The following is a 70986-nucleotide window of genomic DNA, read 5'->3' on the forward strand; positions in this document are numbered from 1 at the left end:
TCTAATCATGGCATTGGTGATTTTGTCAACTCCGGGAGCAGTGTTGCGCTGTAAGGTTCGTGCCGCGGCATACACCTCTTCCTCCGTGATGGGAGCGTCCAGTTCTGGTCTTGGTTCTCCATCATATTTTAGGAGGCAGGGTTGTATGGGGTCGCTACCCAGGTATCTGGTTTTTAGGGTGTCAATCAGATCCTGGTCGTTTCCGGGGAACTTGTGGACAATTTCTACAAGCGTCCGACTGGTTGTCCATTTCGCCTCGTCGGGCTTGATCAGGCAACGTAGGATGGCCCACGTCTGCGCCGTACTCAGGGTACCCTTAAGCGAGGTGCAAAACTGTACCCAATTTTGCTGCGTCAACTCGTTTGCGTAATTTCTGGCTTCGTCTGTTATTTTCTCAATTCGTAGACGTAGTTTCCGGTTTAACCGCTGTCGCTGCCACCGTTTGAGGAGGCCCTTACGGGCTTCCCACAGGTGTAAGAGCCGGCGATCGACTTCGGGCGTTTCGACCGTGCGCTGTATGGTTTTAGTGGTTTGGATGTGGGCTTCCCGGAGGTGCTGCATCCATTCCGCTATGTCCCTTATACCATTTTCGGGCGGGGGGTACTGCCTGAATGCCTCCCAGTCCGTAAGCCTAATTTCGCCAATTGTTCTCTTGAGTTTCGGCGTGGATACCGAGATGCTGAGGATATAGTGATCGCTGCCCAATGTTTCGCCCAGGTGCGCCCATGAGTATTCCCTAAAGTTTTTGACAAATGACAGGTCCGGAAACGTGTCTCGACTTACACTGTTGCCTACTCGGGTTGGTTGGAGGAGGTTGGTTATCAATTCGAGGCCCATTTGGTCAACCGCATCGAGGAGCGACCTTCCCTTTTGCGTGTCTTGTTGGTAGCCCCAAGTCGTGTGTCTAGCGTTCATGTCTACCACAACTACCAGCTGGTTGCAGCCAGCGGCTCTCACGCTGTCACAAATAATGTTGCGGAAGTCGTCTTTCTGAGCCCTCGGCGGACTGTACAAATTCAGGATGAAAGTGCTACGTCTACCCCTCTTTTGCGGGAGGACTTCCACTAGCACGTGATTAATGTCATGATGTTGATAATGTTGTCCCACGGCCGTCACCGTTTTGTGAGCTAAAACCGCGACCTTCGGAGATCCCGCGTGTTTAATTACGTAGTAACCCCGTAGCCTGATCGGCTGGTTCCCGACCACCTGAAGGCAGATGACGTCGGGGGGGTATAGGTGATTTTGGATGAAGAGTTGGAGTGAACTTGCCTTCTTGCTGAAAGAGCGACAATTCCACTGCCAGATCTCGAGGTGTTCAGGCGCGCTGCGTGTGGTGTTAGCCATTGCTGACGTTCATGCCACCGTCGTCGCAGTTATCGGCGTCCCTGACGTCACCCGTGTTGTTTATGCGCCTGTACGCCTTGATGCGTGGGTTGCTGATCTCGTCGTCGACTCGCTTGCGCGAGCCAAACTCAACCTTGCGTATTCTTCTTTCAAGGTCTTCATGGCTTAGTGTGTCCTCCTTGACTTTATTGTTTAATTCGCCCATCTGGTAAAGCATCTGTTGTATCGTAGCATAAATACCTTCGAGGGTGACTACACTTGACTGGACTGCCGCTGCCGAGGCCGCACCGGGGAGCGATGAGGGCGTGGTAGTTCTTGAGGGGGGAGGAATGGAGATGATGGGCTCGTGGCCTATCGTTCCGCTTTGCGACCCTGCCTGTGTGTTGTTGCTGGTTTTGCTTAGCAACGCTTCTAAGCGTTGCATGCGTTGGTTTAGGTCGTTAACCTGAGCCTTGAGTTTTTTATTTTCTTCCCTGATGCGCGTACGTTCTGGGGAGCATTTACTATTTTCACTGGTATTTTGAGCGGAGGAGGTACTAGACTGATTCCGGCTCACCTTGTCGTTGTTGGCTTGGTTTTTCTTGCCCGATTGGTTCTTCTGTTTAGACGTGGATGTCGAGGTAGAAGGCTGCCGCTGCCCTTGCTTCTCTCCTAGCTTTGGCCAGTCCGAGCGGAATCGGGACCTGGACTGGGACCGGGATCGGGATCGGGACCGGGACCGGGACATTGACCTGGACTGGGCCCGGGACCTTGAGCGGCTCGCCGAGGATTCCGAGCTGAACCACCGCAGGCGGCTTCGCCTTGGCCCTCCTCCATCATTGTCCTCGTCTTCCTTCCTCCTTCCGGGTGGAGGATGCTTCTTGGTGGTAGTGCTCTTGTTTTTTAGCTTTTGTTTGCACTCGCGAGACCCCGTGGCGTGGGCTTCGCCGCAGACGGCGCACTTGAGCGAGTACTCGTGGTCGTCCGTCGGGTCGTGCGTCCCGCAAGCGAGACAAATTTGATGTTCGGGGTAGGACAAACGTCCGATCGGTGTCCCATGCACTGGCAAACATAGCAGATTTGTTTTGTGGGCTTGTAGGGATGGCACTCGGTCTCCCCTCCGTAGTAGTAGACGTATCGTGGAACTACGTGAGAGCTGAACGTGATCAAGGCCGTCTTGGTCTTTCCCAGCATGCGGGCCTGCACGATTTCCACGCCTTGGGTCCTAACCCTTAGGTGAGTCATAAGCTCCTCGGGCGGGGTATCCGGGTCGATTCCATGAATGACGCCCCGGGCCACTCCGTCTGGTGCCGCAACGTAAGAGTTGACTTCGTAAAGGTTGCCGCCCAGCACAATCCGCGTGATCTTGCGCGCAATATCCGCGACCTCCTGATCTGGGGTACTAACAATAATTATGTTGGAACTGGGTCTTAAGCGCACGATGAAATGCGAATCGTCAACTGTCCCTGCGCAGGCGGCCGAGACGGCTTTTGATATTTGGTGGTTGCTGAAACTCTTCACCTGAAGGCCCTTCTTGGGTCGGATGATGATTTTGAAGTCGCTGCGTGGCAGTGGGCGGAGTCGTCGCCTCTTCTTAAGAGAAGGCTTCTTTGATGCCCCAGCGCCTGCAGCTGCGTAGGATGATGATGATAATGCGGTGGCAGAGGAGGGTGATAGCGGAAAGATCGCCCTGCCTGCCACGCACACTTGCTCGCCTCTGGCGAGCTTCTTCTTCCTTTTTCGCTTGAGGTGTAATAACCAGTTGGAATAAGGACATTCCGATGGCGTCCCTTGCGAAAGGTCCTCTTCCATAGTGGCAGGGTCGTCGTGGAAGTCCATGGCTGTAGTTTCTTGCGACGAAGGCCCAGCGGCAGCTCGAACAATAGCACCGGGGGCGGGTGGGGCTGTAGCAACAACTCCACCTCCACTCCCTCCGGTACAAGTAGAAGCGGCCGGCTGGGATCCAGCATTGTGCGCCATAGTGAGTGTCGTAGCAAGCGAGCGGCGGCAAAGGCGGCGGAGCGCCTCGCCTACCTACGCACTGCTACGTACGGCGGCATCAGGCTTAACGCGGCAGCGCCACCCCGGAGAACTTCAAAGTCCAAAAGCGCAAAATAATATGCACTCACGGTCTTCAAACTTCCCAAGGGCGTTCCCGAAGACTTCACGAAGGTCGTCCGACAAAGACTTCGGTCCTCCGATGTGAATTTCTTAAAAGAATAATGAAAGTCGACAGAGCCCATGCGAAGCACGTCTACGCCGCTTGGCTCTTCCCAGCCTAAACGAACCATCTCGATTTGCTTTCTCGCGTATTGACTCTTGGTTTCAATGGTATCTTGTCGACAACCCATCGGTCACTCATTCTAGACGAAACCAATACTGACGACCAAGTCGATAAGTTGACGGTACTTGTTTGAGCAGTAAGGGGTAATACGTTTTTATTACAGATATGTAGCCTACGCTCTAGATATCCACACTGATCGCATGTGAATTTATAGCTTTTCTACACCGCCAAGGTCGTGCGCACTGTTCTTTCGGCCTCACTCTCATAAGTGGATTTCTCGAAAAGAGCGTATCTGATCTGCCGGTGAAATTTTCATAATGTACCCGCAAGCATTTTTCTAAACGTGGCGCATGTCTTCGGCTGCTTGACCCTGGTGGAGTAGAAGTCCAAGCAGCTGTGCACTCTTTTCTGCCCATTTCTCATCCATCTATAAGGCTGTCAACGCCCATGTCAGTCAGTAGCATGCAACGGTTTCTATCCATCTGGTGCTTACTTATGCTGGCATTTAGGTGTTTAGAACGTGTCGATGGCGGTATTGAAATGTAAAGGAAGAATAAAATACGAGGGAAACGGCATAAGATGCAGGAGGGGCAGGTGTACATGGAAAACGGCTCGTATGGTTGATATACGTCTAGAAGCGTAGAAGAAAATATTAAACTGAGTGCTTGGGGAAAAGCAGGGAACAGAGGGAAACTGGGGAACAGGTGAGCTTTAACAATCGATGCTTAACGTGTTCTTGTGCCTACGTTAATGATGCACTGTAAAATATTAAACACCTCTAAATGCCTGAGTAAAAGGGTGTAAAATATTTTACACTGCATCTGAGAATTTCAGGTTTACCTTACAGTTTTAAGCATGAAATGTTTTTAGCTGCCGTTGTCACCGACCTTCGAGTGACGTGGAGCCAAAAGCCAGAGCCGTTATCCGGGAACTCACACGGAAACATTCGGGAAGGTAGCGAGAGCAAAACAACATCACCATGGCAATCAGTCAAAACCACACTGCATACGCTAGGTACCTCCCACACAAGTTACAAAAATGTTGCTTCCGAGTTTTTTCTAATCTTTGTTCACAATATCACTTAAGCTGGAGCTTCTAGTACGCTAATATTTTATTTTTCATTTCCAATAGGCAAGGTTCAAACGGCAGATACAGGTCACTACATACTTGATTGTCATCTTTTGGCGCTGAGTGCCCTTTTCAATGCCCGCAGTCCGCGAGTTCCGCGGCCCGTCCGGCGGCGCCCGAGCCGGCAACGTGCGGACGGCCCGCGCATGGCCGTTTGACTGAGACAATACCTGCAACGAGATTCTGTCTGTGAAAGGAAACTATTGCCGCCATATGAACCAGTGCGCAGTATGGCGTGGCGCGGTGTGATGTCGTGAGGTATGCCGTTGGGAGAATGCACTGCACTCATTTTATTATTTTAGATAGTGTCATCTCCAACGACTCTCCTTTGCCGGTAGTCATTTTATGCTTACGTCTACTTTCGATTACGAGAGAACCAGCAATTTTTTGAGCGAGTCTAAATTGGCACGTGCCAAATTGATCCCCGTCGTGTGTCCACAGCTAAAATTTGGTTTTGAAAGCAAAACTCGAATGCAACTAGACTGATTGAAGAATTTTCTTTTTTTAATAACGCTGCAATAGAAAATAACACCTCGTTATAGCACTATTTCTGGACAAATACGATGCATTTCATACCATCGACCATGCTTTGTGTCACGAGGATCCCATCCTCGTCGCCAGTGTCACGATCCACCCGGGTTCGGGAACAAGGGAGGGCTCGAGGCACCTTCCGATAGGTGGACGCTCCGCAGCGTGGTGGTGCTGAACGATGACAACCGCATCACTGGCAACGCTTGCCGCACCACTAGCAACGGTTGCCGCCTCTGAAGTGGGTGGGCTCCGCTGGAAGCGACTGGTGCTGCCGCTAGTCCTCCTGCTGGCGGAAACTCAGAAGTGGCAGTCGAGGGTGCTGGCCAGGTGCCGAGGCGAGGCCTGACATGGTCGTCGTGTCTGCACCACATGGCTCCGTCCGTCATGCGGGCGAGCAGCGATGAGGCGCTGGCAGGAGACATCACCTGTCCGGCAGACCAGGGTGGGCCAAGACGGAAGTTCTTGGCGAAAACTGGAGCTCCCGACTATGGCAAAGGCCCGGGACGGCATCTTTGGTCAGCAGCCAGCTTCTGCTTCAGCTGCTTCAGGAGCACTGTGGATCGGAGGTCCGGATGCAAGACGTCCAAGGGTGTCTTGACCATCCGACCCAGTAGGAGCTCACAGGGGGCACGGCCAGTGACATCGTGGGGTGTGGTCTAGTACTGAAATAGTATCCGGGCAATCTGCGTCCGGAAATCCCCAGTCTGGCTCTTCTTGAGCTTGTCTTTGATGGTTTGCACCACCTGCTCGGCTGCACCATTTGAAGCAGGGTGGTACGGCGGAACCATCATCCCGGCGGGTTTCGTTCTTCGTCAGCCAGGCCAGGTACTCTGTGCTGGCGAAAGCAGGACCATTGTAGGACACGATGACATCCGGCAACCCCTGGGCGGCGACGACCTGTCGTAGAGCTGCAATGGTCGCGCCTGCTGATAGAGTGGTGACAGGTAGAACCTCCACCCACTTCGAAAAGGCGTCCACCACCACCAGGAAGTAATGGCCCTTAAAGGGTCCCCCAAAATCCACATGTAGGCGGGACCAGGGTCTCTGTGGGAACGGCTAGGGAGTGCTTTCCACATGACGCGAGGCTCGCTGATGCTCCTGGCAGATTTGGCAGCTCTGCACCGCATGCAGGTTGGCTTTCGGGTACTCTGGCAGTCCAACGCCCAGTGCATGAATCCACTTTCGGCCCAGCAGCGTCCACGACGACCCCTTCGTTAAGTAAAGGGTTGCCTCCCTGTCACCAAAACGAGCGCTGACCTGTGCCTGACCCTGAACCTGGGAGAGTTGCCCAGAGGAGCTGCGCAGCATCAAGCGCGAAGCCTCGACGGACACGCCGAGGAAAGCACGCTTGAAGAGTTTCACGGCCATTACTGGCACGCTGGCCCTTGTGTCCAGCTCCATGGAAATGGGGTGCCTGCAGATTTCGACGGTCAGCATGTATGGCGGCACAGACGACGGTACAAAGCCTGTGAGCCACGTGTCGAAAATCGGCGGGTCCTTGGCCACGACGTGGAGCCTGGCCGTGGAAGAACTTGAGCCTGCTGCCGCACGCCTTCGCCGCATATGCTTGTGACGGCTACCCTGGCCGCGGGCTTGTGTGGTACCTGGGCTTGAATCAGGCTGCTGCTGCTCTTTGCCGTTCGTCCTCCCCCTTCGGCATACACGTGCGAGGTGACCAGTTTTTCCCGCACGTTATGCATTGTGCTTGAGAGCACTGGCATTGTGAGGGGGAGTGGGCACCACCACAGCGATCGCAGGTACTGCCCTTTGTCGCCAATTCGTTGACCGCCACTTCCGCCGACGGTGAGCCAGTCGCAGGGGAAATCTCGCCAGCGTCCTTGGCGGCAGCTTCCATTGCCAGCGCTGCCTTCATGGCGTCGCCCAGCGAGGGGTCGGGAAGCTCCAGGAGTCGCGTCTGCATGGCGGTGTTGATGCCGCAGACGAAACGGCCCCGGAGCAGCGAGTCCAGCTGGTCCCCGAAAACGCAGGCACTCGCTAACTCTCGTAGCTCAGCAACGAACTGCCCGAGGGTCTCTCCTTCCCGGCGGCTCCGGTTGTTGAAGCGGAAACGCTCCATTAGTGTGGACGGTGCTGGGTTGAAATGTGAGCGCAATATGGCGAGCAGCTCACCCAGCGTCTTAACGTGCGGCGTGTCTGGCTTGAGAAGGTCGATCAAGAGGCTGAAGACGCGAGTCTCACAGCTGGCCAGGAAAATGTCCCGCTGTTTGGCCTCGGGTGTGTCGTTTGCCCGGAAGAACACGTAGACTTGCTCCTCGTAAATTTTGCAGGCCGACCCATCTCCCTCGAAAGGCTCGAGCGTTCCGTACAGCGGCATGGTGGCAGCAACAGGGGGTGGTGTTTCGCCGCTTGCGGCTGCGTGGGACGATCCGTGGGTACTTATCCCATCCTCGTCGCCAGTGTCACGATCCGCCCGGGTTCGTGAACAAGGGAGGGCTCGAGGACCCTCCGATAGATGGACGCTCCGCAGCGTGGTGGTGCTAAATGATGACTGACCGCCGAGCAGCCGTGCTCGTCGATGTTTTTTGCGGTGGGGTGACCAATGTTGCCTGCCGAGCTTAGAAGGCCACCGAGCCTGGCGGCGAATGGACATTATGCTTGAGGGAACGTCACATGCTTGCTACACTTTGTTCTTGGAAAAACTTAGCAGCATTTGGATTTAACGGATGATTCAATGAGAATTTTTGTTCATTATTTCCCCAACAGACTACAGAGATATAAAATTGATGACACATGCGGTAATCTTAGTTGTGGGAAATTTCGTATAGCACAAAACAGTACATTTGGGGCTTTAAATTTGAACGTAAATGTTTCCGATTTAGGGCTACTGAAGTTCACATATAGAGCACTTCCTTACGCAGAGGATACAGCGTTGGAATTTTAGGCTAGTATTAGTGAATTAGGAATATAAAGCTTCGAAGCGAATGTCCACAAAATCGTTGATTCGTGGTCACGGAATTGAATATTTATAGATAAACAGAAAACCAATAACACGTGTTTTAAAAATCCCCATAAAGCAGTTTATTTCTATAAACCAGTATTTTTACTTTCACCTAATTCTTACCCTTGCAAATGTATTCCTCTGTTTGTGGAACGAGTTATTAAGTACAGTGGTGTTTTCTGCGATTAATATTTGATGTAGAACGACCACGACCGTCAACTTTCTAAAAGAGCCATGGCAGCATGATGTACCTACCACCTAAGAGGAAAATTCTCGCTTTAACTCCTGTGTTTCAATAATTCGAACCTATTTATGGGTATGTAAATACGTTATATGGTAATTGCCTGTATTTAAGGTACAAGCTTTAAATTCTTTATTACAAACAGCAGTTAACCCAATAAGGCGCTCATTTAGAATCATCCGCAATATATTATAAGTTCAGCGCGCTAGGAGTGTGCCCGGTCCGTGAGCTTTTTCACTTCATGGTACTTACACGCCATTACAAAGCTAACTACAAAACACGAGTGAACAAGGACGCCACACTACGAGAAACCGATGAGTATGTGATAGCACATACTTTTCACCCTATGGTAAAAATACTCGAACCTTCTACCTACCAGCCATATTTAGCAAGCTTGAAGACAACTTTTGCTGTATTATTGGGAAAAAGAAAATGATCAAAAATATTAGAAACTGTAGTGGCATCAACTGTTGTTTCTGTATAAATTTCCGCATCTCCTTTCCCTTCCCGAGAAAACTTGTTCATTGCTTCCAGTCGCACTTGCTTCATTGCTTGGTTGATATTCATTCAGCTGCGGTTGAGCAGTCATTTGTTTGCAGTTGAATTGTTTTCAAGTGCATTTTTCTGAATGCTTGTGCTGCATTTAGTGTGCAAAGTATTTTGCTCCGCATAAATATGAAGTGTGTGTGCTAAGTGCGCTAACTGGCTGATCTGCCCGACATATGCAATTATCCTTCGGTGTTCAGACATATATATATATATATATATATATATATATATATATATATATATATATATATATATATATATATATATATATATATATATATCACAATCAAACCATTGTTGCAATTCTGTGTGTCGAATGGCGGCAATTCTAGGCCAGATCCTAACCGAGTCCAGCTATTATGCACCTAATACACCCCGATTTCTACACGACGGACAAGTGCAGACAATGCGAGTCTAGAGCCACCCTGGGGCATATCCCATGGGAATGTCCGGTTGTCATCATCATCATCAGCAGCAGCAGACTGGTTACGCCCATTTCAGGGCAAAAGCCTCTCCCGTACTTCGCCAACAACCTCGGTCATGTACTAATTGGGGCCATGTCGTCCCTGCAAACTTCTTAATCTCATCCGCCCACCTAACTTTCTGCCACCCTCTGCTACGCTTCCCTTCCCTTGGAATCCAGTCCGTAACCCTTAATGACCATCGGTGTTTTTCGTTTCTGTTCTCGCCGTTCGGGCTCCTCCACGTCCACTTTCGCCTATCCCGCTTGCGGAAGAAGGTATTCATTATCCGCATATTATTCTGTTCCACAAAGTCTACTAATAACTCTCCCCTGCTATTCCTAGTGCCTATGCCATATTCCCCCACTGCCTTGTCTCTAGTCTGCTTCTTGCCTACCTTGGCACTGAAGTCGCCCATCAATATAGTGTATTTTGTTTTCACTCTACCGATCGCCGATTCCACGTCTTCATAGAAGTTTTCGACTTCCTGGTCATCATGACTGGATGTGGGGGCGTAGACCTGTACAACCTTCATATTGTACCTCTTATTAAGTTTCACAAGACCTACCACCCTCTCGTTAACGATATAGAGTTCATGTATGTTACCAGCTATGTTCTTATAAATCAGGAATCAGACTGCTAGTTCTCGTCTCTCCGCTGAGCCCCGGTAGCACAGGACGTGCCCGCTTTTTAGCATTGTATAAGCTTCCTTTGGCCTCTAACTTCACTGAGCCCTATTATATTCATTTACTGTCCTCTAATTCCTTCAATAGCACTGCTAGACTCGCCTCACTAGGTAAATTTCAAGCGTTAAACGTTGCCACGTTCATATTCCGATGGCGGCCTCTCCGGAGCCAGGGATTCTTAGCACCCTCTGCTGTGTCGCAGGTCTGACCGCCGCCGTGGTCAGTTGCTTCGCAGCCGCTGGAGACTGAGGGCCGGGGTTTGATTATTCTGTTCATGTAGGAGGTTGTGGCCAAGTACTGCACCAGGGTGGCCAATCCTGCTTTGGTCAGGGAGTGCGTTACCGGTTTTGGTCACCGGGATCAGGCCACACTCCAGGCCTGTTTATGCAATTTTATCAACATGCGAATTTTTTTTTATCCGGTGGAAAATTGCGCGGCATCGGGATTCGAACCACGGACCTCTTGCACGCGGGGCGGCTGTTCTACCTCTGCGCCACCGCTGCACCACTGTCCGGTTGTAATACAGCTAACGGTGATGCAGCCTCAAATAGCGACAGCCTCCGCGCGCGCTGGGAGTCTGCGTTGTTCAGCTCGGACCTGCAGCACCAGCTCTGGGCCGTCCAGCAAGCCGAGGAAGCCGCCAAGGGTCAACAAACCTTGGCCCAAACCTAGGTGGTGTCCAAGCCTACCTAGCCAAATCGCGGGGCACTGAATAAAGTTGTTTGAATGAATGTTGCAAAGTCGCGGTCTGGTTAGGACATATGCGATTACGAGGGCTTAGGAATATTTTCGACCACCTAGAGCTTTTTAAAAAAATCCGGAGGTCACTTCAAAAGCAAGTTTTCTTTTTGCAGTCAGTCCCAAACGGAATGCGGCCGCTGCTTCTGAGAAATTAACCTGTAAGTAGCAAATGAACGCAAAGAATGCGGACGAGCAATGGAATCATGTTATCCACTGCGTCGTAGTTAAAACATAATTGACCGTTTTGTTAATATGAGAACTAGAGCAGTTTTTGTGCGGCTTCATTTGTTGAAATATAATGCCAGTTTTTACAGGTTACATTGCTAAGTGTTGAATAGGCATCTCCGCACAGACAAGTCGTCGACAGTTGCATTACCGGGGTACTTCTTTCTAAGAGTCAATGGATTTTCCAGTAGACGTGACAGCGTGATGTAGGTGCTTAAGAAGATTGAACGCCCCCCTTCTCAATCCTATCGAGTTCATATTCACATGTGTGTTTGTTTATCTTTTCCGGGTGACCGCTTGTCACCGCCTAACAAATGTTATCGCACAGTGCTAGATGCGCCTGCCTGTATCAGAAGTTTCTCGAATGATATCGATGGTTCCATCCGCTGTCTGTCACCGAACTTTGTGTTATCCGATTGCATGCAGGCGCGAGGCGTATAATGTAGAACTTTGTGGAAGACGCGCGGGTCCCAGCGATTGCTCTGGAACATTCAACTAATGTGTAAAAGCCGACGTGCTTGACCCGCTGATCAGATTTTGACGATCGCCAACTGTGTTCGCCGCTGTTGCCCTTTTTTAAGTGGTGCAGCCTGTTCTTGTGGGCACAGGTTCGCCCAATAAGATAGGATAGGCATAACTTTAATAAAGTGCCGGCAAAGGACGGTTTAACGCGTCGTGACGCTGGCCAAGCGTCGACCCGGGGTTATACCCTACTCTGCACTAGCCCAGTTGGGCCCGTTTGTAGTGGGTCATGAGGCTTGTGCTTTTCGAGCGCACCCCGGGCCTGCTGGATGGCCCACACTTGTGAGTCCTTATCTGCAGACTGCAGTGCACATTCAAGTTCGGGCGGGCAAGTCCTGGAGGTAGCTGCCATCAGGAACCTGGCACAGTCCCACATGATGTGTCATTGGTCCGCCGGACTCGCTGCACAAACACCACACAGCCCACTCGGATAGAGCTTTGGGTGAAGCACGTGCAGCATTGCGGGGGCGAGGAGTGACGCGGTCTGTATTTGCCTAGGATTACGGCTTCCTCCCGACTGAGTGCCGGGTGGGGAGGCGGCATTGTCCGTCGAGCTAAGCGGTAACACTTAGTTACTTCGGCATAACTAGTCAATCTGTCCTTGGTCCGAACCACCACACGGAACCGTCCCTCTCGGGGGCGCGGTCTTGAAGTTGGAGCTTGCCGATGATGGCGGCCGCCGGCGCACACATTCGCCCCTTGGCAAAGTTGCGCACGGCATTCCTCGAGTCGCTGAGCACGGTGTGACACTCGGCCTCGGTGATCGCCAGAGCGATGGCAACCTCCTCAGCGTCTGTAGCGTTCGTGCACCGCAGGCTAATTGCCGTTGTCTTGGTGCCGGTAGCCGCCGCGACGACCACTGCCGCGAAGCCTTCCCGCTTGTATTCCACTGCGTCCACGTACTGGGCGTGCGGGTATTGGGCGTGTTGTTAGGTGAGGGCCTTGGCCCGTGCCTGCCGCCGTTCTTGGTTATACTCTGGGTGCATGTTCTTCGGTATGGAGTCCACATAAATGTGGGCCCGCACCTCATCGGTGATCTCACACGGTTGCCGGCTGGGAGCTTGGGGGTTGTAACCAAGGGACGTCAGTATACTGCGGCCCGTCTTGGTGGTAGAGAGGCGCTCGAATTGCGCGGTGAGCTGCGCTTAATCTATTTCTTCTAGGGTGTTACGGACGCCGAGCTACAAGAGCCGAACCGTACTCGTGGTCTCCATGAAACCCAGCGCTGTCTTGCAAGTCCGTCTGATCAGCGTGTTGATCTTGGTCCTGTCAGTGACGTGCCAATTGAGGTTGGCCGCAACGTAGGCGATGTGACTGATCACGAACGACTGGACAAGGCCTACGAGACTGCCTTCACGCATGCCCGCCCGTCGTGTAGACTCGGTGTATGAGCCGGATGGCGTCCATTGCCTTGGTGGTAAGCTTGTTGATGGTCCCGTCGTTGCGGCCGCTCTTGTTGAGCAGCAGGCCTAGGACCCTGATCTTGGGAACTTCGGGGATGCGTTGCCTCGATGCAGTCACTATCTTGATGTGATCACACTCCCGAAGGGGAACGCACTTCCGTCCCGGTCGAAGCGGTGTGAGGACGAACAGCTTGGATTTGGCGGGCGAGCACATTAGGCCTGTGTCGTCAAGGTGCTACTCGATGGCGGTAACCGCCGCTTGCAGCTGTCACTCGATGCTGGCGTCGGTGCCGCTGGCCGCCCACAGGGTAATGTCGTCGGCGTAGATCGTATGCCGGACGCCGGTCCCCGGCGCTGCCCTCGCTACCCCGACCATGACGAGGTTAAAGAGCAACGGTGAGATGACCGAACCCCGTACTTTGGAGTACCCGTACTGCCGAGCTTCTGTTCGGGGAGCTTGACGTCTCCAGCGTGCAGTTCCACCTCACGGTTGGTCAGGATGTCTTGAATATAATTGTAGCTCGTTACCCCCATGTTGAGTCTTGATACTTGTGCTAATACGGCTGTGTGTTTGACTTTGTCGAATGCACTTTGTAAATCGAGGCCTAGAATTACTTTGCTGTCTGGTGTCTTGTTGCCGATGATTTCTTGTTTGAGTTATAACATGGCATCTTGTGTGCGGAGTCTGCGCCGGAAGCCGATCATCGTGTCAGGGTAGAGGCCTTCCTTCGCAAGGTATTTCTGCCACTGGTTGGTGACCACGTGCTCCAGCACCTTCCCCACTTCGCCCAATAAAAGTTACTTTTGTCTTTCACAGTATTGCTACTGTGTTCTTTATACGCCACTACCACGTGACAATATACTTATTTACAGAATAGCTCCGTCGTGTCGAACGCATTATATCAGGGGGAGAAGTTAGAGAAAGACGTAATAAATTGTTCACAGAAATAAGTAAAGAATACGTAAAGTAACATCAAGGTGGTAACATAGAATAAGTCATTTTCAAGCGTAACATAAAACTAGAAACGTTTACACAGGCTACTTGATACTACAATCAATCATGGCATAAGGCGTCCCAAATATACTCTAGTCACTTGACGAATATGCGACACCTCCCGAAATGGTGTCTAAAATTTGTCATAGGTCTTTGTGAAATAGATGATTCAATCTTTGCTATGTTCAGCTGCCTTTGCTGAACGCTCAAGGTAGCGGTGCTTGTCTGAAATGCAGAAAACTAAAAAACAACGTCCGTGTCACGCACGGTGTGTGAAAGCCAATGCACCCGTTGCCATTCAGTCACAATTTTGAGGGGAACGCCTGGTAAAAATTTCTTCTTTCGAAACTAAAAATAAACACCAAATTTAATTATTGGAGCTGCCGGAGTTCGTATCCGGGACTTCCCCAATGCGAAGCGAGCGCTTTATCAGGATGGCAATTACCACCCTATTTCTTCTTTATATAAATATATATTACGATATCATCGGCGATGTTCAAGGGACGAGCCGCCGCGAGAATGACGACATAGTGGGTCTGTGCCTGTGCCGCGAGTGAATGTCGGCCTGGTGCTCTGGCCCCAGTCCAGTGTAAATAGCGTGTAAATAGCCTCTTTCGTCTGTGTCTTTCTACAAGTAACATTCTGGTGGAAGTCAGCGATCCCCGTCCTCGCCACGGAACTCCGGAGTGGTCGATACACCGAGGTTGCCACCATGCCTCCCGGTGACGAGCCCGCCTCTACAACGGCTTCGGCTGGTCCGACTGCTCCAATCGTCACGGTTGCCCAACATCGCGACCCTGGTGTGTTCTCTGGCCTGGAGGGACAAGGCGTTTACGGATGGATCAAGCTATATGAACATGCCAGCGCTAATAACAGGTCATCATCATCATCATCATCATCATCATCAGCCTGGTTACGCCCACTGCAGGGCAAAGGCTTCTCCCATACTTCTCCAATGACCCCGGTCATGTACTAATTGGGGCCATGTCGTCCCTGCAAACTTCTTAATCTCATCCGCCCACCTAATTTTCTGCCACCCCCTGCTACGCTTCTCTTCCCTTCGAACCCTTAATGACCATCGGTTAACTTCCCTCCGCATTACATGTCCTGCCCATGCCCATTTCTTTTCTTGATTTCAACCAAGATGTCATTAACTCGCGTTTGTTCCCTCGCCCAATCTGCTCTTTTCTTATCCCTTAACGTTACACCCATAATTCTTCTTTCCATAGCTCGTTGCGTCGTCCTCAATTTAAGTAGAACCCTTTGCATAAGCCTCCAGGTTTCTGCCCCGTAGCTGAGTACTGTTAAGACACAGCTATTAAATACTTTTCACCGGAGGGATAATGGCAACCTGCTGTTCATGATCTGAGAATGCCTGCGAAACGCACCCCAGCCCATTCTTATTCTTCTGATTATTTCTGTCTCATGATTCGGATCCGCCGTCACTCGCTGCCCTAACTAGATGTATTCCCTTACCACTTCCAGTGCCTCGCTACCTATTGTAAATAGCTGTTCTCGTCCGAGACTGTTAAACATTACTTTAATTTTCTGCAGATTAATTTTTAGACCCACTCTTCTGCTTTGTCTCTCCAGGTCAGTGAGTATGCATTGCAATTGGTCCCCTGAGTTACTAAGCAAGGCAAGAGCCGAGAGCGACTGGGTGTCCCGAGTCAAGCGCGCAATAGCGTCCGCTGGCATCATGTGGCCCGATAAGCCGAAGGCCATGCCGGACCTTCTCCACACGTTCCTTTACGTTCATCTGCAGCTACGCTTTGGAGTGTGTTCTTTAGCCTTGACGTTATTGGCAACGCTAGCAGTCGTTCAATGGCGCTGCGCTTGATACCGTCATTAGAAGTGGAAATCCTTAAAAAACGCCTGGAGCTTATCAGAGAACAAAACAAAGCGAGACCGTATTTCCCCACCCTGGTATCGGCATTCGGCGAGCCTGAGGAACAGGACAGCGAACGTGTGACTTTCAACCAGACTAGCACCATTGAAGCCATAGTCTTCGATACCATTTGCAGTGCTCTATTAAAAGGCAGCAGGGAACATAAGGCGATAAACACTACCTTGTTGTTCGAAACTGTGCCAAATCTCACACAGGCCCGCTGGAGATCCACGTTTCCCTCTGTTAAGGAGGTTTTGCTTGAGACTACGCATCCGACATGCGTGATGCAATTCTTTGACTTGTGGAAGCACCTCGGAGAGTGGCGTCTCCATCTCTTCTTGTCGTGGTACACCATCCAGATGGCGGCACTCTTCACCAATAGGGTGCTCGTCGAAAATATTTACGGTAGCCAGAAGGTAGCGCTCCTGCAACACGGTGCCTTCTGTTTCAGCAAAGCCTATCTGCTCTCGGGAAGCAGTGTGCTCAGCTCGTCCGTAAATTACACCATGGTCGGTCGCGTTCGAGCCCAGGTTTAGCAGTTGCTGTGGAACATTCGCGAAGCCTTCTTACGACGTCTGGCAGCCTGGTCGTACGACGACAACGCCGCCATCGCTAAATTCCTGGCCCTGAATGATCAAGCATTCGCCGTTAGCGTATTCGCGGTATTGGACGTGAATTCCACCGACAGCACCGCATCTCAGGACATAGGCCACAGTGAAGTGACGTCCTCACTCGTCGACAACTGGATGGCCGTGGGCCTACCGCACAGAACCAACGTTTCGCGCATCGCCTCGATGGCCATCGAGAGGCTCTCCTTCGTGGTTGCAACCACCAACGGTAGAGTCGCGCTGATGCCCTACGCTTTCTCGTTCCCTTTCTTCGAGCTGCGCGGCACACCGGCCATGAACGACGCGGGCGTTGGTTTCCATTTCGCTTACGCGCTCAGCCAGCTGTCCCTCGTTCTTTACATGGCCGACAGAGATGGCCCGCTCGATCGATTCTACTACTGTACAGGCATTTCTTACAACATCGTCACTAGAAGTTCGAAGTGGATAGTGGCCGCTTTTTCTGCGTTCGCTAATCAGCCGCTGTTCGATGCCTTCGTCAACGCGTTGGCCTCGTTGTCCACCAACGACAGCCTGCCAGGACTGCCCGCACTGTCGCACTCTAGGCTACTCTTCGTATCGCTATGTTACGCCAAGTGTCAAGGTAGCTGGACAGGAGGACTCATGGAACCCGAATGCGGAGACTTCCGGCCGTACGTGGAGGCTTGTACAAAAGTATTCGCCTGTCCGGACGGAGCACCCATGAATCGGGCCAAGAAGTGCAAAGTATTTTGAGTAGTTGCCGCTTAGAACTGGCACGGCGTCATGTCGAACTCAACCTGGCGGTCAACTCGCCTGCTGCTTGCTTCTCAGTTATCACATCATTTACATCTGTTAGATTTTTTTCTTAGAGCACCGATAACTGCGTCCGCGGTGCAGGTTATCTTATTTACATTTACAATTACAATTACAATTATCTACATTTAAAAAATGCGCATGCCCCCCCCCTCACTCAGGCAACAAGACGAAATCAAACCCTATGTCTCAATGAAAGGAATAATGTACGTCGTAATTGAATCTGACCGTTATCCACGGCAAGTTATGATGTAAGACGCCTGTCTGCCAAGTTGGTTTCCATCAAATTTTAAGTATCCGTTCCGTCAATTTATGAGAACAAAGTGCGCAGTTATGTTTGATACACACGAAAATACCTCACTGCATTGCTTTTGCAGCTTCAGGTTTGGTAAATGCACTAGAACACCTTAATGAACTAGCTACTGCCCTTTACTGAAAACTCAACGCCGGATTGATGTTTCTTAGCATGAAGTATCATGCATAACTTTTGGCGATTCGCGCTTATAGTATGTAGCCTTGGTGGAGCGACGGCTATTTCTGTCGGACCGCGTTAAACTTCCCCCTTTTAATCTTGCGAAAACATGTACACAATTGCTTATAGTTTGAGAAAGTGCTTGAAGCTTGGCACGCATATTGCGGGCAAACTTATACGCGTGGTCTGCTACGCGTCTCCTTTTGCGTAACGGTTTTGTTCTTTACTGTATGCGAGTCTCATTAAACCATCGTGACAATCATCGCCATTTCTTCAACCCTTTAGCACCCCTTTCGTCAGTTGACATATGGGCAGTAAAGTTGGGTACATTAGATAACGTTATCTAAAAATATACGTGGTCGTGTAAATAAGGAAAAGTAGAAAATTTAGAAGACCGAGAACAAAAATTATGTCATAACTGTAAGCATCACTTTCCAAAAGGAAATGTTACTATCTGCTTGAGCTTGAAGCAGTTGCGTTCCTTAACGCTTTCTGCTGGTGGTTTGTGCCATTACTAACGCTCGATGGTTAAATATTGGACACGTTTTTCTCGAAAGGCGAACCATTAAAACCGAGAAGAATGTTGGGCGCTGCATGCGAGCTAATCAGACGCTGTTTTATGAATGCGCTGTAGTGATAAGTCCGCACATACAGCAACCGAAAAATCTAGTGCTGGGCATCATATATACTCGCAGCGTAGCAGCTACTGCAGTGTATAATTATTTGCGATTGCAAAGGAATGATTGGTTGAAGCTATTAGTCGAATGGTATAAAACTGTATATTGCAAGCTGTAAACATGCCGAATGGTGCGAGCCTAAGCGATGTGAGAAATGAAACCGCGCCTTAATGTTTACTTTGTCCTAATGAGCTTTATGCAGTTCATTTATTGTTCATTCCCCACAGCACTTATCTTCGGAGCCTTGGGAGGTCTATAGATGAAATTTGTATCGCTGTACTTGCTCTTAAAGTTAACACAGCGTAACTCAGAAGGGCGATGGTTTGGGCTAGTTGGTTTTCCATTTTAGATTGTGTGGCGCACCGCGAAGCAGGGGCAAACGACGCAAGAAAAACGAGTACAAGCGCTTACTGCCAACTGAAATTTTATTGCCTAGTGCAAGGTGTTATATATAAAAAACAGAGGGAAGTGTTAGTTTCTACAGTATGTGATTGTATTCATGTTGTTAAACTTTTGATGTTAGCAGGCGACATTGAGTCAAACCCGGGACCAACTGATACTAATCCAAATGCCGATGTGCTAGCTGCTATCACTGCCCTGTCTGAAAAATCGGATGCCCGTCACATTGAGTTGATGGATACTTTAACACAGCTTAAGGCGAACCGAGTTGAGCTAGAGCAGAAAGTATGCGACCTTACTAACAGGCTTGCGGCTGTCGAATCTCAGGTACTGTCGCTGGACAGTGAACGTGTTCCTGCGCTCAACGATGCCATATCCGAAGCAGTTCGTGCGGAGTCAGGTGCATTAAATTCACGGCTAGACGATCTTGAGGATCGCTCCCGTCGAGATAACCTGATTTTTTTCGGTATCCCGGACACTAGCTCTGAAACATGGGCAGAATCTGAAGAACACGTTCGAAAAATTCTTTCAGAAAAACTGGATCTATCTTTTCCCGACGAAGGTATTCATCGTGCTCACAGACTGGGCTCGTACGTCTCTGAGAAATGTCGACCCATTATAGTTAAATTCGGTTCTTCCAAATTAAGAGACAAGATTATATCGCAACGTACGAAGTTCAAAAATTCCAAAGTATCATTCAGTGAAGACTTCTCTCGCGCCACACGCCAGTCCCGCAAAAAGTTGTCTGATTTCGGTAAGGCTTCGGGAGAGAAGTATCTCTTGCGGTTGAACCGATTGTTCATCAAGAAAAAGTGTTACGTCTATTGTTCACCCACCGACCGTGTTTGTGAAGTAGATATTGCCGAAAATCGTTCCAGTGAGAACAGAGGCACATCTGTTTCGGCTTCCACGAATACTGTCGGGAGTACCTCGTTCGCCGCTAGTAGTTCATCGCTGTAGCTATCTGCTCGCCCGGTGGCTAAACCAATTTCCTTCCTTTTTACCAATGTGCGCAGTGTGCGTAAGAAACGTGATGACCTGTCTTCAGCCATTCACTCGTGTTCAGCTGACGTTGTTATCTTAACTGAAACTTGGCTCTCGAGTGATATTGCAGACTATGAAATCTTTCAATGTGAAAAAGCTTTCACACTTTTTCGCTGTGATCGTGTCTCGCGTACTGGTGGCGGAGTGTTGATCGCCGTACGTTACGGCTTGAGTTGTTGTGTTATAGATATTGCTACTCGTTTGGAAATCGTGTGTACGCGAGTCACTCTCGGATATCTTGATTTTATTTTTTGTGTGTGCTATCGCCCACCCAGTTCGCCCTTAACATTTAATTCAGATCTACATGATGTATTAAATGAGTTAATTGTCCGGTTCCCCTCATGTCCACTCTTCCTTCTTGGTGATTTCAATTTTCCGGCAATTAACTGGCATGAATCTCCTCCCTCATCTGACTGCTCATCTGAGTGCTCTCTCTTCATCAACCTCTGTATGGATTTTAATTTTAAGCAACTTGTCCTTCAGCCTACACGATCTACTGACCAATCTGCTAACATTCTTGACCTCCTTCTCACTACTACACCGCGGCTTGTTTCATGTTTAAGATATTTACCTGGTTTGAGTGATCATTGCCTCATTTATTTTGAATTGCGCATATCTGTTCCCGCTACCGAAACGCCAAAAGTTATCCGAGACTATAAAAATGCTGACTTTGAATCTATAAACAGCGAACTAATGGATTTTGTCACTGACTTCATTCTAAGTGTCCACACGCGCAACATTGATGAAAATTGGACCTTATTCAAAGATAAAGTCAATTTTTTAATTAATGAATTCATCCCTCAGAAACGCATTATATCTAACTCTCATGCCCCGTGGTTTAACGCGCGTCTGCGGCGCCTACTGAACAAGAAAAAAAGGCTATTCCGGCGGGCCAAGGCAACTCAAACGGCCGAACGCTGGCACGCTTACGCCACCGCTGAGACGGAATATAAACAAACTTCGTATGAAGCAAAGCAAAATTTCTACCAGCACACGCTCCCGCTCCTTCTTAGAGATAATCCGAGGAAATTGTGGAATGTGGTCAGCGGGAATAAGCCGAATACAATAGATCTTTGCGATAATCACAACACTCCAATACACCAGAGCGATTGCTGCAAAGTGTTGAATGATTTTTTCGCCTCGTGTTTTTCTTCTGCCTTGCCGAATGTTGTCCCTCATCCTTGTACACCTGACTTTTTACCCATGGATCCAATACTCATTGATTCGGTTGGTTTGACATGTTTAATTGAAAAACAGAAGATTTCATCTTGTTCAGGCGTCGACGGCATTACAACGAAGTTCTTGAAAAGTACATCTACCTGCTCATCATTGATTCTTTGTGCAATCTTTGAACAGTCATTACAGAGTTGTACCATCCCTCCTGATTGGAAGGTGGGGAAGGTGGTTCCATTGCACAAATCAGGTACTAAAGCTTCAATAATAAACTATCGGCCTATTTCATTAACCAGCGTTCCCTGTAAACTTCTTGAGCACATTATCTATTCTCATCTTATTACCTTCCTTGAATCTAACAACTTCTTCAATTCATGTCAACATGGCTTCAGAAAATTTTTTTCGTGTGAGACACAGCTCCTGTCTTTCACTAATGATTTGTTTTGCGCTATGGATGCTAACGTTATTGTGGATTGCGTTTTTTTAGACTTTGCTAAGGCGTTCGACACTGTTTCTCATGATCTAATATTAATTAAACTCGGTGCTCTTAATATTAACGATCAGGTATTAGGCTGGATTAAATGCTTTCTTTCCAACCGTCGTCAATATGTCTCAGTTAATTATTATGACTCGCCTCTTGTTTCCGTAACTTCTGGGGTGCCTCAAGGTTCTGTGTTAGGTCCTCTACTGTTTTTAATTTACATTAATGACCTTCCTGATAACGTTATCTCCCATATTAACCTTTTCGCAGATGACTGTGTGCTTTATCGTTCAATTACTAATCCCTCTGATGAAGCATGTTTGCAATCGGACTTGAACGCAATTTCTTCATGGTGCAGCGAATGGCTGATGACACTTAACACCACCAAGTGCAAACACCTGCGTATCTCCAGCCGTCCTCCTGAATACACCCCTCGCTATCTTCTTAATAACACTCCGTTATCATCTGTCTCATCTTACAAATGCCTGGGTATTCACTTAACACATAATCTGTCCTGGAAAATGCACATCAACTACATATCTAACCAGGCTAACCGCACGCTCGGATTCCTACGGCGCCATTTCATAGCTTCTAACAGCACCATTAAGCTTCATCTATATAGGACGTTGATCAGGCCTAAACTAGAATATGCTTGCTCCATTTGGGATCCTAATCAGATAACCTTAATTAACGCTTTAGAGTCTGTTCAAAACCGCGCCGCCCGTTTTATTGTTTCAAATTATTCCCGAACAGCGAGCGTATCTGCAATGAAATCTGCACTTGGTCTTCCCGTTCTTTCTCTGCGTCGTAAATATTTTCGCTTATGTCTTTTTAACAGAATTTATTATAGCAACCCTATTCTCAAACATAAGTTACTCCTCTCTCCACCTTATATATCTTCACGCACGGACCACAACTGCAAGGTAGGAATACCGCAATGCCGAACTAGCCTTTGTATAAATTCATTTATTCCTCGAACTGGAAATGACTGGAACCACCTCCCTGCCTTCATGGCTGCCATCACCGACGTCAACAAATTTAAGAAATCTGCCGCCGATATTGTATGCCCCTCCTCTCTGTAATGCCTCTGGCCCTGAGAGTACTGAAATAAATAAATAAATAAATAAACGACATAACAAATGTATTTAAAAAGAAAACACAGATGAAACAACCAAGCAGCAAAGCATTCTGAAGATTTGCCATCACCGCTCACTGTGCGCGCTGCCCTTGTCTCAGAACGCTAACTCCCTTCTTGATAAGGCCAGGGATGGCTTGCTTAGGTACAGGCGTTCTTCACGTGCCATGTTAGCCGATTCAATGATGATGCGCGTTCGATCATCCCAGTGTGTGAAGATTACTTCTGTGTTTTTTTTTTCAAACAGAGGGGTGCAACCGGATGCGCTATATGCAGGGCTAAGAAACCTTCTTATCCATTCTTAACATTATTCGCATGTTCACGCATACGATCGTTCAGACACCTGCCTGTCTGACCTATACGTAGCATGCGCCGCATTTCAAGGGGATTCTTTACACAACCCCCTGCACACAATCCACGTAACGGTTGCGGTGCCTCACTTCACACTAGGCCTCTTGTTTCTTGATAGGTGTGCTTTTCATTGATAACGAACAAAACTTGTGTGGGCCAGAAAACACAACACGTACATCAATCCGCTCATTGATTTTTTTTCAAACGATGAGCGATTTGATGCTTGTAGGGAATCCCCGCGACCTTACGGTCCCTTTCTGCGGACTGCTCTTCGGTGACCATCGCTTCGCTGTTTGGTTTTCATTTTCTGCGGATTGCCTCAGCTACTCAGACGATTAATCCGCCAGCATAGCCCGACGCTTTCAGCCGTGTAACTTTTGCTTGAAAACTGCCATTTAGACTGTTGTGGCAGGACCGGTCTAAAGCGTTAGAGAAGCAGGTCTCAACAATAGCAGGCCTGCTCGCTGGACCTATGAACCCCGTGCGCACAAACCACGCCTGCCCTTCTCATCAGTAAGCAGTAAACTAGTAAAGAGGCCTATATATATACACACACACACATATATATATATATATATATATATATAATGTCGTTCTCGCTCTGCTGTTGATATGCATGGAACACCTTGTTTCAGTTGGCAGTGAGCGCTTGTCCCCGTTTTTCTTGCGTCCTTTGTTTTGCTTCGTGCTGTACCACGAAATCTAGAAAACAGTGCCTTCTGATACGAGCTCACTGCCACTTCTTTTACAGCACATAAGGAATATACGATGAGTCTATCTTTACACATCCTTTATCTAACTTCTTTTAGCTAACCAAGGGCGCCGTATGTGTGCGACATACAAGAAGCTACAGAAATTTGGACAACTGTCTACTAATGCATGTGGGAATTATTAAAGTTAATATTTTCCCACGCTTCTACACGCGCTACTCGAGCGAGGAGAGCAGGCGCCTTCATCTCCTCTCGGCCTGCGGGAAGCCAGACCAACGTTGGCACAGATCTCCCTGTTCCAGCACGCTTTGTCTAGTTTACGCCTTCTGCCTCCAGGGACAGAACGTACACTCTAAAAACTAAGAGAGTGCCGGGCACTCCCTTTGAGGGAGTAGCGGCTTGTCCCATATTTCACTCTCTTTTCGAGAGTAGATCGACCCTCTTTGAGAGAGAGTAGGTCAACTCCTGTTGACAGAGTTTTGTTACTCCGCCGCAAGGGATTGCTAGTACTCTTCTGCAGAGTGATAATACTCTTCCCACAGGGAGTGCTAGTACTCTTCCGCAGAGTGGTAATACTCTCACCGTAGGGGTAATGGCACTCCACTAGACCGAGTACTTCTACTCCCCCAAACAGAGTGCAACTACTCTTCCCAATACCCTCTTAGCGAAGTCCTGGCCACGCATGCAGGCAGGAAATCAGATCAAATTAGGGTCGCTGATACACCGTTCTCTAGGCGGCTCCTCAGACTCAGTGGCCCAATTCCATGCGGCCTTCAGAATAGGCGTGAGCAATGTTATGCAGGATTTTAAAATCATTTTTCCTGGCTATTTGCTGCCTACCATGAGTCGTGACGGCTCGTAATCGGCCTATGCGTATGTGTCCCGAACGCCACTGCGGAGAAAAAAAAGCTAATTCACATTTAATCCGCAAATATTTTCGCATATTTCACAATCAGGAGACACATAATCTAATTAGAACACAATAGTCGACGGAATCACACACTTATGGAGAAGCACATTGCTCTATACATCACGTGGATTCGAACCCACGTACACTCGCATCTATACAATTCAAAGCACACATCCTAACCATTACACCACAAAGCCACCACGCTCAGTCGTGTTGTTTTAGAGCTTATATACATAACAAATGTATTTGAGGAATCGGCTGCGGTGGTTGGAGTTTCTCTGCAGTGCGCTGTGCTGTTGTGTACTGGAATACGCTTGCGTTTGCATCATTTCCATTCCTTGCTACGACTAACGGAGGAATACAACGTAGACGACGACGTGAGAACTATTCACGGCTTGTCGTCACCCCAGGAAAATAACAAATGTGCCGTTCAGCTCACGATCGAGTGCTTTTCCAGTCCATGCATTATATGTTCTCCGAAATTACGCGGATACAAAGTATCGTGCCAACCATCCACGTATGTGAATTTAAGTCGCGCGTATACTGGTGAGCATTTCTGTTTATTTTTTCCGCCAGTTCCATTCGTATGTGGTCAACTGCGATGCCAGTACCAGGCATTTCGACGTGCCTCACGCTGCCGTGTAGGCGTTCTTTTCAGGTGCATTAGTTTAGAGTTTGGTTCAGTCCGCTGTGAGCTGTTGTCCTGCATTAGCAGCGGATCGTTAGCGTTTTGAAGAGCACGCATTCCAGCATTTGGAGACTGCTTATGCCGATAGCCGCGTCACATGCATTGGCACGCATGTTTAAATGAGTAATGTGTCCACTTGTTACGCGTGCACTGCTCGTATCCTGTGGCAGTGCTCGTTCTAAAAGCTTCGAAGACCATCTACATTCATACGTGTGTTCAATATATATGCACAGGATAGACCTGCCGGCTAGTTGGTTGAGCATTTTAGAAGAAACAGCGCAACACAAGGACGACGCAAAAACATGGACAACACCACGAAGCGCTGGTGTGGTCGATGCTTTTTTTCGTCCTGGTGTTAGCGCTGTTTCTTCTTCCACGATACACGCACACCACAGGTACGCGAAAGTTTAGGAGTATAGGGCGTTAACTTTGTTTTCCCCGTTTCCTCTCAGTGTCAATGGCACAATGCGTTGCCCGAAATAGCGCACGCTTACCCCCATATTCAGAAATGCATCATAACTTGAAGCCCATGCTTGACTTGATCTAAATGACGCAAGTCGTGAACGCACCAAAAGAAAGGCAGTGAGCGTCTGGGGGACGTTCGCACCATGCAGGCGTCGTTTATATAAAGTCAAGCATGGGCTTTGTATTAATATACATTTCTGAATACGGGGGTTAGTCATCTACTTCTCACAGAAAATGTCGAAGAAACGCCCACCAAAACCAGGCACATTCGTAAACCTAACTAGGCAATACGAAGCTCCATAGAAAAAGAGTGGTATTAAAAGCTTTCAGTATTTTTCTTTACTCCAAAATGGTTGCGCTCTCGTGGTTTCAATGTACAGAGATGATGCAGCGTTAGCTAAAAAGCATGAATTTCCGAACTCCATGCCAAAATAAGCTTGTAAAATTATTTAGGTGCTAGAAACCAGGGTTTGTAGCGATCCTTGAAAACCCTTTATTTCTAAAATGCCATTTTCAAGGCATTGAAAAGCCTGGAATTTTTAGAAGTACTGGAAAGTCCTTAAATTTGTACACTTGGCTAGACATAGCAGACATTGCCAAGTGTTTTTTTTCCCCTTCTGTGACATTCTTCGCATGTCACAGAGAATTGTCTGTGGAGGTAATAGAAGGAAAGCGACATCCTTAATTAAAGTTCAAATTACAAAGGAGCTGCAGATACCAGTTTTAGGCACATGGAACCGGCGACAAATGTACTTGGAGGAGCAGAAGCAGGAAGCTCAACGGTTGAGGCATTCAAAGAAAAGCCGTGATGAGTAAATTGAGAGCTACAGACACAATAAAAGATCACCTTTCTCCGGTGCTGTGTTGTTCCGCGATCTTGAGCGCGCGCGCGCGCGGTGGAGAACTCCGAGTGAAAAAGTAGAGCGCTCGCTACGCGTTCCTTTGAACTGCGGCGGCCTGTTCTCTTAGAAGCAAAACGATGTGTTCTTTGCTCAGCGTGCATGAATGTTACATTGCCATGTTCGGGGCCAGCCACCTACAGTTGAAGCAGAAGATCACGCTACGTTTTGTTCTCTATTGCCGCAAGAGTAGAACTACTCTCTCTCTCTGAAGGGGGAGAGTGAAAAGCACATTTCACTCTCTCCTTGGTGAGAGAGTGAACAATGCATTTCACTCTCCTCGACATTTTGCGAGAGTAAAACGACGCTTGGAAGAGTGAACCGGCCGCTTCACTCCTGCGATACCCTTCCTAGTTTTTAGAGTGTAACAGCAGAGGGGCGCTAGTTACAATTTGTCCGCTGTCGTCTGTTTCTGCGATCCATTCAGCCAAGGTGCTACCATCTTGGCAGGTATAAGGCGCTTGTATTTTTGGTAAATGAATAAATTCACAAATATAAACAGAAAATCACCACTAAAACCCTCCGTACAGATGGTTAACCAGCGAAGCTGAAACACAAGAAGAAAGAAAAAGCCGCAGCGGTCATTCTGAATGCTATCATCTTCCGCCTATGTATAAAGTGCTTTACCATTGCCGCTTGACATTATCCGTCGCAGCGGTCGCTCTGAACGTTGTTACCTTATCGACCATGTTATGATGCGCAACCTTCATGGCCATATAGAAAACGGGGCATGGCGGCGCTCCTTCGCTCCCATTGGAGGGTCAAAAAGCATAATAAAACGCAACAGTGCACCCACCGATTGTCGACTTCCACGTCGACCCAGCTCACCCCGGCGGCAAGTGAATTGTATCCTTCTTGTTGGAACGGTTGTGAATTGAGTGCTACACGGACGTCAATGTGCCGACAATGCGTCACCGGTCGTGTATAAATTGAACCTTTCGCAACAAATTGTCTAGCACCGCAGTACAACCTATATTACAACCAGTACAACCTCAGCTGTAGTCACTGTGGTAACGAATGAGACAAAATAAAGACGACAAAAGCCACGAAGTTACGTATACATGTCCTTATTAAAATAATATAGCACTCATATAGCAGTGAATATAAATCAATATAGTCGTCGATATAGTCATCCCAGTACAGCTTCGCTGGTTATCCTCCTTTACAGAGTGGAAGGGAACTAATTTTTTTCTTTTCGAGTGCAAAAGAGTAGAACGTGTCAGGCACCTTGAGGCACATTATGGCAGGGAGGCAGGCAGACAGGGAGCACGACTGGCCTTCTCTCGCATTGTTTCGGGCTTCTTCACTAAACAGATGACCAATCGTGCGGTCTATCTCAGAGACTGTTTGATGCGTGAGAAACGTGCCAGTTTATTAATGCTGCGTTTTGGGTATCTTGGTAAGACGTGAGGAAACGCATAGCACGCGGAAACACGAGGACACAGAAAGACATGGTACTCACAGACGCGTGTATACGTTCACCCCGTCTTTCTCTGTCATAGTCCTTTCGTGCTCTATGAGCTTCGCGAGTTTATCGCATTCTTCTCTCGTGACAGCCAGCGGCTTGATACGCTGCATTTACATGCACCCAGGTCGGCCTGTACTTTCCCAAGTTTAATACTAGTAGCACCTAACTCTACGTAGAAGCCGTCTGGCATTCCACCACCTGCATGCAACGGCCTGGGTTCAAGAGGTATTAACTCTTTTTCGCTGGAGTACACGTGGTCAACTACACGAGAGATCAAAATAGTTGGCATAACTGACATTTTTAATTACCCTGACAATTTTACACATTACGCACACGCGACAGAATAGTTCTGAACTGCTACTGTTTTTAAGAGAGCTATTAGTAAATGTGAAAAAAACGAAGCGTCGTCGGGCGACGACGACAATTTTAGAAAACGTGCTTTTTATTAAATTCGCAGCAATGCTTAAGGCCACGCCAGTATAACATTGTAAATTTCTGTATTTCCAGTGCAGGTAAAAGAGCAAGTAACTTACGGCATTTTCAAGACTTTGGAACGATGTAAATATTTTTGCAATATTCTTGAACGTGCTTTACATTTTGAAAGATACTCATCTTCGGGACTCTGTCGCTGCATTTCTTTATAACCCGGCTTGTGGCTTACAGCTCAGCCAGACATTTAGATAGAGCCTGTGCATTGAAATCACCTAACAATTTTCAAACTAATATATATTTCAATGAATCCATCAAAATTAGTAAAATGTTGCTTTATTCTTCGTAGAGAACGCCCTGTTACGACATGGTGCCCCAGGAGTAATGACGCCACAAAGAGGAACTGCTTTTACGGGGTAGCTTACTCAATCCACCCTGCAATACCTCCAGACAAGTCACCGTAGGACAACCGCCTACTACCCGCCGACGAATTACCTTGCAGAGCGCCCGAATAAGACCCCTTCCGACGTGTTATATATGTACACCAACGTCGAAAAGCAGATGTGGAATGCCGTCCTGCCATTCGTAACCTTCCCTTACAGCACAGCGGTGCAAGAAACAACGCACATCACACCGTTCAAGCAGGTTTACGGAAGGAACCACACGACGACTCTCGATGTCATGGTGTCACATGTTACCGACGAAAAGAATCTCGACGCCGCCGCCTAGATGCAGCTCGCCGAAGAAGCACGGCAAATTGGCCGCCTGCGCATCAAAAACCAGGAAAGACGGACAGCCGACAGTAGAATCCTCGGCAAATTTACGTGGGGTACCATGCGGGCGACTGTGGAGTGCCATCCCGGCGACCGTGTTTGAGTCTGGTTTCCGATACGCCAACGAGGACTTAGTTAACAGCTGTTGCGACGGTATTTTCGACTCTTCAAGGTCATCCGACGCGTTGGCACACTGGATTATGAGGTCGTGGCAGACGGCATCACAGCCGTGCCGTGTACGACCTGAAGTCGTTCACGCGGTGCGCCTTAAGCCTTCCTACGCACACTGACGAACCTCGGGACATTTTTTTTTTCTTAGTAATTTTTTCCCATAATGCGGGTACTTATCTTTTCCGCTCTTGTGTGAGTCTACAGCATCGGCATGATGTATGTAGGAGGGCGGCATTGACGTCTGTACTTGTTTGTTTTTCTCCGGCGACAGCTTTTCAGCGGATATCAAATGTCAAACCGTGGAGGAACACATTGGTAAAGAGCGGACACTACCGTAGGGCCCTGCGTCAGAGCTGCTACACTGCCGCCAGCGCCCCGAGCGGCCGATCAGACCGCTAATTTTTTCTTCCGAGAATTTAGAGACGTGCTTAAGCTCTGTTTTCGTTTCGGTATCAATAAAAATGCTTTTGATTCTGGTATACTTTTTGCTGCAGAAATGTTCCATTTGTCCTCTCTAGTGGAATGCAAGTGCTTTAATATTTCATTCTTAGGCACGCCGTACTAATGGACGTAATAAAGCAGCGGATCGCAAGCTTTTTACTGGAAAAGCGACCAAGCTTCTCGAAGAACGAGCAAGGATGAATCAGCTCATGTAGATAGTAAAAATACTGGGATCAGGGTTCTCCTTATTGCAGTTCTTTTGCCGTTTCTGAGCCGCTTTTCTCAGTTGCACACAAGACCCAGTAGCTTCATAGAAAAAAAGTTAATTTTTTTCTTGTTTATTGGACAGAAAAAATACTGGTCACAAACTTGATAAAGCCACAAACTTCAAGAAGAATGTTTTAGCCATGACAAGTAGCGCGTCAAGTAAAAGCGGCACCCGCTGTGGTTGCTCAGTGGCTGTGGTGTTGGGCTGCTGAGCACGAGGTCGAGGGATTGAATCCCGGCCACGGCGGCCGCATTTCGATGGGCGCGAAATGCGAAAACACTCATGTGCTTAGATTTAGGTGCACGTTAAAGAACCCCAGGTGATCAAAATTTCCGGAGTCCTCCACTACGGCGTGCCTCCTAAACAGAAAGTGGCTTTGGTACGTAAAAACCCATAATTTTAAGTAAAAGTGCCACTTGCGATCCTGGCCAGGTGCATGCGGCGTGCATTTGCTGTGAGCTTAACATCATTCACAACGCGATCCCGAATGCGTATTGCATTGCTCAATTTCCTAGGTATACTTGATTGTGGCGCGACATACATTTCGTTAAAAGGGACAGAAAAAAGAAGACAGTGAAGCGCCAAACTACAAACTGTTTCATGAAAGCCTCAAAAACGTATAGAAATAAACACAACTTCCGCGCATGCGCAGAGAACCAAGGTGGGACATAGAACAACATCGTCATGATAACATACTTTGAAGAAAGCACATTGCTACAGTATTCAATAGGATAGATGTATCGCTCACACAATCAGAACCTTTCTTTTTAATATAAAATGCTTCCACAAACTCCCTTGCAGTTTGGTCCCTACTTTTGCCAAGAATCAATACTTGCTCAAAGCATGGCGTACAACGACAGGCTTTGGTGTGCGCAGGAAGATGCGCATTATCACACTTGCCAATACTACTGGCACGCATAATCAGTCGGTCATCATTACAACGTCCCGTTTGTCCAACGTAGGACTCGCCGCAGTCTAGAGCTATCTCGTAGACCGCCCCTTATTTCAACGCAGTCCCTGAAATGTTTGGCGTGCTGCTTCTGGCAGCCCCGCTGCCCACCGCCTATGATCCGGGGCCAGAATTGGGCCAACTTGTTGGCAACCGAAAAGACAACCGGAATGCTATACCAGGTAGCAACCTTCTTGAGGCTATGGCTCACACGGCACACGTGAGGGACTACCTTTGGCTTAACACGCCCCTTCGAGTGCGTTTTCACACTCGAAGCGCTAGTTTTCATCCTCTGCAGTAAGGACTCAATCACTGAATTTAAGAGAGACTGAGTGTAGCCTGCTTTTAAAAGTCTGTCAAGTTGACTGCAAGAACTCGCCGGCATCATATGCACTCGTGACTTGCGCAAAGCCGATTGCAGGGAAAGTGAGGCGATTCCACGCTTCACAGCCTTAGAGTGCGCGGAGTCGTACTGCAACAATTCTTTTTTACCTCGAGGGAGATACGCACAGCAAACGTGATTGCTCGAAAGTGTTGGGTTAAGGTCTAAAACGTGCAACGTACTGTCCTTCGGAAGCTCATTAGTAGAAGCAAGTCCTCTTGCGTTTGCTCTAAAAACGTCTAAAAACTGCTCGACCATTATTTGCATGACAAAGAGCACCTATTGTCAATGCCAACTAAAAAAAATCGTTATGTTGAAGAGTTCTTTTCTTCTCGACAGTAGGTTCTTTGCCATGAAGTGGTCGACCAGCTTTCAGTCATATATAAAAGCAGACTCACTTGACCCGCAGGTAAGATTTTCGGCGATGACCGGCTGTGCTCGCCGCTTTCGGTCTTGATTGTTGCTTTGTCTTTTTTTTTTCTGCACGCAGGTTCACCCAATAAAGACTTAGTTTCGTGATTCAGAGTTTTTGCTACGGGGTTTTTCACCATCACTACAACTTAACGATAGCATTGAGGCACGCTCTAAGTGTTGACTCTGGGTTCATTTAAACCATTCTGTAACGTGCCCCCGGTACCCGTTACACGGGCATTACTTTTTTCATTTCATTCCTATTGAAATGCGGTCGACACGGCCGGCACTTGATCCCCCGACCTCCGTTCACCAGCTCAACACCAAAGCCACTACTTCAAAGCGGCGGGAATTTCACAACTTCAATGGCGTGCCATTTCGTTTTATCCAGATCACAAAAAGAATTTCGCCGTAGAGGTGTTTAGTGGATTCTGTTTTTAGAAAATCATAGTTCGTCCTCTGATGCGGAAGGGAAGTTCGTATTAATTGTGCCATTAACATTCCTAAAGGACAGTGTTTGGCGATTAAACATATATGCGTAAAATTCCCATTTTAGTGCCCGTTATAAGGGCATAAAACTGCTCTTTCTACTGCCGCACCCGCCGTGGTTGCACAGTGGCTGTGGTGTTGGGCCGCTGAGCACGAGGTCGCGGGATCGAATCCCGGCCACGGCGGCTGCATGTCGATGGAGGCGAAAACACCCGTGTACTTAGATTTAGGTACACGTTAAAGAACCCCAGGGGGACGAAATTTCCGGAGTCCTCCACTACGGCATGCCTCATAATCACAAAGTGGTTTTGGCACGTAAAATCCCATAATTTAATTTTTTTCTACTGCCAACACATCCGGTCTGTACTTATCACACGCGCCAACTGGTAGAAGCACGAGTGACCAACAAACAATATTTGCCACCACAGGAGCACGGGATTCGAGGTAAAAGTTCGTAAAATCGTGAGGGGTGTAAGACAAAACTGGTTCCATCATGATTTTTATGCGAAACATATTACGAGAGCTCAACCCAGCTCCTCAGGCGCGGCGGTGTCGCCTTCAATGACCTTTGACCCCATGCCATACCACGTGACACTGTGACGTCACGACAGAGGAGAAACGGGGCTCCAACTCGCGCCGTCGCTCGCGGCGTCGCTCAACTTTCGCAAGATGGGCTGGGTGGGAATCGAACCAGGGTCTCCGGAGTGTGAGACGGAGACGCTACCACTGAGCCACGAGTACGATGCTTCAAAGCGGTACAAAAGCGCCTCTAGTGAATGCGGTGTTGCCTTAGAAACGAGCTGTTTCTAAGGCTCAGGCGTGCGTCGCTTGCTCAGGCGCACATTTCGTTGCCGCGCCGAACGCTGCGTTGCTCGACGCTCACCGCGTCCAATGCGGGGCGCGTAGTCGCTGGCGGGTCGACGGGAACGCTGTCGCGTACCACTCTTGAAGGCGAAGCAGAGTAACGCATCAGTTGTTTCTTCGTCTAGCCGAACCAAATATAGCCAAGCAACAGCAGTTCACCAGGCTAAACAGTGGTTCAACAACTAAAATAAAGGCTAGTATGCTTCGCATCCTGGGCTTAACCTTAGCTAAGCCACAGCCATTTTTTTATATATATACAGAAAATTGAAAAAAAAGACGATTGCGGTCTACGAAAGCTGCGAAAAACCAGACACATTTATTTCTGTAACACGTAAAACAATACAATTGCTACATTATTGTTTTCCAAAAGTCCCAGCAGAGCTTGCGGATTCAACATCTAGGCACGATTGTACGTAAAGGTATTGATTTCACATCAAAGCGTCAAAACCGACATTTGTATCAATCTGCGTCCGATTCATTTACGCTTGACGTGTCAACGCTTCGCTGTCCAGCAGACGAAGCCTTGCGAACATTGAGGTTCGAAGTGCACGTGCACAAGTTTTTGCACGTGATCCCCTCCGAGCCTGTTGCGTAGCTTGGTGTGCGCATTTCCGAACTCGAACTAATTTTTTTTTCACATTTCGGAGAAGGGGGAATCTGTAGTACGGAACAGGCAAGGGGACTCAAGGACCGATTAAAGCACAGTCCTTGTCCCCCCCCCCCCCCCCTCCCGCCGTTGATGAATCCAGGTGCTTCGCAAACTCCTTCCGTTGACCATACGTTTATATACGTCGAAAGGAGTCCCATCGTAACAGAAGACTTTTGCGTGGAAGCTCTGTTTCTTTTTTTTTTGTTGGTTGAGAAAAAGAACAATTTTTTACCTAAATTTTCAGTGCTTCTTTTTTTTTAACCGCTTGCATGGGATGCGCGCATGGTCTTTGCATTTACTTCCACGTATGAGCTGCGCCTGCGTACAGCATTTGGATCAAATTAAAGTTATTCTCAAAGCACGAGAAAAGTGGAAGGAGAACTTAGTGAAGCATGTCTTTCCCATCTGACGAAACATCAATTGTTAGCACGCTTTCAGTGTTTTTTTTTTCAGTTTTTATAGCCAAGCATGACTTCCATTTAGGTCACACTTTCCGGCTTTTTAGTTAGCCGAATAGTTTTTTCTGCTTTGTTTCATTTTTTTTCAATTTTCTTACTATTTCAATTTCTAGCTTAATAAATGATCACGCCATGTCGGTTTTCGTATCTGCATTCTTCCCCATTGTTTTTTATTTTTTAGATCTTTACTTTCAGTTGTTTTCGTTCTTTTTTGTCGCTTCTACCGTTTTTACCTGCTTTTTTAATTTTTTTTATGGTCGTGCCATAAATTTACGCCTGTCGTCTGTTTATCGCCACTGCAAAGGTGATGTATGCGCTTTGCGTTCCGATGTCGCTTGGTTGTTTGGTTTTCGCACTTGTTTTAGTCGGCGCATGTGCTATCTATGTTTTTCTATTTGCCTCCAGGCATGTCGGGCAATTAAGTAGAGTAATGGGCGCTCTATGTTCACCACTCCTCAAGTACCGATTGAAAATTTTGCGCAGTACATCGAAATGAAATTCTGGAGTTTTACGCGCCAAAAGCACGATCAGCTTATGAGCCACGCCATAGTGGGGTGTCCCGCATTAATTGTGACCACCTGAGATCATTTCACGTGCGTAAAATGCGCGGTGCACGAGTGTTTTCGCATTCCACTCGCATTGTAATGAGGTTGCCGCGACCGGGATCGCAATCACTACCTCGAGCTTAGCAGAACACCGCCTAAGCCATTAGGTTAGCGTGTCGGGTGGCAGTACATAACCTCTTCGGTATGGAGCAGTTGCTACTCCGCAACAGTATATTTGCACGAGCAGTTGTAAAACTTGATTCTGCAAATGTGCAATTACCATGGGCAAATATTTTTTATCTTCAATCTGTGTAGCAAGCGTCACCGCCCGCGAAGAGCAGCCCGCCACGGTGGCTTCGACGCTATGCAGTTTCCACGCTGAGCACGAGGTGACAGGCTTGATTCGCGGGCGCGTGCCCAAAGAGACGAAGTGCAAAAAACACCCGCGTGCCGTGCATTGGGTGTCCGTCAAAAAAAACTCGCGTAGACATAACCAATTCCGAGTCGTCCGCTACGGTTTAGCTCAAGACCGACTGTGTAGCGTCGCGACGTCAGTACAGCTCATTCTAATTCTAACGTGAAGAACCCCGAAAGCACGCCCATCTCTATTCGCAATCACCAGAGAGAGGAGCAAACCGACGAGAGGTTCATCCTCCCCCTCGGTTATGTTGCTTTCCTCTTCTCCCTTTAACAAAATAGGTCTGCAGTAAGCGGAGAAAGCACTTAGCTGGCCAGCGTTCCTTCCAGTTCCGTATCAGTTGTCACGTGATGATTAAATCCTTTGAAATGCCTTGAGTGACGTCAACAGCGCCCCCTTTGAATTTCTTGAATCCCATCATGACTTGGCGATTCGGAACATATAAATAGCGATGCGTGGACAAGCGCCGAGTTATTGCACGCTACCTCTCTTATCGTACGGCCATGAAGTGCTCCGCCATCTGCCTCCTGTTCGTCGCCACGCTGCACGGCGTACTTGGCGTATTCGTGGGCAGCATGCTCCTACCGCTCGGTGGCATCGCGTCTACGGCGAATGGCATCCTCGGCTTCAAGATCTCCATGGCCGCTTCTGCGTTGTCCATGCTCAGCAAGGGCTTCAAGGGTACTTTCAACCTCAGAGCCGGCACGGACATCGCGGACTCCCCGTCCGACGAGCTGAGCGGACGCAGTGCTCTTATGGTGCCCGACATGACGACAACCACCACCACCGAGCAGACGGCAGTGAGGGTGCCGATTTCGGTGCTTCAAGACATTTTCAAGTAAGACCCCGTGGCGGGCGGTAGCGTTGCCAAGGTCATGAATAGAAGTAGTTGGTTATTCATCTTCAATAGGAACTGCTAACGAACGAGACTGCAAGAAAGCCAAGTAAAAGAGACACAGCGCCGCGTCTGTCTTTTTTGCTTTGCTTTCGCGTTATTCGTTCCGTTCGCATTGTCTTTCGAAGATGACGCGAGGGCGTCTTCGTGATCACTGCGTTGTCAGTTTCGCGTTGCTATTTACAAGTGGTATGTGTCATTGCACGTCGCATGTAAATCCAGTGCGGTGGGTCCGTGTATTTTCCGCCTACTTCAAAAATATTTCGAACGTCCGCTACCACTTTCTTTTTTTTTTTTGATGCGCATACGTTGTCGCCTCTCGATCTACCGGCTGTTAACTTGAATCGGCTTCAAAATAGAAAGTAGCATTAGTAATGCGACGGACATCGACAGCATATTGCTAGCAATCGTCATGGATTTCAGTATCTTCAATATACCATTGGGTAATTCCGTCAATTTCTTTATCCACAAGTTTGACTACGTGTTTTCAGGCATAAGCTTCAGTGCGTGCTCAGGGACAGTGTGTTATTCAGTCACCTTTCGCATTGTTCATTTGGCCGGGTTCTTCGCAAAGTTCGTGAAGCACGCAAAACAGACCAGAAAAGAGGCCACCACTGCGCTCTTGGCTGTCTCCATCGCACCTCTGCGAAAGATTCGATTTACCAACGCAGGATGCCCCATTCCCAAAGCCCGCCGCTATCACTTATGGTAAACCGTGGCGGATTTTCATTTTTCAAAGCGACAGAGCTGTCCTGCTGCCTGGCTAATCGTGCTTGATTGCTTCTTACAGCGAAAGTACGACCTTCGTTCTCTCGAAATATTATGAAGCATGCAGAGACCGTGATCTTGTTCGTAACTCTAACATTCAATTCTGGTGCTGTACTTGCCAAGCCCAGAATATGCCTATGATGCATACTGTCGTGCTGTTACTGAATTATGGCCCCTTGATTGTTCTTTAAGGCGGATCGAAGTAAGCCGGCGTCTCTGTATTGCAGGCCAATCGCACTGCGACCGGGAGCCGTACCCGCGACTTCATATTTCGCAGCGCAACGCGATAGTCGCTAAGGCACCACGGTTTAAATTCCGTGTGCTTTGTTAAAGGGCCCCGCTGAGAGGATAATGTACATTCTGGCGTAAATAAAATATCTTAATTCAGTCGTAGTGAGCATGCTCTTGCATTTTCGTACTCAAGCTTGCGTCCTGCTCCAAGCATTAAAAGTTTTACATAAATATTTTCTGACAACTTTACTAATCTCTCTTCAGGAAACGTTTGCATTAACTCTGTACGGCTGCAAATACGCCTTCAGTACTCTTTTTTGACGGTGCGCCACTTTGCAAGCTTGGTTAAAGTTGCATCAAACACCCCCTATCATATCTCGCATACGTATTGCGGTTTCGTGCCTTCAATTGAAATGTCATTTTAGCCTACCCTGGGGCGTTTATTACGGTTTGTTTAACGCGTTTCACTCGTATGTATCTCTCTATCTTGCCCCATTTTACCGCGGCAATTGGCAAGAGTGCAACAAGAATTTGCATGTGTTCGTGCACGTGGTTAAGTTTGTATTCCTCAACTCTAGGTTGATGCGTTCCGTGTTGCTCATTCCGTTATCTGCCTTTGTGGCGTAATTCATTTCCTTTCGGAGCGCGCGCGGTACCTGTTTTTCCCGATCGCCTCCAATGACTGCAAATAAAGTTAACATTATTCTACGCTGCATGCTAGCACCCGCAGATTAACTTTGCATAATTACAGGGTACCCACCGCAATGCCTGTCTTCGTGTCGTTCTGCTTTGAACACACGCTTGGCAGTTTGCTCAAGGCCGCATTTCCCAATGGTCGAAATGCACACAAAAAATTAAGAGTACGCTAGTTCCGGCTCAACAGGCGCAGATCGTCGATAGTATCCTTTCACAGCAGCAACTCTTGTCAGCCACTGTGGCATTTGGGAACATCAAAAACCCCTTATTGTGTATGTGTACTGCGTGTGCATTTTTTTTCACCCTCTCCTCTCTGCCCTCTTTCTAACCCCTATGCCCCAACCCCCAGTGGAATGTCGCAAACAGAAGTCTCATTACTGGTTAACCTCGCTCCCTGTCGTCTTCAAAAAAAATATACAAAACCCAGCAATTCACTTCAACTTGCAGGCACAACAACGAGCAGCAGCAACAGGTGAACTTGCTGTTCGCCTTCTTGAAGGAGATGGACGACCGCGGTTGCGTGTCCCGCATGGTGTGCGAGAGCGCCGCCGACGCACTGCGGCTCGGCCAGGTGGGCAACGCGACCGCACATTTGTTCAACACCGACGTGGCGGTCTTCGCGGGTCCCGCCTCGGTGTTCGTGTCCGCCGCGAAGACGGGCCGCTCGCGGGGCCTCGCTGGATGCGCCCGGGCTTTTCCCGAGTGCACCGCCGACCTCCCTCACATCCTCGGTGTGGCCGGATTGACGTAGCCGCCCGACGTTCGCTAATAAACCTTTTATCTTTTTAATGCGTGCCTCTCTTCCTTCATTTCATTCTTCGCGTCGAGGCACGTCCCCTCGGCCACAGGCGATCTGCCTGCTCGCCGGGATGCACCGTAACCGGTGGCTCGTGGAATGGCTACCTACTGCGCCATGTGCGTTGAGGGCTGGCTTACCGCCGTAACGGTAAGCGCAGTGCATTGTCACGGGCCCCTAACTTCTCTTGCTCATAATTTGAATCCAGCTTGCTTGTTACGGGAGAGAGCTATTGTAGAGAGGAAGACGCGCTAAGGGAAATATCTCCTCTTCCTATCCCCAGTCTTTTTCTGTCTGCATGGGAAGCTTACATGACTGCGTAGATCATGCCGCTAGCAAGACGCGCATAACCCGATTATGCCCCCGGCTTGAATGAAGCACTGTGAGGAAGGAGTAACGCTGACGCATAACCGCTTCTCAGAGCGGTTTCCTATAGTGTAGTCGCGACTTATTACTAAAAAAAAAAAAAGTGGATGAGCGCACCTCCGTTCTGATAACAAGCGTGAGGTCGGTCTTAAGATGGGTGTGTTCCACCTTCGTTTCTATCTAGGCCTACGAGATTCGCGTGTCACGGGCAGAGATTGTTCTACAACGATCGCCCTGAAAAGGCACCGCTGATTGCTTGCGACGCGCCAACTTTTCGAAAACGCAGACGCATTTGACGCCTAGGCACCACCTTGTCGGTGAGGGCCACTCAGCAACTGCTGGTTTCATATTGTACGTGACATAAAACCGTGAAGGGCAACACTGGCGGCTAGCATCCGGTAAGAAACGCTTATATTAATTACGCTGATGCCTCCTTCCGTCAAAATATCCCGGCTGGGGCATCGCGCGAAACACGTGCCGTGTCAGTGCTGCTTAACAGTGACACGCCGCGCAAGAAAATAACATGCGAATCTTTTTATCACGCAACATCGGATGCAAATTTGAAGCGCCGAACGAAACCTCTTGAGCCCAGTTTCTTACAATAATTACTAGAGGAAATTGCAGCGCTGCAGTCATTAAGCCAAAATCGGAATGGTAGGTAGTACTTAGATTTGTCTGATGCAACCAACCGGGCACGTCCTTGGTTAAGCTCCCTACCTTTCCCTATTCGTTTGTCTCTCTCTTCTGGCTTCGTTTATTACGCTGTATCTGCCTTCACTGTCCTGTATTTCAGAGCAATCTATACTTTCCTGAGTGCAGGAGACTGCGAACACGCACAATCGCTAGTAATGGCGGTGGTTCAGCCTATCGAGACGGAAAAATCTAGATGCGCCGGCTTTCTCACGAGATATTCTTAACGGTGTTATATGGCGCTTATCTGTGCATGCGTCCGTGACGTAAGAGTTTCGATGATGGACTTCTTGCGCCGGAGGCCCTCCTTTCGAGTCCTGGCGTCGGACAACTTTGACCTTCATCTGTTTATTAAACAGCACAAGGTAGAAAATGACGAGTTCACAATGTCAGGTCGCCGTATTAGGCCAGAAGGTGAAGCCATGTTCTGCCCATCAATGCCATGCTTACTGAAGCGCCAAGATTGCAGCTCCCGTAGACGCTATAGACCGACTTCCCTCCAGTAAATGTTGTATGAAACTCTATGCTCTTGTGTAGCTACCAGAAACGCGCAGGCTCTGCCGTTTTCAGTTTTCTTCAAATGGCACTTTAATGCCAATTCCAGAGGACGTAGGCATGACCTTCCTACTGTATAAGACCGGATGGTGCGACTCGGCGCGGTTTTAAAATGTCATGCAAGAATTTTAATCGAAGTCCTAAAAATTAATCAAGATGAAAGGAAGTAATTTTGGAAAAGTTTTCAACGAAAAACATGCTTCACTGTGTTCAGCGGAAGTGGACTCATCGGCAATCAAATATATCGCCCTTCGTCCCACCCTGTGGTGCTTCCGCTATTTCTTGGACGGCGTGTACGGTGGAGGCTCCGGCAGAGCGAGGTGGTGCACGCAAGAGTCCGCCCATTGAACGTCATAGTCGCTCGCAGTTTAAATTTGTTTTTGCATGTTTACGCGGATGCCACTACTTCCAGTTTGTACATCTATGGCACACTAAACTGAGAAGCGGCCACCTACTAGGCTTGCCGAAGCTGTTGGTCTTGTAACTGGAGCAGTGCTGTTTCACCATTATTGCCACTTTTGCAGCCAACAGCTGCACAATGACCTGGACGGCCCACAAAAGATCTTGTATAGTGGTCAAGGTTACTCGGTAACCTCGTGTGCAAGTTACACTTAACGAAAGCTTGCGTTGCGGAGATGCAACCGACTCGCAGTGCGACCCATTATTAGGTGGAACCTGCACAGGATGGGACCGAGGGGCCTGGGCCACCATTCGGAATCTTTTTTGGGACTGCCCAGCCCTTTCACTTCACCTGGATCTGCCTTTTCGGGAATACGGCCAGATATTCACAAGTCCTGTAGTCGCCAGGCATATATACGCTGTGAAAAACACCGCAAGGCTATATTGGGCTCGGTCCTCCGGTTCGTGCGTGAGGCGTAGCTAAATGAATACATATACAGGCGCCTTGCTCACCCACAAATACGACTGCCTTTCGTTGCCCATACCCCAGCCTTACTTTCTTTTTTTTCTTCGTTCTTGTTCGCGTGATTGCTGCCGTCTGACAAGATTAGACATATATTTCAATTAACGTTAGTCACCACCACCATCAATACCGCAATTTCTCTGCAGCACTATTAGCACAGACCACTTGGCTGTAGAATGGACACTCTCGTAGAGATATGAGGGACGCGGAACGTTACGGCCAGCACTCGTCTGCCCACTGGTGTTTGGCGTGAACAGTGTGCGCACGCGCAGCTGTCGTACATGGCCTCCGAAATTTCGTGCGCTGGCAAGTTTTGCTCCGGCCATCGCATTCCCACGGAGAGAGCGTAAGTTCAGTGGTGGGCGCGGTGGGCATAGCCGGCTCGTTCTGCCCAATGCGACGCTCGCGACCAAAAGCTTTCCATGCGTCGGCGAGGCTTTTGGTCGCTCCCATACTGTTGCGGCAGCTTGGATGGAGTGATGAAAATGCTGGCAGACGACGGCCGCCAAGTAGCAGAAGCACAAAGCTTAATTTTTATGTGGACACCTTGAACTGAGAGGTGTTTTGTAATTTTATTACGTATTGTATCACGAACGTGGTCACCAGTGCGGGCACTTTTGTAGTCATTCATTAGGATTATATTACTCGTGACTTTTCACTAAACGAGTCATCGTACCAGGGCGCCGTGGCGTCATCATGTGGACTTCAAATGGCCAGAGGCTTGTCGGAGCCTGAGAAAGCATGATCGATCTTTATAGCGCCATGGCACGTTCCCCCCTGCGTGGAATTGAGTAACATTTGGCTCGAGCACCCACGGGAGCACCCTCTCGCGGTTAGTACGATTCATTTACCTTGCTTAAATGCTCTTGTAGAACTCCTTAAAATTAAGCATTTTTTTTCCTCTTTCTAAGATCTGATGATGACCTAACAGCTATTGACTGCGCAGATGCACACATATGACGTCAAAGTGCCGTGATCTGACAAGTTACGGAAATCGCGCCACGAGATAAGTAAGACACACTTGCCAATTTTCCTCGAGCAAACTATCACTTCGAGACGCTTGGCGCGTTAGGGTCATCGCCTAGCCACAGTTTACTCATAAACGTGGAAGTCCCGGGGCGCGTTCACCACGGAAATTCGGGGCGCGTCAGTTATCGCACTCTGGAGTGTTTGTACAAGGTCGAGCACGTTGCGACCTGTGATTAAACACGTTTTAGTGCTGAATAAAACTTCCTCTGCAAGCTGACTGAAAGCTGCGTTCGTCATTGAAATGCACAACGCGTCTCTCGTCGTAAGGGGCCATCTTGCCTCGGTGGCCCACGCAAGCTTCAGTTTCACCGATTCCCGTTATGCGTGGACCTGCTTTAAAAAGCGACGCTTTTCTTTGCGAGCTTCGCCTGCTTTTGTGACCGTGGGCGCTGCGGTCTTCGGGTTCCCAAGCCGAATAAGCCAACCTATCAAAGCGGAGCACGGGCGCAGCGCGCGCCATTGTTTTCCTTGCAGCACCACCAGATGGTGTTCGCCTCGGCGCATACGCGGAGACGAGTGAGAATATGATAATGTATAAATATTTATATTCTTTATATATTGATAAATAATGTAAATACCATGGTATGTGGATAAGTTTGGCAATAGATATATGCACACAGGTGCTGTCTGCGTCATACCAGAGTTCTGCGCATGCGCAGAACTTTCATTCCTTTTCCTTTCATTCTTTCCTTTCATTTTCCTTCCTTTCATTCATTTTCCTTTCATTCTTTCCGCTCACACATCTCCTCCCACTTTCGGGGATAAAAAGCAATCAGCCGCCAGCGACAACACCCGCACGTGACGTCACTGCACTAACCCTTTAAAACTAACACGCCGAGGATGACGAGGCCGCCTTTGACGAGGACAGGTCCACCTATCGAAACGTTGGCCAGCCTGTCTGAGGTACTTCAACCCTGTTTAAAAAATTTTATACCACAGTGTGCCATTCCATCTGCCAGCCCCTTTCTTGTTTTTGGCCTCAAAATAAAGACATTCTATGTTAGAGCTGTCAGTGCCTCGTAATCGTTTCAACCGCGTGCCATGATAATCGACAGTTTTAGTTACACGTACGTAGAGGCTTCACGTACGCAAACGTGAAAAGCCTACGTACCTTACGTGCACGCCATCTGAAACGCTTTTAGCTACACGTACGCGACGCACGCCAAGAGGGACCCCGTAGCTCCATCTATAGGGAATTGTCAACACGGCGGTAGCCAATTCAACCCTGTCGCCGTGTTTCGATGCAAGCCGTCTGCGCGCGCGCGGCCCGCTATCGCTTGTTCGTGATCTTGCGGAACTCCCACGCGAAGCTGTCAAAGTGCGCAAGAAACGCACGCAAAGAAATGAATCTCACGTACGTACGTCCGTGAGACGCGCGCGCGCCCGCTACGTTCTACGAATGCGCACTGCTCACACGTAGACGCTCTACGTACGCAAAGCCTCTACGTACGTGTAACTAAAACTGTCTAATGCTACAGTGGCGGCAAGCCAGGTTACCCCTCATTCGGTGAAATAATACTTGGAATCTACAGCGGGGAAGGCAGCCTCGCCGACGACAAGCATGGCTTATCATATGTTCCCTGCATTCGACGAAGACACAGATAAGTGGAAGCCGTATCTCATTAAGGCAGATGCCTACTTTGAGACTAACGGAATCACCGATTCGGTTAAAAAGACAGCACTCCTCGTGGCAACATTGAGCACGCAAACCGTGCACATATATTAGCCGGTAAAGTCGCACCGCGAGCCCGAAACGCTTTGAGTTTCGAGCAAGTTGTCGAGCTGCTGAACGAGTGGTATGATCCGAAGCGACATGAAATAACGGAGAGCTTAAAATTTTTGCATCGCTGCCGGATGGACAGGGAATCTGTCACGCAGTTTGTGGTGGAAATACGCCACATGTACGTTCACTGCAATTTTGGCAACGCCCTGGATCGGATGCTCAGGGATCGTATTGTGTGCGGTGTTCGGTCAACAGCCCTAAATAAGCAACAGGCAAAGGCTGACCTCACTCTAGCTGAGGCCGAAGCGCTCAAAATTTCAGCTGAAACTGCCGAGAACGAGGCTGCGAAAATGTCCTTCGAGCCAAAGGCTCCATTGAAAATGCAGGCGGCTCGAAAAACGCCCTCAGGGGAAAACAGAAAGGTCGAATAACATCTGGAATGCGGGAGGGGTGGCAGCTCAAAACACGATGATGTCAGTTGCGGATGGGCAAATGCGCGTTGCTGCTGCTGTGGACGGCGGGGACACCTTGCTCAGAAATGTGAAAGCTACCTCAACCGCGGTAGGTTAACTGCCACAGTGATGACCGCAAACGCACTGGCTATTACGGAAACCACTCCAGTGGGCGATGACAATGACGAAGTCCACCTTTGGAAATTATCGTTGGAGCGTAAAAATTTTCCAATCTGCCGCTCATTTACATGCGGTGGCGTTCAAGTAGCGATGGAAGTCGACACCGATCGCCAGTGCGTGTAATTTCTCGTGAACTGTACATGAAGCATCAAAACCATTTACCTGCCTTGAAGTCGTCTTGCTACGCAGGGCGGTTACCGGTCTTGGGTGACCTGACATTATGTGTGAACTTCAAATGCATGTTCGTGGACTGTCGCCTCACTGTGTTCGACTGCGAAGGGCCAAGCCTATGCGGAAGGAACCTGCTGACACTGCTGATCAACGCTGACGCTCCGGTGCTACTTGTTACTCCGGCCTGCGGAGCCACAGAGACCAGCGAATTGGACACCTGCAAGGTTAAGGCCATTTTCACGGACTACCTGGGCATCTTCACCATGGGACTCGCCTTAATGAAGGATCCTCCAGCAAGTCTGCACCTCAAAGATGGAGCAATACTGAAGGCAAGATCCCTTCCTTGTGCTTTACGTGACAAGGTCAGATTTAGAGCTGGACCGACTTGTTTCCCTTGGCGTCTTATCTCCAGTCAGCCATGCGAATCGGAGAACGCCCATAGATTCTGTGCTAAGGAAAGTTGGCGCGGTACGCATTTGTGCGATGCTGAAGTTACATTGAGCCCTGTTTTCGCAGTCGAGCAGTATCCTCTTCCCAGAATCGAGGATATGTTCGCTGCTTTAAGTGGCGGTGAATGCTTGAGCACCCTCCTTGCGAGACGCTTACACACTAAACATTTTAACACCCTTAAGGGTGTAAATCAGTTTGTCGCCAGACGAACACCCTAAGGGTGCTGTTGTCTACACCCTACAGTTGGGGTGCCACTATAGCACCCTAAAGGAAGGGTGTCCAGCAAAATAAACTTAGGGTGTAAGGGTGCTCGTCCAAATTAACACCCATCTGTGTGGGTGTTGGAAGGGTGTACACCCTTTTATTTCTAGTGTCTATGGAAGGCAGATTCAGCAGTACACGCCTTCAATTACTACTATGTACAGCGATCCACGCGCAACTATTGCGTGTGCCAGAAGGTTCAAGTTCGGCTACCAAACGCACTGTCGAACAGCCGGCCTTGAAGATTCGATGGGCATACACAACACCTATACGTGTGGATCACATTACATATTAGTAATTCATGGTGTATGTTGGAAAACCTGTCTTTGCTGCAGAAATACAACCTAGCAAACTTGACACTTTTGAGCATGTATATCAACACCAAGGTTATCACGATTTCCATATCCAAATAACATGCAACACAGACTGGTAAGATATATGCTATATTTTCAAGAAAATGAAAATATATTTATTGCATGCTACAATACAGAGTACAACATATACATAAATCACATGAAATATAAAGATGCACAATCACCAAACACATCGGTAAGTACAAGAACATGTACATTCCCCACAAAGGTACCTAAAATATAGGTATTGATCAAATCTGTCATTAGAGAAGAAACTATGTATAGCGGCACTGAAAGAGCCTGGGTTGATTCGCAGTGTTTTGGGCCACATGAAGGAATAAATATTTAGTATTAGGCTCCAGTGAACGAAAATTCAAGTTTTGATGCCTTAAAAAAAAGGCATATTGCAAAGGTGAATTAGGGAAGCAATTGAAATGCAGAGCAAACGCACAAGAAAGACACCTGTTATTTTGTACACTAATGTAATCGCAAAGCATTATGAAAAGTTTGGAAAGTCGATGTAAAGCATAACTGGACAACATTTTTCAGACTGAAACAATACTTTCCAAGCATAGACATGCTTTAAGTGAGGTTTATGCCAGGAGCCTTATTGCTAATTTTCTATTTCCAACAAGATTACTTGAGCACAAAAAATACGTAGAATTTTTTAGTGCCTACATAGTTTAGTGCCTACATAATTTTTTGTGAAACGAGAGTTCTCTGGGCTAAAGGTGCTGTGTAGCGGTTTTTCTAACTACAATACCAGTTTCTATAAATTTTTGTTTTGTAACTCTAAGTCACTGGCACATATACAATATGTAGTTTGAAAATAGGTGCTTTTCTTACTGTAAATCAAAAAAGTGCATATTCCACATCTACTAGTGCCTGGGTGCAAAGTGCAGTAGGAGGCCTGATAAAAACAAACCACGGTTGATTAAACGATTTTGCTGAGCACAAAATGTGGACAGTGTTTTAAAATACATAGTAAATTTCTAAATTATTTGCACTTAGATGCAGTAATTCAAGATTAAGGCATGCTATAGCATGTGAGCATGCAAATTAGCAAATATGGTTTAATAAATTAGCCATACTCTGGTTACTAAAAGAACACAGGCATAGGCAGTCATGCAAAAGTTCAAGGTAAATATCACACTGTTAACATTTGCCAGCAAATGGTCGTATCAAACATTATAATTACACTGAACAAGGGTAGTTTCTTGGGATAGTTTGCAATTAATGAGATAAAATTACGTACAGCTTGAATGACAAGAACTGCGAGAGATGACAGACTGCGCTGACTTCCAACAATATTTAATTACGTTGCCACATCATGTGTATTTGTACAAAAGCGGGCATGCACAGAATATGAGTCACAGGGGGTGTCTAACAGCAAGTGACTGTACTAAGAACATCGTCCTTTGAAAAAAATAAACATTAGAATTTCTATCTGTTGAGATACAAGACTTCACTAGGGGTCAGCACGATAGAGGGGTCACTAACGCACACACTAACCAGTTTTTTAGTGAAATCTGCTTCTATAGTTTCCCGGATGACCTGTGTCTCGCTAAAGCTTCCGTACCTTCAAAGAGGGGCACGCAGCCGCAGTCCCAGCAATGGATGCCGAAGTAGCCTTGAACAGTGTTATGGACGTTGTTATCGTGCTCTCCTAAATGATTGTTTAGGCGCCTGCCTGTCTGTCCAACAAAGTCAAATGAGATATTGTAAAGCTTTGCCTCCTTAGCAGCCTCAATAAATCTTGCTCACACGAGATGCAACATAGTGTTGCTGCACAGGATGATTGCCTTTCTTGGGTTGGCTACCCTTTGGCCTTATTTTCAGCCATAGCGGAACAGCTTCTGAAGTGCACAAAACATGATGAGCGCGCTCGGTCAAGGAACCAGCCGGTTGAAAGACACAGGTTTGCAGTGCTACCGTATGTTCATGATGTCTCCCATAGGCTAAAAAAGATTAGGGAACCTGCAGAAATCAGTCCTTTTCTCAGCCCCGGAAAAGCTGGCAAGGCTCTGCAAGTGTGTAAACGCACCTAAATCACGTCAGAGTTGTTGCTCTGTCGGGCACAGAAAACGTTTTGCGATGTATGCAACGAATGTAGTTTCCCAAATTCCCATTTTGAGGCAGTAAATATATTGGACAGATAGGCAGGCACCTAAATGATCGTTTAAGAGAGCACTATAACAACGTCAACAACACTGTTCAAGGCCACTTGGGCATTCATTGCCGGGACTGTGGCTGCATGCCCCTCTTTAAGATACGGAAGTTTTAGCGAGACACAGCTCACCCGGTAAATTATTGAAGCTGATTTCACCAGAAAAGTGGGTAGTGTGTGCGTTAGTGCCCCCTCTAACGCTGACCCCTAGTGAAATTTTGTATCTAAAGAGATAGAAATTGTGATGTTTTTTTTTCAAGTGACTATGTTCTTTTTACAATGACTTGCTGTTAGAACACCCCTTGTGACTGGCTTTCATTTTCTGCGCATGACCCCTCTGTGTATACACACACGATGTGGCAACGCAATAAAATATTGTTGAAAGTCAGTGGAGTGTGTCTCTCGCAGTCCTTGTCCTTCACGCTGTACGTCATTTTTTATACTGAACAGCCAATATTGATTCAAAATTAGAAAAATATAGTACACATCTGAGCTGCAAAAATGCAAGTGATGCAGCAAATGGCCTTTAGCTTTCCAAAAGAAAAAGAAATGTTCACGGTTAACCACGAGGTGCAGGGACTCCATTCTCTGAGCATCTTGACCAATAAATGCAGCGCATGGCATTCCTGGAATCTTGCATCCTGCATTAGCAAAATAAGAAGAGAATCATGAGAATTCCGTCTGTGCAATTACACATGTACTTTGCGGAAAATTTGATAAAGCAACAAGCTCCTCAAAGTAAAAAACTTAATTAATGTGACTGGTCAGAATGCACCGCTCAGGCAACTGGGCAAGACAAGTGAAAGGTAGGAGAAGTTTCTATTTTGCAAATTAAGGAATTGCATGTTACTGTGAATGCTAAACCCCTATGTCATTGTGAACACAAGGCACATACAGCAGCAAAAACATAAATTTACAGCAGCCTTTTCACCATAGAAAATAAGAGTGAATAAAGTTTGAAGACTACCAATGACATCTCTCAACAACAGATATTTGTCCAAGAGTGTGTATGTGACCTTAATACAAAATTGACATTATGAAATCTGCAATATATCTGCATTACACTTTATAAGTACTGCAGGTGAGAAGCTTACGGGATATGGCACATTAAGAGTGAAATGCACAAGGCATTAAAAAATGACTGTTTTACACAACATTATTACACTAGGAGACAAAGAGAACTGTTTTACAGAGAGTGCACACAAAATGAAAATGAGGGAATACCCACTGGCATTCTCATTTGCCCTGCAATACATGCATCCAGCCCAACAATATCCACCTCTCCAATGCAGTTTATTAAACACTTTCTCCATCCTAAAATTTATCGTGTATTTCTTATTTGCTAATTTAGTAAGAATGGGCATTTTGGCATACTTTCCTCGAAAATTTAGCATGTGTTGTCAACTATTTTTCTTAGAGCACGCCCCCTTCTTTCAATGGGCTAGCTTGGCAATGCACTGACAAGTAGTATTCCCTTATTTAGACTTATGATCCTTCCTCATGCTCCCACTTCATGCTCTAAACTGTGATGCCACTCCGATGCAGTTTATGGTAATCTGTGACTATTTACATGGTCCTTCTTTCTGTAGCCTCTCAACTAGAGCCTGAAATTTCTTGTCTCCTAGAACAATCGTCTTTCTTGGCCAAAACATATTGCACGGTTACCCCTCACAGGGGTGGGGGTACTGTATATGAGTTTTCACATATTCAATGAACCTCAGAGACACAACCATTTCTCATCCCGTGTTGCTACTACCCGCATGAGTCACAATGGTTGTAAATTGGCTAGCTGCCCTCTCTCGCTTAAAAGTACATTTTGTATGTGGAAAATAACCACAAGCATCACAATTCATTGAATGAGTGCTCCTGTGCATGTTTTTTTTTCCGTCCTGTAATGGCTAAGTTCAACATGGTCAAGTTGTTTGAAAACTGTCTAGCCTCAACCAATACTTTGTGTAGTTTCAAAATTATGATACATTCATTTTTCAAAACTTGTCCCAAATTAAGCATGAGACATTTTCATGATGCAAATGAGGTAAGGTTGTGCTCAGAGACTATGATAGGCCTGCTATATCCTGCAAAACTATGTGAAATGAAATATGCTTGCAATTTTCGTGAGCAGCTAGCTCAGTAAAATTAGGCACATTACCTGCGGAAACGTTTTTTTAACGCTCCCGAGAGGTCCTGGTTTCTTGTAATTTCTTCAAATCCCTTGCAGTCTAGATTGCAATCCGGTGCATTTTGATTTTGATATTGTATTCAAAATAAAAACAGCTGAAATTTTAAGGTTTTGATAATTATATGGGAATAAATTAAAGGTAGAAGAGTGTAATGCAATGAGCAAATAACAAGCTCATTGCAGAGAGTAAACAAATATTCCTTTCCTGCAAATAAATTGGTAGCAGGAAGGTCATACGAAATTAGCAGTGAATGCACAATAAAGAATATGATGCTACAATGCCCCGGCATTCTGTGAATATTCTTGCACAAAGAAAATCCTCATTATGAAAGACCATCAAGAAAATGCAAATGTATACTTTGGATCAGCAGTCATACCTGCAGTATGCACTGTACCATCGGCAATATTTACAACCACAGACAACTGCACATCATATCAAGCTTAGGCGGCCAAGGAGCCTGAGTTTTAAATTATAACTTAACTTATTATATTACACTACACAACCATATCTACTTACAATGCTGTCTTCTCAACCGCTTTCAAGAAGACATTAACCATCTGTCTGAAGGCGAACGCAAGTGGCTTGCTCTTGATGGGGCGCGCCAAGGCTGGGCATTGTGAAATTGCTGCTACCATCTGCATGACCTGCGAGAAACGACGCTCTAAGTACAAGATAAACAAATGCTATTAGAGCAAAAGACAAGATCATTGGCAATGAGCCTCGTTTTGGTTTGCACGAGAAAAGCCAAGAATATGGACTTTGTACTGCTTACTGAAGAAGCAAGCCTCCTTCCAGTTGTTGCAGTCATGCATTAAGATTGTCACACAGCTGCATGCTTGTATGCTGCTGTCGCCAGTACGCCAGTATGCTTTGAAGTTTATTATTTCAAGTTAAATTGATTCTTGTGTTTTCTTGCCAATTCTTGGCAAACAGACCAGCAATGAAGTAGCTCACTTACACACACTCCCTTTTGAGGAGAGAATTCACATACACGCACGCATGCATGGGCGCGCACACACACACGCACACACATGCTTCTACCACATGAGCAGCTTCCTGTGCTTGACACACATATTCTTTTTATCCTGTGCCACTCCTACTGCTAAGGCATAAAAAATCCTTTGTGTTACCAACCCCAAACTCCTCAACCTACACCTCCAGCTTAAACACTTTCTCGAGAGCCAGGACAAGCCTTCTAGCTTCCCCAGTGCTCCAAACTGTAGTTACGAATTTCAATAGGGCTATAGGCGACAGCTCTCGAAGGGCATGCAAATTACCCGGAGACCTAAAGCTTGTATATGATACCTCTAAAGCACAACACTTCAAATTTCCAAAATTAATTAAAGCTCCTGAAGAGAATTGCTATATACGTAGAACGTTTCGAATAACCTGCCGCTAACAATTTCAGCGGTTGTCTGCATCAAAAGAAATGTGGGCTAATGGGAAATCCACGTCTTTAAGATCGGAATTATTGTAATGGCGAAACACACTACCAGATTTCTTAATCATTTATTTATGCTCTGGGTGTAACGTTCCTTTCACATTAAAAAACAAGGATATCGATTCATCAGGGCATGGGAGGAAAAAGGACGAAGCGTATACTTGGCGCCTTCCCACTGGTCCTCCCGAGAAACGGCGCCTCATACAGCAGTTGTCCAGGGTGGCTTGAAACCAGACTCGGCTTTCAGGCGGGAACACTCGCTGCACCAAATGGGAAGTTTTATTGCGAGTAAAACTCTACCGGCCTCATGCAATACATACGCACGCACACAAAACGCACCCACACGCACACACAAGTATACGCACTCTCAAAGCGCAGAAACAAAAGCGCGCACGCGCACATTGATGAACACAAACAAGCACACATACATGCATGCAAGCAGACACGCTAACACGTGCACGCACACACAGCGACCCACAGACAACACACTCACAAAACACGTACGCACTAGACACGCGCAAACACGCCGGCCCATACAAACCGGCATGTACTGAACGCACGCACGCACGCACGCGCACACACACACACACACACACACAGCGAGCCGAGCGCACGCACGCACGCACACACAAAGCGAGCTGAGCTGAGCGAACACACGCACGCACGCACGCACACACAAATCAAGCCGAGCGCGAGCACGCGCACACGCACAGACAAAGCGAGCCGAAAAAATGCTGAAGGCGTCCGGCAAGCAGCAACAGCAGCACGCGACCGCATCTGGGAGAACCAATACCGCGCCGGTTCCTTCGAAAGGTGGCTAAGCCAGTCCTTTTTCTACGCGACGCAAACGTGGTCGACCACATTTAACTGAAGTGCGAACGACTGTATTACAAGCAGCCGCGCTGAACGCACAAGTCCTCCTCCCATCTGACAACGGTACAAGAGAATCACATCAATGAACGTTCAAGCGCTGAGAAACAAAGCGTAACTATGCAGGCGCACCACGCCCGATGTAGATTTGACAAACATTAGTCACACGGGACGCGATCGAGGTAGTTAACTTGCCCTAGTAGGAGTGCAGCTGCTCTTGCTCTTACATTAGCGACTTATAAATTATGCTACGAGATCACAGTGAGATATTTCTAAAGCGAACAAAACAAATACCAAATAAACGGGCACTTGCCTGAAAGTTTCCATCATGCCAGTACTACCGGCCCGGCACGTTGCAACTTCTCGTTTCAGCCTTCGTGGATCCATGTTCCAGTGCGTACGAACGCTTTGCTTTGAAGTGGGGCACGAGTAATACACAAAGCATGGGCCACATCTTTTTCTACCCCGCGCGCAAAACTAATCACACGTTTAAAATTACTTAGCACAGCGCGCGACGCGAACGCACGCGAAAACGAGCATGATGGCGCAGCTTCCGCCTTCCCGTCCTGCCGCGCGCCGAAGTGATGGTACAGCGTCGGCCGTCACTTCCGGTCGCTTTTCATTGGGCATGGGGCGGCCGCGCAAATTGAACGTTTATTCTGACAGATTTGCTTGCTCGCATGGCCGCCTGTTTGCTGCTGCTTCGTTGTGGTCTCTAACTAGAGCGGTGAGGCGGGTAGTTGCTACTACGTTTCGTGCGGGGCATTTTATTTTGGGGTGGGGCGCAGTCTGTGCTGCATAACTGAGGGTACAGCACACAAATCGGGACCGTGAGCGAGACGATCGGCGCTCTTCTGCTGGTGCGATTAGATTATTCGCTGCGTCCGAACGAATCAACTTTGCGAGGTCACAGCGTAGTTTCAGCGATATCATGGCTCGATGAAGACGCTCACATCTTGGTCGTGCGACAGCGACGCGTAAACATTCACGGGGAGACTGAAGACTGCGTTTGCAAGTGCGTATGCTCTGGATAAGAAATTACAGCTTTGACGACACCAGCGCTTAATATATAGGCTCAGCCTTACAAGCTGTATTTGAGGATGCACTTAGAAAGCAGATCAGTAGCTTAGTAAACCTCTGAATGAATTAGGCAAGGTACGTGGAAATTCGGGCTTGAGAACTTCCAACGTGATCTCGCCTCTATAAGTCTTCTTTATGGATTCACGATGCAAATTGTACGTTGATGCCATTGTACAGCAGAGGCTCGTCCAACAGCACGTCCCTGTTTGTTCAGCAATGTATCCAAACAGCTTCTTCCATTTCGCCACTTTTTGTTGGGCTATTAAGGGCACCGAAATATTAGTGCAGAATTGCGCAAGTTGCTCTCGTGTTTTCGCTCTGCTACTGCAGTTTTTCTAGAAGTGTTTAATTGCATGTTAATATTCCTGTGAGCACGAAAAATAATGATAATGGAATTGTAAGTGAAAGGGCGTTCTTTTTCTGGATGATACATTTTTGGAGTGGCCGTCATGCCAGTAACATCAGAATTCTTGAAGAAATATCGACAGTCACTTAGGAATGGGAAAACTTAATCGCTTCACGCATCTACACTTGCAATTGTCACGTGACCATGATACGTTAGTTCATACATTGTCACGTGTTCTTCACAATTCTACCTTAATCTCCCGTAATCCACCGTGCTATAGTTTGTACGAACCTTAATGCAATTTATTCCACCCTTATTCACATTATTTACCCATAATTGCTCATACTTAACGTTGTTGTATTTACTACCTTCTGTATCACTACTGACGCCATACAAGACGGTGATGACTTCACATTTTATTTATTTATTATATACATTCAAGGCCTAGTAGGCACAACAGAAAGAAGTGGTGAAAATATGCAATAATTGCAATGCAGCGCAAAAATAGAAAATCAAACCATAAGATAATTTGAACGGCGACCTTGAATTAGTGGTGTCACAAATTGAGACTGTGGAGGCGGGAAGGCGGTTGCATTCAGTGGCTGTTCTTGGCAAAAAGGAAGAATGGCACATCAATTTTGTGTTGATGGTCGATGCGAGACGAGAACTTGGTGTGGTGAAAAGATTTTCTTTACGAGAAGGATTAAATTAGCATATTCTATGAAAAAGACAGAGACGAAAGTATTTGCGACGTAACCAAAGGTCAGGTTCACCTAGTGTTCTTTTCATGGACGTGACGCTAGAATGAAGTGAATAATTTGAGAGAATAAAACGGGCGGCGTGGTTCTGAATGCTTTCTGAATGCTTTCAAGGGAAATGACAAGATTGGCATGAGCAGGGTCCCGTATGGATTGTTGTTGCGGAGAACGCCACCTTTCCTACCTGAAAGGCCATGAAACGCTTTAGAATTAAAAATGCAATACATACACACATTGCTCAATGCGTGGACGTGTACACGTTACTCAGATTTATGCATCAATACGTTCAACACCCTTCAGGCGTCGATTTAACACCCTTCTTTGAGCAAAGTCTCACCTTATGTGTGGTATCCACCCTTGTGATAGGGTGCTTTGGCCGAAAAGGGTGCTAGAAGGGTGTGGGTATGGGTGTAAATGCCGAAAGCACCCCTATTAACACCCATAAGGGTGTAAAAATGTTTAGTGTGTAGTCAGGTGCCTCTAGACGAAGCCGCACGCAAATTTTGCGTAATCAATACACACAAACGCTTATTTTGCTCTAATCTGCTTCCGTTCGGTATATCGTCGGCACCGTCGATTTTCCAGAGAAAGATTGGCACGATTATCAGTGGTTTACCCGGCGTTTAAGACTACCTTGGTTATGTAATGGTATCCGAGAAGATAGGTGATAACGAAGAGCGACTGAAAGCTGTCTTACAGCGTTTTCGGAATTATGGTGTTAAGTTACGGCATGACAAATGCAAGTTTCGACAACCGGCAGATATACCTCGGTGATCGCAATGATGGTGAAGGCCTCCATCCAATAGAAAAAGATGTGGAAGCTATTACACGCACATCTTATCCGCGGAATGTGACCGAATTGCGGTCATTTATCGGAATGTTGATTTCCTACGCGAAATTTTTGCCAAACATGTAAACGAACCTAGCACCGCTGTATCAACTATTGGAAAAGAATGCGTGCTGGCAATTGAGAGCACCGCAAGAGACTGCACTGCGTTCGATGAAGCAAAAGAAAGTGTGATGAAAGCTCCAATTCTTGTGCATTTCGACCGTACAAAGGAACTCAAGCTACAGTGTGGTGCGTCATCGCTCGGGGTGGCAGCAGTTCTGTTTCACTAAATCAACCACGTACATAGTTCTATTCGTTTTCGCTCAAGAACATTGATCCAAGCACAACTGAACTACTCCCAGTTAGAACGCCAAGCATTGGCACTGATTTTCGGCGTAACAAGATTCCGGGACTATCTTCTAGGTCGTGAATTCACGTAGGTCATGGATTGTCAAACACTCGTGGGGTTGCTGGGACCTGACCGCCAAACAGCGACCACGGCGGCTGCGCGAATTGAATGCTGGGCACTGTACCTCCGAAGCTACAAATACAAGCTTCAGTATGTTCCTGGGAAACAACTGCTTCAGCTCAGATGCACTCATCAGACTACCACAGGAGGCCACCGGAGACGGAGGTGAAGATGAGCCCCCGGAATATGTCCTGACACTCGAAAGCTTAAATGAAGGTGGGCTCTCAGCACGAGAACTGAAAAATCTAAAGGCCATTGACTCGACATTGTGTAAGGTCCAACATTACGTGTTGAGTGGTTGGCCATCAAGCACGACAAACATAAAGCCCAATTCAGCACTTTATTATGACCGTAGGCTACAATTGTCCTTGGCCCTCGACCTCGTATAGAGGGGAAATCGCGTCGTCATACCAAGTGAGCCCACAAAGCGTTTCCTGCAACTTCATCACGAAACCCACCAAGGATCATCGGCTATGAAAGCCGTCGCACGCTCCCTATTCTTGTGGTGAAGGTGAGCCCCGGAATATGTCCTCGCACTCGAAAGCTTAGATGAAGGTGGCCCCTCAACACGAGAACTGATGGAACTAAAGGCCATCGACTCGACATTGTGTAAGGTGCAACATTACGTGTTGGGTGGTTGGCCATCAAGCACGACGTACAACCCAATTCAGCACTTTATTATGAATGTAGGCTAGAATCGTCCTTTTCCCACGACCTCGTAAACAGGGGAAATCCCGTCGTCATACCAAGTGAGGTCAGAGAACGTTACCTGCAACTTCCTCGCGAGACCCACCAAGGATCATCGGCTATGAAAGCCGTGGCACGCTCCCTATTTTGGTGGCCAGCACATGACCGCGACACGGAGTAGCGCGCGGCCAACTGTGAAAATTGCATAGCAAATTTGACCATAGCGCCATCTGCACCTCCCGTAAACTGGTCGAAGGCGCAAGAAAGGTGGTCTCGGATCCATATTGATTTCGCAGGACCCGTAACGTACTAGTTGTAGTGGACGCGTACTCTAAATTAATCGAAGCGATTCCTATTAAGCATCCAAACATGGAAAGCACAATAAGGGCTCTGAGGAGCACATTTGCCCGATTTGGTGTGCCAAGTACAATAGTATCAGACAATGGCACACATTTCAGGAGTAAGGAATTCGCGACATTTGCAGCAAAACCCATTAGGCATCTGTGCACGGCACGCTTTCATCCACAATCAAACGGAGCTGCTGAAAGCGCGATGTGAGTGATAAAAGAGGGCATTAGAAAAATAAAGGGATGTGATCGCGACGAGAAATTGGTACGGCTACTGTTCAATTTTAGATTGACACCTCTCAAGACTGGGCAATCGCCTTCAGAGATGCTCTTGGGGTATAAAATAAGATCGCGTCTAGACACCTGCTTCGCTGTGAATGTTACAGGCCCAATTGAGGAGAAGGACGACTGGACACTACCACCAGACAGCAGCGTGTGCGTGCGCAATTGTGGACAGGGAGAGAAGTGGGAGAGAAGTGAAGCAGCACGGATGGTAACCGTACAGACTCCCACTGCCATCGTCAAGTGGCACGTCTATCAGGTGCGCCGCCTCTCGGATCCATTACCACGGTTTCCGGTCACCGATACGCCTGCTCATGGTCCAGGGTCCAATCAGACGCCAGGCCTTAGTACGGCCACCAATGCAACCGCTTCCGTGGAAGCGGCCGCCCCAGATTATTCTCCAGATGCGGCCCGAATAGCGGTCAACAATAATTAACCTGGCACCTCCTCTCCCAACTACCTCGAGTCTGGCCGAAGCTTCGCAGCAAGTCCTGCGTCGGTCAACAAGGCAGCGCAAGCGCATTTTTGGGCGGAGAAGGCAGTGATGTGTCTGCGTCGTACCAGAGTTCTGCGCATGCACAGTACACTTCCTTTCCTCCTTTCCACTTCAGGGGATAAAAGCAATCACATGCCCCAAAATAAATACCTATGTTCGATCTGTCTGTCTCGTAACTGCTCCGGCCGCATGCCGTGGCTATGCTACAGCAGGGAAAAACAATAAAAGTAAAGGGAAAGAAAAGTGCGGCCATAATCAAACACAGAGTGCTTTGTGGATACGACAGGTACGAGGTGCTTCGGGGTATGTGGAAAGGTGTAATGTTTCCAGGACTCACATTTGTAAATGCGGTTGTTTACTTGAAATCAGGGGTAGTACAAATAAAGTACAAATCAGGGGTACTCCATGGCAACCAAATGTCAGTGGGATGCCTCGCATTGGGCGCTCACGGGAAGACTACAAATAATGAAGCTGTGCAGAATGATATGTGCTAGACAAGTTTTGAAGTGAGGGAAGCTCACAGTAAAATTGATTACGAAGAACGGCTGAGGAATACGGAAGAAAGTCAATGGGCTGGGAGAGTGTTCATGTATTTATGCAGCAAAAACATTAATTCACAGTGGAGGAACAAAACTAGGAAGCTTACGATGTATGGGACCTGTATGGTGAGCAACATGACAACAAATAACGTAAAGCGGAAAGCCAGAGAGGCTGAGATAATCTCATGGGTGGGGGCAATGGAAAAGAAACCTGCCTTGAGTAACTACTTAAGAGGAAAAAGTGAAATCGGGAACGAAACAGTTCATTATAACTCAAAGGGAAGCCCATTACTTTTCGAAACGGGATCAGGATGACTTAGAACAGGCATATATATATATATATATATATATATATATATATATATATATATATATATATATATATATATATATATATATATATATATATATATATATATATATATATATATATATATATATATATATGTATATATATATATATATATATGTATATAAGGAAGCATAAGCATGTGCTTGCTGCCGTAAAGCTAGGGAAACGATGGAGCATGTTTTATTGGAATGTGAAGCTACCTGCCCAGCGGTCGATTTGGGCACAGCTGGTCTCCTTGAACCCCTTGGCTTCAACGAGAGCACAAAGGCAGTAAGATGACCGCAATATAGACTGGTAATAGGCGATTGGAAAATTGGTGGAACGGAAGTAGGGAATCGACAAACAACGGCGGCCTACAAAAATAAAGTTCGTTGTGGTTATGGGGATTCATCGTGAGTTTTATTATTCATTCTCGTTTTTTTTCATTTTTTTTTCCGACATAGGTAGGGCATTAAGCAATATAATAAGCAGAGCTTGATCGCGCAACCTACCGCCCCGTTCTAAAAGGGGCGCTCACAGCATCCTTCCATCCATCTACGCGGTGGCGTCAGTGCCTCCCGTACGGGGAAAAAAAGAACCAGAAAGCTCGCCTTCGCGAGTCCTTGGCTGCACGGTAATGAGGAAGGAAAGGCTTCTTGCGGATAGAACGGATCGGAACTGCACTACGCACGTATGCGCATGCTGCCTCTGAAAGCCTGATGCGTTCAAGGCGTCCGTCGTTCTCGCTATATTAGTCGGCCACACCACTTAACAAAATGCTCGGTATAATTTCCGTGCACCCTCACTTTCGTGTGCGTGCGTGCGTGCGTACATGCGTGTACCTGTGTTTGAACTCTATGCGCTCACACAAAGCTTCGCTGAGTATAGGTTCCGATTCGTTGGATCTGCTGCAATTTTTCTCACTTTTCTCCAGCTTGAAAATATCTAAGGCCCTCCCTTTTTCTTTCTATTTCCTCCTCGCCGCTGCAGGACGACATTGAGGTGTCAGCTATCACTTACGCTATTACGGTGTGGTCAGCAGAATCTACATCATCATTGTTTTGTATACGAGCCATAAATACAGAAATTTAAAAATTCGGCAGAGACGTGTTGCAATGCGAAAGCATTATAGTCCCTTTGGTGAAATGTTTTCTTCCACGCGTTCCTTGTCCGCGCAAGCTCTCGCCTACGTTCTGACTGCGCCTCAGTACCCTATTGAAGAAAGAATGTGAACGAGAATGTACGAGAAATGTTGTACGCGATTATTGCTCGGTAGACTACGATGTTTCGTAGACTGAGCGAGTTCTCGTAGAATGAACGATTTCTCGCCGACTAAACGAGTTCGTGCTTTAAAGATGCGTAAGACAGCACGTTCTTCTGACTGAACTAGATTCTCGTGCATCATGAACGAGTTTGCTTTTACGAGGTGGGTGCATACAAGATGAGCGAGCTCGTACGACCAGCGAGAGTGTGCACCCCGAAAAATATTGGCACCTCATTTTGATATTTACCATAATAGTGAATATACAATTTTTGTAAGTGTAGTACGCGCACGATCACTTGTGCTGACCTTACTGCAGTGTGGTGTTGCTGCAGTGGTTTGTTCACAAATCTACAGTAAAAAGTAGTTTTGATGTGATAAAAATTTCGGGTGTAGTAATGGCTTGTACGTGTATACAAAAGAGCATCCTTTACGCCGGTTTTATTGAACGCCCATTGAAACTTTCCTTAATTGTGAACTCTTCCGAGCGTAAACGCGTATGATATGTAAATGCATATCGGAAATATAACAAGTGTTGTTTAATATACCTTCAATGGTACTTCGAAACGCCCAATCTGCAGACAGAAGACCACTTGAATACCTTGCTTAAGTGTAAGTAAAGCCAACAACTTATTTTCACGTAAAAAATTAGAAAACACAAGGGAAAAGATGTTTTGCTTACATTCGCAGAGCTCCACATATTTCCGCATGCAGAACATATGAGATACTCAAAACATTTTAACAGAAATAAGTGGTGTCCTGGAATGCTCATGACTGCTAAACGAACATGTAATGCTGTGGTAAAATAACCAGTCACAATAGCAGGCTACTCAAACAAGTGTTACTCTAGTAAAGAAACATAAAGTCATTATTTGATTAGCAATAATGACTATTATTGAAGCAACCGAAGTAACGAACACAAAACCTACTTTTGTAAAGCAGCAGGAACTGGTCCAGATAACTAAATTATATGGAAAGTAACACCACTCTGCCAACAAAGTAAAATACATGGTAGCGTAGTAGCTTTGGCTTTGCATTGCTAAGCTGAATGAAGCAGGATAAAATGCCAGCCACAAGAGCCGCATTTCGGTGGTGACGAACTGCAAGAACACCCCCGTAAGGTGTATTCGGCGCACGTTAAAGAACATCAGGTGTCCAAAATTCTTCCGGAGTCCCCCCCTATAGCGTTCGTCATAATCGTTCTGTGTTTTTGACAGCTAAATCCCCAGAATTTCATTTAGTTAAAGTAAGCAGTATATGCATAAGACCAAATCTTTATATGGCATTATCTGACAGCAGCTATATTTAATAAGTTTTCATACTCTATAAAACAAGAAATTGCGACATGGTTCGCGCAAACATCTACTTGTGTCAAAATTATTGCCATTAATTGTGCCCCATTCTGCCTTACTCCCTCTTTAACCAAAATATATGAGCATTGCAGGTGCTCGCTACCCTTTAAAAAAGTGGCACCACTCCTTAAAGTTCATGTTATTTTTTCAAGCGACAGCACATGTTTTCTTCTCGATTGTTTGCCTATGAAAACGATTTTCAAACATGTTGATATCATGGACTCCTGGACAGGACCATTACTAACATAGGGCCCCTTTTCAACACTTCTGTCCACAAAATCACGCAGATATAAACATAATAGTAACTTTGCAACAGGGAATGCATTCGGTTTCATAATGTGAAATTTACGGCCACTGACCAAAGTCAAGCCAGAAAATCTCCTATTCTGGCAGGTGACCTCGTCGGTCTTTCTATTGCTCCAGAAACAGCTTACTTCTGACGCGTTCCACGGTGTAGGTCACTCTCGTCAGGGTTGGGTGAACTGCCAGTGTTGAAGTTGATCTCTGCAGAATGGCAGAATGTCTCCAGATTGGAAGTTTCAGATTTAATGGACTTGTATGAAGACAAGCTCATAATAACTTTATGGTTTGAACGGGCTGTTTTAGTTTTAGTACATCAAGCCTTCTTGCGACAGTCTGCACAGTTGATCCGTTAGTGTCCTCGTAAAGTTGACATATAGCTGTATGTCCTGGAAAACACGAATAATGGCTCTAGTCAACACCTTGCGAAGAATGCTTGAGTTTCCAAGCCCTTGATTTTCTGTCTGCATTTCGAATAGTTGCTGCCAGTAAGTTCTTCTCAGTTAGCCGACTTATCTTGTGGCCTCACGCTGACACTACAATGCCTTCAAGTGCAGACTTTTCAGCCTAAGGTTGTTTGATTTCCAAGCGTGTTTGAAGGAAAGGTGGCACTTACAGATTTCTATTCGGGGCGCGAGTGAGAGCAACCACTCACTTTTGGTTTGAATATTTTGTCCATAAGTTCTGTAAAAAGCGTTGCCAAAGGTTGTACGAAAATTAATTTAATCAGGTAACATGATTATGAAGTTGCGGTCACTGACTAAGTGATTACCACCACGTTAGTGACGAGGCAAATTTTTGTGAAAACTTTAAGTCCTACAGAACTACACAAAAGATGTAACAAATATTTGCCTGTTTGTTTCACTCATGTCTAGAATAGGCACCTGTAAGTGTCACCTTTTCTTCAACCACAGCCAGGAACCTTTTTTGATATGTCTGTACATAAAGACCCCAGTAGCGTCAGCTAGGAGCTTCATGGTAAGTCAGCAAGCCAAGAAAAAATTACAATCATCGCAAGCACAAGTATGCCCACAGAAAGTGAAGGTTTTTAAAGCCGATTTATCCTTCGCATAGTGCCAACTACAGGGCCCTTGTTCAAGAATTCCAGGATGCACGAATTCATGCCAAGTTTATACCGACGTTAAGAAAGCACCACAACAGACAGATGCAAGAAAACAACTTGATATCCTAAGACACAAATGCCAACTCAAACCATGGAAGTTATGTTTAACTTGTTTTCCTTCAACTATACTGAGCCTAAACCTGCCGTTCTGGGCAAGGGAGCAAACATCAACACTGGTGCCTTGCCTGACGCGATGAGTCATCTGCGCCATGAATGGTCCAGTCAGTGCACTTCTATCCTTCCGAGTGGCGAAATGCAAACATTGCAGAAGCATATCGTACAATCTTGTTTACATTAGTGTGATCAAAGAACCTGTATGGGACTCCGGAACCACAGAATGAACGAACGAGTGAACCAACGCAAGGCCAAACCAAGGAACCTGGCTTGCTCAGGCATGAAAAGTATCCTCATGTCGGGTTTTCCTACAATTTCTTCTCGGCATGGAATAAGCCTGCTCTGCAGTGTAGGCGCGTAAATAACGAAGAGGCATGCATCACCGCCTGTGACAAAAGAGAATGCAAAAAAAGTACGCGGAGTACAGAATTTCCTTGTATATCAAAAACCACTATGGTGCAGCCGACGCTACGTCAAGCAAAACAGGTCAGTGTATAAAGACCAGCGTTGTGGCCATACCAACTTGATGCGGAGGTCACTTGGCAGTCACCTGGTAGTGCACTGCTCACTTCCAGCATTTTGTTTGGAAACTGTGTGACTGTGGCAATACATAAGGACCATAGGGCTCGATAGTTTTGTGAGGCTTTGCTTATACACATTACGGGGAAGCTATGAGTTGGCTCCCCATCCAGAGGGTTATTATATAGTGAGATTGCTTATTTGTCATTGTAAAACAACTGTCACGCTAACCATGCCATGTGCCCTTTACCCATTCATGCGAGGAAAATGCATTGCAGAATAATCTGCTCTCCCCCTTTCATCTCTCGCTTTATATTGCTGGGCAAGCACCACAACTGGATGGTTGTTAGCAAAGTTCTTTTCGGTCACCTCGTTACCTTTTTTTTTGTGAATTGTGCGCTAAATAAGGCTTTTGTCAAAGAGCGCTAGTTCAAGGCATAAGCCCTAAACTAGCACAGTTACCATGGCAGTTTGAAATTAGGAAGTGTGCAAGCACCCTCTGAATACGTGTCCAGGAGGAAAATTGTGGAAAGAGCACTTTAAAAAAAGGAACACTAGTGCATCTATCAGCAAGGATAACTCTTGTGCCTTCTTTCTCAAAGCTCAAACTCAAAGGTGATATTGAGGTGCAAGCTCTCCATTACCTTGTCAATGAAGCAAAGCCACAGTGGTGCCTGTATGTTGTGGGACCAACTCGGATGTGGAGATCAGCGCTGGTCAGCAGCACGCTCGCAATGCATGAGCCGCTGCTGAAGCGAATCATGGAGCTACGCGCGCGGCAGCAACAAGGGAACTTCAGGCTCAGCAGGCCGTGATGCAGATAGCAGGACAAGCCGTAGCTCGCCATCGATGCCGGGTGGGTCGTTCAGATCGCTTTCGTGAGAACGACGCAAAAAGACTTCGCAGCGATGGTCCTGCAGTGCGTGGGTGACTGTGCTGTCGGTGCCACGCAGGCCTGTGAATATTTTTTTGTCACCACAACCTAATCCCTTTAGCTGTGCTGACGAAACCAGAGCCTCTCTTAGTTGAGTGAAACTATAACACTTCTAGTTTGAATAGCAATTGCAAAACATTTTATTAAACATTGTAGTAACGTTCCGTCAGCAAGTGGCTACCGGCTTCGAATTGAAACATGTTGCTGCATAAAAAGGAAATATTTGTGGGTCGAATAGGCGTGGTGAGTTTTTGGAAGAAACTGTAGAGGTGTGAGAAGGCCTGTTGCGTATGTGTGGCAATCTTACCGCTTCACAGCAGCATACAATGGTTTAAGAATTTTATTTCTAACTTTGCCTCCCTTTTCAATATAAACAGCCTTAGAAAAACTAGTTGTATTGAATTGGGTCCCATTGAAAATCTCCCACAGAAAAAATTACACGCAGAATCTGTTGTAGGAGTTATATAAAAGATGCGTAAGCATTGGCTACGAAAGAAAAAGTAACATCCGCTTCTAAATTAACGCAATTAAATATTGTTCCTCCACAACAGTAGCTAGAATCTCTAAAACCGTTTTTAGAAAACAATTTTTAGAAAAGGCAACTAGGTTAACATAGTATAATTAGCTCACATTTTATAAGCTAGTGTTTCTAGACTGCAAATGTAGATAGGATCTTTGAGTACTGTAGTAGCGCATACCGACGAGGACGCCAGAAGGTACATGAAATATTCACATGGCGCTATGTGTCACTAAAATTAATTGGTAGTTAGAGTTTGTAAACAATGTTAATAAGTATGTTGTAGGGGAAGCGAGGGAGAAAAGGTTAATTGAAGTATCACATAAAGCCAGTGTCACATACTCAGTCAACCAAGTTTGTCCAACGAGTGGGTTCGAGCCCAATGCTTTAGCCCATAGACCACGGACACAGCCTGTGGGTTTGGTCGAGCGGCCGTGCCATGGCCCCTCGACTCAACATTGACTCAAGTTGGCGGGAAAGAAGTTATGCTCGGACGAACGTACAGCAAACCACGTGCAGTTTACTAAAAATGCTAATCTCATAAAAAATAATTGTTATACCGTCAGGCCACATTATGCTAAGCGACTGGTCTACTCGGTCGGCAGTTACATTATCATCAACATCCAATATATATATAAAGACGGTTTCGAGGAGCCATTGCACCCTGGAAGGTGGCTGACTGGTGAAGCTGCTATGGTGGTATAAATTATGTTGGTATAGAGTTTCTCTCTTCAGGCGTACGGATCACCCGTGGCCTTCCCATAGCGAACAGTGGAGCGAAATGGCGCCAAAATTGTGTAGTAGTGAAAACGAAGTGCATGGCGTAGTGCAGTACGTCGTGCACTACCTCATGCATACACGGAACTACCGCCGAAGGGTTTTTACGAGGCCACTCTAAAGACGCAGGTGTTGTCGACGTGGCTGTAACGGAACGCCGTTTAAACGCCGGCGGCCGTCAAACCGAGCTCGACACGAGCGACGATATACGTGTACCGGGGCGCAGTCCAGAGTGCACGAAGCAAAGCACGTTTGACTGTAATTTGCGATTTAGCATACTTCCTAGTTAGTTAGCTGAATGAAACATGCAAGCACTAGAGTTTCATTCTAGCGGACAAGCATGTGACTGTCTGTTTGCCTCCCGTATTGAAGCCCATGCATTGACAGCACATGGGGTTCCGCAATATTTACGACTTCACTGCCAACTACGTAGTTAAGAAAAGTAACTGAAACTCGGCATAATGTTAGAGTCGTCTTAGCGATTACCTTTCGCATAATTTTTACGGGATAGTTTTGATAAAAGAAGAGTTACAGCCACTCGCCGTGGTTGCTCAGTGGCTAAGGTGTTGGGCTGCTGAGCACGAGGTCGCGGGATCGAATCCCGGCCACGACGGTCACATTTTGATGGAGGCAAAAACACCCGTGTTTATAGATTTAGGCGCGCATTAAAGAACCCAAGGTGGTCGAAATTTCCGGAGTCCTCCACTACGGCGTACCTGATAATCAGACAGCGGTTTTGGCACGTAAAATCCCATAATTTAAGAGTTACAGCCGTTTTCTGTAACCAACACTATCATTCTGTTTTTAGTCCACTGCAGGACGAAGGCCTCACTCTGCGATCGCCAATTAGCCCTGTCCTGCGCCAACCGATTACAACGAGCGCCCGCGAATACCTTAATTTCATAGCTCCACCTGGTCTTCTGCCGCCCGCGACTGCGTTTATTTGCTGTTGGTATCCGTTCTGAAACCCTAATGTTCCAACGGTTATTTAACCGGCGCATTACATGACCTGCCGAGCTCCATCTTTTTCTCTTGATGTCAATTAGAATACTGGCTATACCCGTTTGCTATAGCCATATTCCCAAGTAGACGCCCATGTATTGACAACAGACAAGAATTCTCTAACGTTTACAACTTCACTGCGAACTAACTATTACAAGTAAATGAAACTCGGCATAATAATAAGAGTCGTCTTATCCGCTGTCTGTGACAGAACCTTGTGTAATCTGACTGCATGTGTGCGCGACGCGAATAATGTAGAACTTTGTGGAATGACGTGGGTCCGAGCGATTACTCTGCAACATTCGACGACTGATGTATAAAAGCCGACGCGCTTGACCATCTCATCAGATTTCCGACGATCGCCGACCGTATTCGCCGCTATCGTTGTGCTATAAGTGTAGCCTGTTTTTGTGGGCACAGGTTCGCCCAATAAAAGTTAGTTTTGTCTTTCACAGTATTGCTACAGTGTTCATAAACGTCACCACCACGTCACATCTGGTGGAGGTGCTGGGTAAGTCCGTTCATGAACAGTAATTGTTTCCGTGCAGATTTCAGTCGGCGTAATGAGGTGACCTCCAGCGCTTCGAATTTGAGGGCCTTCCCATGCAGTTTTAACTTTCTTCAACTGGGCGGCGATGTGTCCACTCATTATGGAGTAATCGGCCCCTGTGTCCACTAAGGCGGTAACTGCGTGGCCATCGAGAAGCACGTCGAGGTCGGTGGTTCTTTGTCTGGCGTTGCAGTTAGGTCTTGGGGTCGGATCACGGCTGCGTCATGTTGAACTGAAGCTGGAACGTCGCGTCGTCACGTTGTCTTTCGTCGGTGTAATCTTGGCTTCCTGACTTCGTCGGGCCGGCGGCGCGTTGTTATTATGTCGTCGAGATGGTCTCTCCGTCGTCTTCGTCGGTGGCAGAGGATCTTCGTCAGTTCGACGAACAGCAACCGCACCTCCACGGTTGCTGCTTTTTGTTTTCCGGATAAGGGCTCGCAGAGCGGCCCCGGGCTGGGCCGGTGTATGGTCGGCGCTGCGGCGACAGGTAGCGGCCTGGTGACGGCGAACGGGACGGTCGTCGAGTACTCGACTGAGTGGCGGCGAGGTAGTTGGCGATATCGCGAGGTCGTTCGCCAATTTGTGGTCGCGGTGCGTTAACGTCGAACCCTCGGAGTCCCATCTCCCGGTATGGGCATCGGCAGTACATGTTCCTGGCTTCTCCGCAGTGAAAGCAAAGCGGACGGTGGTCAGGGCCGCGCCAAACGTCAGTCTTCCTTGGAATGCCGCGTGGGGTGACTGGTTGGCATGCTAGCGGCGGGGGTGGTGGTGGACCACGGAACTGTGTCGTCACTGAGCCCTCCCGTGGCGCGGAGGGAGAACGTGACGGCGGGCTACAGCGGCGTATTTCATCGCTTGCGGCTGAGGCTGCGGTGATTCAGGGGCCCCTCCGAGTTGTTGGTAGAGCTCCTCACGGGCGGCGTCGGCGATTGAAGCCACTGGAGGCTGTGATGAAGGGAACAGCTTTTGTAGCTCCTCCTGCACGACCGCTCAGATAGTCTCGCGCAGGTCGTCGGTGGCCAGTCACTGAATGCCAGCGTAGTTTGTAGACTTAGTGTGGCGGTTGAATTAATGGTTCCGCATTTCCAGTGTCTTCTCGATGCTGGTGGCCTTGCGAACAAACTCGTCGACGGTCTTCGGAGGGCTCCGCACCATTCCGGCGAAAAGTCCCTCCTTTACACCACGCATCAGTAGGGGGACTTTTTTCTTTCCTCGGACATTTCCGAGTCGGCGTGGCGGAATAGGCGGCTCATTTCTTCTGTAGAAATCGCGGTGGTCTCATTAGGGAGCTGTACTCGGGTTTCTAGTAGCGTTTGGGCTCGTTCTCGGGCTACGACGCTCGTGAATGTCTGCAGGAAGCCGCTTCGGTAAAGGTCCCAGGTCGTTAAGGTGCCTCTGGGTTCTCGAACCACGTCCTGGCAGCGTCTTCCAATGCGAAGAAGATAAGTCGTGGTTTGTCGTTACTGTTCCAGCTGTTAAATGCCGCGACCCTCTTATACGTCTCAAGACAGGTTTCCGGGTCCTCGAATGTTGAACCACGGAACGTCGGAGGCTCCCTGGGCTGCTGCAGGACGATGGGGGACACTCGGGCTGCCATTGGGGTTGCCTTGGCCACAATCTTCTTGGTCTTCTCAGATAGAAGTCCGTGCTCCGGGGGCCGCTGTTGAAGACGGTGGCTTGCTCGATGGTCCGGGACTACGTTGGTGTTCTCTTTGCGGTCCGGGCTTGGATGATAGCTTGTCGGGGGCATCCGGTACATGAACGAAATGCACCTCCACCTCTGGTGGAGGTGCTTTTGAAGAACACAGTATTGCTACTGTGTTCTTCTACGTCACCACCACGTGGCAATATTGAGAGCGACAGAGTTCACAAGTTGGCTTTGCCGCAAGGTATTTTCAGTTCGCTGCCAAAAATTTCCCCGGTGGATAGCTTTGGACAGCTTCACACTTCATTAGAACACTCGCGTAAAAACGTTTCAACACCTTGTGGTCTGGGGAGTGGTCGCAAGATGTCGCTATTAGTGGTGCTACTATTAGTGGTGTTAGTTATCATAAATTAAAACGATGTATAACTCAAAGGGAAGCTCATTACTTTTCTAAGAGAGATCAGGATGCCTTAGAACACGCATCTATGGAAGCTATGGAGTATGTTTTATTAGAATGCGAAGACGTCTACCCAGTGGTCGATTTAGGCACCACCGGCCTCGTTGAAGCCCTTGGCTTCAGCGAGAGCAGTGGCAAAGTAAACATGTCCGCAATAGGGATTAGGCGATCGGAGCATTGGTAGGGAAAGTAGGGAAACGACTGAAAATGGAGACATACAAAAGCATAGTTCGCAATGGGGGGTGAGAAAAATTGGTTGTGGGAGTTCATAGTGCTTTTGCTCTTGTTTTATTGTTTAACCTCGGTAGGACATTAGGCAGTATAATAGCAAGAGCTTGGTGGCGCAACCCACCACCCCGTTCTAAAGGGGACGCTCATAACATCCATCCATCCGTCCTGCCGATGCAAATCCAGTAAACCGGCATTGCGTAATGTGCAAAACGTTTACAGAGAAGCTTAAACCTTTAGCTTTGGCTTATAGGCTTCAGGGAATAGCGGCTGATCGGAGAAATGCGGCAGCATAAGCTAAATCCCCTTAAACTTCGTAAAGTAGTGCCACGCTTTGAGGAATGCCGCCAATAAGGTGCAGCGGTGGCGTAGAGGTAGAACACCCGCCTCGCGTGCAAGAGGTCCGTGGTTCGAATCCCGGTGCCGGCAATTTTCCACCGGTATAAAAAAAATCCGCGTGTTGATAAAATTGCACAAACAGGCCTGGAGTGTGGCCTGATCCCGGTGACCAGAACCGGTAACGCACTTCCTCACCAGAGCAGGATTGGCCACCCTGGTGCAGTACTTGGCCACAACCTCCTATATGAACACAACAATCAAACCCCGGCCCTCAGTCCCCAGCAGGTGCGAAGCAACTGACCACGGTGGCGGTCAGACCTGCGACGCAGCAGAGGGTGCTAAGAATCACTGGCTCCGGACAGGCCGCCATTGGAATACGAACCTGGCAACGTTTAACGCTAGAACGTTATCGAGTGAGGCGAGTCTAGCAGTGCTATTCGAGGAATTAGAGGGCAGTAAATGGGATATACTAGGCCTCAGTGAAGTTAGGAGGCCAAAAGAAGCATATACAGTGCTAAATAGCGGGCACGTCCTGTGCTACCGGGCTTTAGCGGAGAGAAGAGAACTAGAAGTCGGATTCCTGATTAATAAGAATATAGCTGGTAACATACAGGAACTCTATAGCATTAACGAGAGGGTGGCAGGAAAGCTATGGAAAGAAAAATGAACGTGGACATAGCGGCCGCGTCGGCTGCTTCAGGAGCGCCGGAGCGAGCTGAAAACGAGAGTTCAAATTCCGTCGTACGCTGCGGTCCTCATTTGTGGCGAGATTTTCCCGCTTCGAGTGCCTCTTTTACAACGCTCGAAAGCACTACAATAGGTAGTGGCTGCCTTTGAAGGCGCGCAACATGGTAGGCTACTGCTCGGTGCCGCAGTGCCGGACGTACGCAACGGAGCCCGGTGTCGGCCTTATTCGCACGTAGCCGCAGGACAAGAAGCTGGGTGAAGCTTGGCTCGCGAAACATAAAATCGGCAAACAGCCATCGGCTACAACTCGGGTATGCAGCAAGCACAGACGCGGGGAAGATTTCTGCTACGGCGCCTGGTCTGCATG

The 70986-nt window shown here is 47.5% G+C and overlaps 2 protein-coding genes and 1 long non-coding RNA gene across 3 annotated transcripts; 2 read left to right on the top strand and 1 right to left on the bottom strand.

Annotated features, from left to right (window-relative positions):
- The first annotated feature begins 13427 nt into the window (after positions 1-13427).
- LOC135909005 (uncharacterized) lies at positions 13428-19881 on the top strand. Its single transcript, XM_065440870.1, has 3 exons — positions 13428-13449; positions 16518-17266; positions 18947-19881. The coding sequence occupies exons 1-3, from the start codon at positions 13428-13430 to the stop codon at positions 19841-19843; spliced, it is 1668 nt and encodes a 555-aa protein (XP_065296942.1). The 3' UTR covers positions 19844-19881.
- A 16036-nt stretch (positions 19882-35917) lies between these two features.
- Positions 35918-38833, top strand: LOC135908971 (uncharacterized). Its single transcript, XM_065440830.2, has 2 exons — positions 35918-36292; positions 38492-38833. Exons 1-2 carry the CDS (start codon positions 35958-35960, stop codon positions 38793-38795), a joined length of 639 nt encoding a protein of 212 aa, XP_065296902.1. The 5' UTR covers positions 35918-35957; the 3' UTR covers positions 38796-38833.
- Positions 38834-48435: 9602 nt separating this feature from the next.
- Positions 48436-53181, bottom strand: LOC135909019 (uncharacterized). Its single transcript, XR_010566530.2, has 4 exons — positions 52964-53181; positions 51942-52040; positions 50856-50983; positions 48436-48800 (listed from the first exon to the last, which is right to left on the bottom strand). It is a non-coding gene; the product is annotated as an uncharacterized lncRNA (long non-coding RNA).
- Between the last annotated feature and the right edge of the window lie 17805 nt (positions 53182-70986).

Source organism: Dermacentor albipictus, chromosome 2 (genome assembly GCF_038994185.2).
Source record: "Dermacentor albipictus isolate Rhodes 1998 colony chromosome 2, USDA_Dalb.pri_finalv2, whole genome shotgun sequence".
NCBI lineage: Eukaryota > Metazoa > Arthropoda > Arachnida > Ixodida > Ixodidae > Dermacentor > Dermacentor albipictus.

What these genes read in the sequence shown, in the direction of transcription:
- LOC135909005 (XM_065440870.1), top strand. Translation starts at nt 13,428, where the DNA reads ATGACGAGGTTAAAGAGCAACG. An exon ending in GACGAGGTTAAAGAGCAACG is followed by an intron (nt 13,450 to 16,517) that starts GTGAGATGACCG and finishes GACGTCTGGCAG; the next exon opens with CCTGGTCGTACGACGACAAC. An exon ending in ATCGGGCCAAGAAGTGCAAA is followed by an intron (nt 17,267 to 18,946) that starts GTATTTTGAGTA and finishes TATAAAAAACAG; the next exon opens with AGGGAAGTGTTAGTTTCTAC.
- LOC135908971 (XM_065440830.2), top strand. Translation starts at nt 35,958, where the DNA reads ATGAAGTGCTCCGCCATCTGCCTCCTGTTCGTCGCCACGCTGCACGGC. An exon ending in GTGCTTCAAGACATTTTCAA is followed by an intron (nt 36,293 to 38,491) that starts GTAAGACCCCGT and finishes TTCAACTTGCAG; the next exon opens with GCACAACAACGAGCAGCAGC.